The 69129-nt window shown below is 50.8% G+C and overlaps 3 protein-coding genes and 1 non-coding gene across 6 annotated transcripts; 3 read left to right on the plus strand and 1 right to left on the minus strand.

Moving 5' to 3' along the window:
• The first annotated feature begins 10012 nt into the window (after positions 1-10012).
• On the plus strand, positions 10013-10085 carry TRNAR-CCU (transfer RNA arginine (anticodon CCU)). Its single transcript has one exon. It is a non-coding gene; the product is annotated as a tRNA-Arg (tRNA).
• A 20372-nt stretch (positions 10086-30457) lies between these two features.
• LOC130839079 (interferon-inducible GTPase 5) lies at positions 30458-33924 on the plus strand. The gene is made up of 2 exons (XM_057712916.1): positions 30458-30506; positions 32390-33924. The coding sequence occupies exon 2, from the start codon at positions 32440-32442 to the stop codon at positions 33835-33837; it is 1398 nt and encodes a 465-aa protein (XP_057568899.1). The 5' UTR covers positions 30458-30506; positions 32390-32439; the 3' UTR covers positions 33838-33924.
• A 362-nt stretch (positions 33925-34286) lies between these two features.
• LOC130838117 (interferon-inducible GTPase 5-like) lies at positions 34287-39277 on the plus strand. Its single transcript, XM_057710880.1, has 4 exons — positions 34287-34353; positions 36052-36120; positions 37121-37759; positions 38637-39277. Exons 1-4 carry the CDS (start codon positions 34287-34289, stop codon positions 39275-39277), a joined length of 1416 nt encoding a protein of 471 aa, XP_057566863.1.
• A 1812-nt stretch (positions 39278-41089) lies between these two features.
• On the minus strand, positions 41090-58797 carry SMG9 (SMG9 nonsense mediated mRNA decay factor). 3 transcript variants are annotated; one of them, XM_057712885.1, is made up of 15 exons: positions 58509-58797; positions 56676-56732; positions 55744-55899; positions 53476-53550; positions 53122-53386; positions 52948-53045; positions 51328-51440; positions 48994-49105; positions 47095-47190; positions 46610-46695; positions 44135-44241; positions 43302-43409; positions 43002-43130; positions 42578-42722; positions 41090-41601 (listed from the first exon to the last, which is right to left on the minus strand). In XM_057712885.1, the coding sequence occupies exons 2-15, from the start codon at positions 56697-56699 to the stop codon at positions 41523-41525; spliced, it is 1593 nt and encodes a 530-aa protein (XP_057568868.1). In that variant the 5' UTR covers positions 56700-56732; positions 58509-58797; the 3' UTR covers positions 41090-41522. The 3 variants fall into 3 exon arrangements, with proteins under 3 accessions (XP_057568868.1, XP_057568869.1, XP_057568870.1); XM_057712886.1 differs by lacking the exon at positions 56676-56732; XM_057712887.1 differs by lacking the exons at positions 56676-56732; positions 58509-58797 and adding an exon at positions 55041-55227 and having other exon boundaries at positions 55744-55866.
• Between the last annotated feature and the right edge of the window lie 10332 nt (positions 58798-69129).

The following is a 69129-nucleotide window of genomic DNA, read 5'->3' on the forward strand; positions in this document are numbered from 1 at the left end:
TATAAGAAGATGGCCACGGTGAAGACAGAGACACAGGGAGAAGGCCATGTGATGCTAAAAGCAGAGATTGGAATTATGAGCTGCCAGCCAAAGACTGCCAGCAAATCACAAGAAGTTGCCAAGAGGCAATAAAGGATCCCCCAAGGGGTTTCAGAGAGAGCATGGTCCTGCCAACATCTGGATTTGGGACTTCTGGCCTCCAGATTGCGAGACAATACAGTTCTGTTGTTTCAAGCTGCCCAGTTTGTGGTACTTTGCTGTGGCAGCTACAGCACACTCATACAGCCCCTGTGAATCAACAGAAAAATCAGGAAAGGATGGAAGAAGAAACACAATGGCTCTTCTAAAAATGATACTGAAATACCATTTGCATCAGCTGGTTTTTGCTAGGTTATGCCACCCTAAATTTGAGTGGCTTGAAACAACAAACATTATGCCTTGAGCTTCTGTGGCTTGGCTGGGCCCATCTTGGTCTAGGCTGGCTTGACTGAGCCTGGTTGATCTTGGATGGCCTCATTTGTAGGTTGTCAACTGGAATGGCTGGGATACCCAGAGCTTCTGTCATCCTACAGGAGGCAAGCTGGTTCACATGGTGGCAAAAGGGGTCTCAGCAAGAACAAAGTGATGACAGAAGCTGCAAGTTCCCCTTAGGCTGAGGCATGCAATGTTAATTCTGCCACATTCTATGGTCAAAGCAAGTTCCAGGACTGGCTCAGAGTTGAGGAGAGGGAAATAGAGTCCATCTCTCTCTCTCTCTCTCTCTTTTTGGCCACACTGCCCCGAGTGGCATGCAGGATCTTAGTTCCCCAACCAGGGATCGAACCTGTGCCCCCTGCATTGGAAGGCGGATTCTTAACCACTGGACCACCAGGGAAGTCCCGCAGACTCCATCTCTTGATGGAAGGAGCCACACAGAATTGATGGCCACTAGCATCCCCTTTCACCTACGGATTGGCGAAAATAAAACAGTTGGATGATACAGAGTTGGGGAGTCTGTGGGAAAATGGACATTCCCCCACACTGCTGGTGGGACTGTAAATTGGTACAACCCCGTGGACGGTCATTTTGCAATTGCTCTCAAAATTACAAGTGTAGAAAACCTTTTTGATGTTGCAAAACCACTTAACCACTTCTGGGAACTTGGTACCTGTGTTTTTCTCTCACGGCAGCATCATTTGTAACACCAAGTGATGGGAACATACCGAACTGTACAAGAGGTACATTTATCCAATGGAAGAAAGAAAGAAGAAGATATGTAATTCAGGTTACGTGATTGTCAGGTGGAGAAATCTACGGGCAGAACAGTGTGTATCACATCCTGTTGTTTGTACCTAAAAGGGGGGGAGGGGGGAGTGCCTATGCCCATATTTCCTTGGACATGCATTAGCGAATTCCTCTGATGTTCCCTCACCTCCAGGTTTCAAATTAAGGGCAGGGAAGTGTCCCTTTCCTGCTGCCCTGCCCTTCCCACTCTTTACCCTGAAAGCCTTGTGTTTGTGCAGCTCGTGGTCTGTTTACCCAGCCTGAGTTATCAGCTAACCTTTAAGAAGACTGGCTGCTCCTCACGAAGCACCAGGAGCCGCTCCCTCCTCCCAGACTCCAGGCTCCCCGAGGACTGTTCTTCCCTCTTTCCACTGCTCCTTAACCAAGGGCTTGGGGTGCACCTAGGGGAGGAGGTAGGTCTCCTCCCCAAACTTGTGCCTGCCACAGCACCCCATCGGGAAGCGCTCCCCCGCCCCTAGGCTCTCGTCTTTCTCCCTTAGGATTGGCACCTTGCAAAGAGAGCTCCTTGACTGTACGCCCGAGGGCCCCGCCCCAGAGTCTGGGAACCCGACAGGCCTGTGGAGTGACCTTGGATTGGTCCTTTCTCTCAGCTGGGATCTCTTGTCTCAGCCAAGGAGGGGAGGCCAACCCCAGGCTTGCTAGATGATGATGAGGTGATGATGATGAGATGCTATTGATGGTATAGAGCATCTATTGCTCTCAGCCCTCTTCTCTGATGCATCAGCTCATTTTAGCCTCACAGGAGCCTTGTGACGTAAGCCCTCCTAGTTGCCCTCTTTGACAAAAGAGGAAACTGAGACTCAGCGGAGTGTAATATCCAAGACCACCCAGCTTGAAGCAGTGGAACTGGAACTCGAATCCAGGCCTTCTGATTCCTCAGTGCTCAGCCCCCTCTGCTTGGGTGTGTGGTTTCCTTGAAGCCTGAGCTTCACTAGGATAAGTCACCCTGGCAGTAATGTAGCCAACATTTATGGAGCATTTACTAAAGGCCCTGGCTTGATGCCAGTTTAGTGTCACCAGGGCAGTGACATATCACTCTTCTCATCTGCTTAGGGACTGGTGGAGGCCTGATGACCAAACTTGTTTCCTTCCTGGGAAGTGCCAGCCAAGCTGTGGTTTTCCAAGACCTAATATAGATACTGTGGGTGGGGCAGGGGTCCTTGACCAAACCCCTGAGTTTGCAGGAGGATGGAACTGTCCACTGAGGATTAAGAATTCCGACTTCAAATCATAGGGCTTCCAGAATTGAAAGAAAAGCATCTCAGGGTTCAACACACCGAGGTCCAAAACAAGGAAAGGGATAGCCCCAGGGCTGCTCCTCAAAAGAGAGGTGGGTGGGGACTCAAAGCTCGTGAAGAGACATTCCAAGCATCGAGGCTGGAAGGCCTTTTGTGGGAGGTTGAGATGGACCTTATTCCCGTTGAACAGATGTGCAAATCAAGGCTGCCCAGCAGAAGCAGGGGCAAGAGAGCAAGGCGGGCCTCATCCAGAGGGAGGCTGTCTTCTCTCTTCCCTCTTGGTGAAGCCCAATGGTCAAGTCAGTGGGGCCTGTTTTCAAATCCTGCTTGTGCCAACATCCTCACTTTGTGGCCTTGCACAAGGCCCTGGACTGCTCTGAGCCGTATTTATCCTCCTCTGTAAGATGGGGAAACTCAGGGCTGATTTCAACTGTACCAGTTGTTAAAATATTGAGATACTTCCAGATTTGGTTAGTAAAAGTCTGCTCCCCCAAGCCTCTGGTTGCCCCCCAATCCATGACATGTCTGGGTCCTCCCAGACACCCCCAGATTCCACTAACTAAAAGGGAAACACCAGGTTGGTGGAGGGCACCAGGACATACTCTAGTAATGAGGCCTAATTATTACTGCTGCATAGCCTGGCCTATACTGACTGATGGTCAAATATTTTGAATATGCCTCCTGGGGTTAACGGTGATGGCTTGTAGGATTTATTGTAAGAATCCAGTACATTAACATCTCTACAGAATGACCAGCAAACCTATTATTAAGAATAATAATTATAATAATAACAACAACATGCCCATCATCCTTCTTTGGCTTCACTGAGTAGCCTCCAGCTTATTCTACACGCCCCTCAGGACTCAGTTTCCCCATCGCCATGCTCCCTAAGCCCCTTTCTCCACTCCCAGTGGCCAGGATGGCAGGTGGGGCTGCTATCTCTCCAGCCTATTTGCTCTCCCTCTTTCAGGGCTGCCACCCTAGCCAATGTCCTTGAATAAAAAGCCAGGGCACCTGGGTTCTGCTTCCTCCTCTCTGGCGTGGACCATGCTCTGGCTCCTCTCTCCTCTGGCGCTCCTAGGAGCGCTGGCAGCCTCCGAAGGTAGGCTCATGTTGTGTGGTCCCTCGGAGAGGGAGAGGGTGGGCCCCAAGGCCACATGGGTGGTGGGAGTCCGAGTGCCAACGTCTCATATCTTGACTTTCTGTCCAACAAAGGCAGCTTGAGAGCATAGTTCCAGAGCCAGGCTGCCTGGGTTCGAATCCTGGCTCTGCCACTTCTTAGCTGTGTGACCCTGAGCAAGCCACTTAACCTCTCTGTGCCCCAGTTTCCCCATCTGTGAAATAAGGGTGATAGTGACTCTACCTCAGGGGGCTGTTGGGGGCGTTCACTGAATTCATGCGTTTGAGGAGATAGGGCGTCTCATTAACTTGAGACATCTGGGTTTTCTTTAATTAGCGGTAGTCTTTTGATGTTCGACTACCTGTGGTTTTTGGCTTGTTTTTTGTTTTGTTTTTGCAAAAACTCCTATATATCCTGGCTCCTCCCCCACCTTATTGGAACAGTCCCTCAGAGCAATCTTATTTAATCTTAGTTAAGTCCTCAGGAATGCCGCAAATAAAACATAACCCTCAACTTTAAAAAAAGTTTTGTTTGAGGAGCTTTTTAAGAGCTTAGCACAGTATCTGGCCCTGCCTGAAGGTGAGTTACTATTCATAACTTATTATTATTCCTTCACCTCGCCTGCCTGTCTCCCCTCTGGTTCTAATTCTACGAGCTTTGGCTCAGGATGGGAATTAAGTGGCCAAAACCTAGCCAGGACCTCACGGTGTGATCTTGCGTGAGACTCTTAAGTCCATCTGGTTTCATTTTCCTCATCCATGAGAAGGAGGTATGAGTCAAGGTCAGCAGTCTTCAGACTGTGTGTCTTAGAGCCTTGAGCTTTCTTGGAAGATTAAGATGAAGGGGGCTCTTGGGGATTAAGATGAAGACTCACTGGACAGACAGGATTGGTTGTCAGATCCAAACACATGGACTGGGAAAGAGACAGGTACAAACACACAAACATACACAAGTACAAAAATCCACAGACATACTGAAACACTTCACTAACACCCACATCTGTGCGCCAACATATATGTCCAAGCACTCCAAACCTTGATGGAAACACGGACCCCCCCCAAACCAGCCTCCTGCATATACACGTAAACACAGATATGCACACAGACACCTATACACACAGGGGCCCACGGAAGCAGACACACAAACATCCCCACCCTTCCTCAGACAATTCCAGAACACACAGAGTGCAACGTACGCACGCACAACCACGTGACCACGTGTTCACATAGAGAAACAGTCCTGCATGCCCGTACACACAAACTGCATCACCACAGACATGTGTCCACACAGCCCAGTCACAGGCATAGAGCCACGTGCCCAGAAATGCACACACACATGTTGTCCTCCAGCCAGTTCATCCTCCTCTCTCCCCAGGTCCCCGTGCACCTGCGACCCACACCAAGGCTAAGGTCACCATCTGTTTCACCTGCTCAGACCTCCACCATTGCAAGCCTCTCCCCTGCACAGAAGATAGGAACCACTGCCTTCAGACGGCGGGCATCACAGGTGAGTGCCCCTGCAGACAGGATTGGGGAGGAGAGGCAGAAATGGGACCTGAGACCTCTCCTCACCCTCCTGTGTTTGCTGCCTCTACTCCAGCCATGGTAGCCCTTTCCTGGCCATGGAGGACAGAGGCTGGCTGCAGTGAAGGATGTGAGTTTAAAATCTGATAATGCCACTTTTGCCATAGTTATTCCTGAGTGACAACGCAGCTCAAGATGTAAAGCCTTCATCAGGCACAAAAGGACAAATACTATATCATTCCATTTACATGAGGTATCTAGAGTAGCCAAAATTATGGAAAAAGAAAGCAGAATGGTGGTAGTTTCAGTTTTGCAAAATGAGAAAGTTCTAGAGATCTGTTATACAACAATGTGAATATAGTTAACACTACTGAACTGTACACTTAAAAATGGTTAAGCAGGTAAATTTTATATTATGTATTTTTTACCACAGTGATAAAAAGAAAAACAAACTTCATGACTTAAAACAACAAATGGGACTTCCTAGGTGGCGCAGTGGATAAGAATCTGCCTGCCAATGTAGGGGACATGGGTTCGATCCCTGCCCCAGGGAGATACCACATGCCGCACAGCAACTAAGCCTGTGAGCCACAACTACTGAGCCTGTGCTCTAGGGCCCATAAGCTACAACTACTGAGCCCATGTGCCGCAGCTACTGAAGCTCATGCCCCTAGAGCCCATGCTCCGCAACAAGAGAAGCCACTGTAATGAGATGCCTGCGCACAGCAACAAAGAGTAGCCCCCGCTCACCGAAACTAGAGAAAGCCCGTGTGCAGCAGTGAAGACCCAACGTAGCCAATAAATAAATTAAATAAATAAATAAATAAACTAATTAATTAAAAAAAAACAACAACAAATGATTTTGGGAATTCCCGGGCTGTCCAGTGGTTAAGACTCAGCACTTTCACTGCCATGACCCGGGTTCAGTCCCTGGTCGGGGAACTGAGAGCCCACAAGCCACACAGCGAGGCCAAAAAAAAAGAAACAACAACAAAAACAATGACATTATTTCTCACCATTTGGTGGGTTGACCAGGCTCAGCTGGGCTGTTCAGCTCCAAGGGGTGAAGTCTGAGGTCCAGGGGGTGTGGCTGAACTCACCTGGAAACTCAATTGAGGCTGAAATGTTTGATACAGCCTCTCACCTCCAGGGCCTCTCTCCATGTGGTCTCTCATAGTCTGTAGCCTAGTTGAGCTTCCTTACAGTACGGTGGCTGCCTTCTGAACAGGAAAAAATGGAAATCACTGGCTTCTTAAGAGATAAGCCCAGGGACTTCCCTGGTGATGCAGTGGTTAAGAATCCGCCTGCCAATGCAGGGGACACGGGTTTGATCCCTGGTCCAAGAAGATCCCACATGTCAGGGAGCAACAAAGCCTGTGTGTCACAACTACTGAGCCTGTGCTCTAGAGCCTGTGATCCGCAACTATTGAGCCCTCAAGCTACAACTACTTTAGTCCACATGCCTAGAGCCTGTGCTGCACAACAAGAGAAGCCACTGCAATGAGAAGCCTGCACACTGCGACGAAGAGTAGCCCCCGCTCTCTGTAACCAGAGAAAGCCCATGTGCAGCAACAAAGACCCAACGCAGACAATAAATAAATAGACAAATTTTGTAAAAAAGAGAGAGATTAGCCCAGAACTGGCACACTGTCACTTGTGTCACAGTCTATTATTTATTTATTTATTTATTTACTTAATTATTTTATTGGCTGTGTTGGGTCTTTTTGGCTGTGCCCAGGCTTTCTTTTTAGTTGCGGTGAGTGGGGGCTACTCTTCGTTGTGGTGTGCGGGGTCCTCATTACCGTGGCTTCTCTTGTTGCAGAGCTTGGGCTCTAGGCGCGTGGGCTTCAGTAGTTGCAGCACATGGGCTCAATAGTTGTGGCTCACAGGTTCTAAAGCGCAGGCTGAATAGTTGTGGCTCACAGGCTTAGTTGCTCTGCGGCATGTGGGATCTTCCTGGAGCAGGGCTCGAACCCGTGTCCTCTGCATTGGCAGGCGGATTTTCAACCACTGCAGCACCTAAGAAGCCCTGTCACGGTCTATTGATCAGAGCAAGTCACAAGGTCAGCTCAGCTTTAAGGGGTGAGGAAATCGATTCCACCTCTTGATGGGGGAGTGGTAAAGTCATGTTGCGAAAAAGTATGTGGGATGGGAGATACAGTTGCAGCCATCTTGTCATCTACTGCAACATTCTGGGCAGGGAGCCCCCAAAGCTCCCTGTCCATTTGCCCCTTAAAGGGAAAAACTGGACTCTTCTGTAAATGGGAAGAGGAGTTACATTAGAAACCAGCTCTTCTCTGGGATGAATGCCAAGATGCACGTGAAAAGTTGAAATAGGAATCCTAGCAATATAATTAGGAACAGTAAGGATAATGTACCAAACCCACTGCTGGGCATTTCTGGGGTCCTAGAGAAGTTTCTAGATAAGTCCACTTGGGACTCCTGGACAGGTTGGGGAGATATCGCAGGTACAGAGCCACCCTGTTCATTGAACCCTAAGGGGAGAAGGCAGGGGAACGACTGTCTTGCTGAACAATGACGTCAAGTCCACAAGGGGGCATCTCAGGCAGAGTGAATGCCAACAATGGCACCCAGGGGGCTTAGTTGGGTGGTGGCTGGTAACTGCTCATAAGCCTGCCCTCCATATCTTTCCAGTCTTAGGTGCAAGTTACTCTCTTGCCTGGAGAAATGGTTCCTGTGTGACCTCCAAGGACTGCACATTTGACAACTCCATCTCTGCCTTGACCTACAGCATTGGCTTTGGCTTCTGGGTCAACATCACCTGTTGCCAAGGCAACTGCCAAGAGCCCACTCCTCTCGGTATGCTGCCACCAGAAAGCAGTCAGATGGGTGGCCATGGAGGTGATGGGGTGACTTTGGAGGAGAGTTTGTCCTGGATTGAAGAGGGCAGGCACTCAACCCCCATTCCCCAGCCACGCTGCCCTAAGGCACCCTGACCCCCGGTTCAGTGGGAAAGCCCATTAAGGTCATTCCCCTGTAGTAGAGCCTATGAGCACATGAAGGGCCCTGGGAGGTCCTGAGAGTCCTCCCAGATGACTGTCACTCTCCCCTGTACAGCTGCCCTGCCGACCTCAGGCACCATGAGCAAGTTCCTGTGTCCTACATGTCCTGGAGGCCACTCAGGGCCCTGCAACCACTCCTTCTACATGCAGTGTCCCAGTGGGGAGACCGAGTGCGTCCAGATGAACCTGATGTCTGAAAAAGGTAAGCTGTGTGTATGTGTGTGTGCACATGTGCACAAGTGAGCCTGGGTGGACTGGTTTTGGATACAGGCAGACCTGAATTTGGGGGTCTATCTCTCCATCATTGACTCTGTGTGGCCCAAGCAATTGCATCTCTTTGAGCCTCAGTGTTCCCCTCTGATAAATGGGGATGCTGGAAGTACAGCTCACAGTGTTTTGTGAGGATGAAATGCGTTCATGAGAGAGGTGATGGAGTAGAGGGCATACAGCAGGATTCTGGGGCCAGGCTGCCCAGGTTCAAATCCTACCTCTTATGAGCTGGGTGACCTTGGGCAGGGGACTTTCTCTGTGCCTCAATTTCCCCATCTGAGAAAGGGGATAATTGTAGTCTCTTATCCACAAGCCTGCTGTGAAAATTATATAAGGTAATCCATGGAGCTTGTAGATGAGTGCTGTCCAAAAGAAATCCAATGTTCACATGTGCAAATTCAAATTTTCTACTAGTCATATGTAAAAGGTAACAGGTGAAATTAATTTAATAACATATTTTATTTAACCCAATATATCCAACAGTTATCATTTCAACATGCAAATGCTGTAAGAAATTATAAATGAGACATCTTACACTCATAGGCCATCCCAGATCAAACCAGCCACACGGCAAGGGCTCAAGAGCCACATACAGCGAGTGGCTACCATATTAAACAGTGTAATTCTAGAACATAATTAGGACTATGTATGGCATGTCAGCAAATCTAAGATGCTATTGATGGGAAGACAGGAAGACAGCTCTATTCAGGAATGTTGAAAATGTGTGTGTGTGTGTGTGTGTGTGTGTGTGTGTGTGAGTCCTGGGAGGATTGGAATGTGTGTCTCAGAATTGATGAAACGCCATGTCAGTGGTCATCATTGTTATGTGTGCTTAAGACTTATGTGTATTGGACAGACCTTCAGTCAATCACTGTCCAGGGAATGGATGTGCTGGGGAACTCAGGGTGTGTGTGTATGTGTGTGTGTGTGTGTACATGTGTGGGTGGGTGTGCATGCTAGTGGGTGTGGGACCGTGAGTCACAAACATGGCTCTTTGAAGAAGTGTACTCCAGCTCAGGGCAAGATGAGACAAATACAGACCGTGCTGTGAGGCTTACATTTCTTTTTAACTTTTGTATTTTGGAGAAATTCAAAGATAAATAAAAGAGTGAACAGTTTAATAAGCCCCACGTACCCTTCACCGAATTCTGAGAATTATCCACTTATGGTCGATGGTGTTTTATCTCCACCCCGGCCCCGTAATATTTTGAATACACACGGATATCCTATCATTCAACAGTGTTTCCACATACGGCTAAAAGATAAGAACCCCAAAATAACCATCAGTTGTGGTGAGGTGTTTTTCTGTTGGTAAAATAAGACTATTTCACTTTCGCATTTCCCATCAAGTCCTCAATAAACTGGTTACATTGGTATATTTACATTTATATATAAATATATCACATCCCCATCATATTGTGTTGTATGCGGCTCTGAGGACTCATAGGAAATAGTTGGGAAACCAGTTGGAGGGATGTGCGAAGCCAAATGGCCTCCAGGTGTCATAGTTTTTTATTAATATTGAACACAAGTAAAAGAACACCCGTAGGGACTTCCCTGGTGGTCCAGTGGGGAAGACCCTGCGCTCCTAATGCAGAGGGCCCAGGTTCCATCCCTGGTCGGGGAACTAGATCCCGCATGCATGCCACAACTAAGACCTGGCACAACCTAAATAAATAAATATTTAAAAAAAAAAAAAGAACACCTGTAACATAAGTGTGAGGTATAAAGAATAACAAAAGGGACAGCCGTGACCAGCCCCAGATCAAGGATCAGAATATTTCTGGTGAGTTTTCCCGAAGGACGTGGATTTGAGGACTGGCCGTTCCCTCTGAGGTTGGCGCGCTCCCTTGTTCCCTTTTCCACGTGACAAAGTCTTTTAGGAAGACGACCCCGAGGGATTGGAAAGAGTTTCACGTCAATCTGCTCGATTGGAGGAACCCCCCAGAGTCTGGGGACAGTGACGCGGGGCTGGTGCCAGTGGTAACGTACGTGTGCCAGGCGCGCGCGTGCAAGGGGACACCTGTCCGCGCGCATCCTTACGCCCCCGTTCCCACCCGCGTCTTCGCAGGCGGCCGGAACGTGAGCGTGCGCGGCTGCGGGACCCGCGACCTGTGCCAGATCGAGGGGTTCCCGGCGCTCCCCGGACACCGGCTGGCCCGCCAGCCCGTCTGCAGCACCAGCCAACGCGCCGTCCTGGACTCCAAGTGCCACTCGGGGGCGGCGCCTGGCCTCCGCCTCGCCCTGCTTGTGCTGATGGTCGCCCTGGGCACCGCGGCCCTCTCCTGAGCCGTCTCACCCGGACTCCCGACCCTCTCCCCGGAGCCCCCCTGCTCGTTCCCCTAGATTACGCCCTGGCTCCCCTCTGCTAGGGCATTTCTAGGGGCCTGGAAGCGTCTGGTGAGAAAGTAAAAAACCCGGGTGAACCTCCTCCCTCCATCCCAAGGCTAGTCCTCTTTCTTCACAGCCAGGGCCCCTAAGGCTGTACCTCTTCCCTCAGACTAGGGCTTCCTCAAGTCTAGCCCTCTTTTCTCACCCAAGGGCCTCAAATGCTATACCTCCTCCCTCAGACTAGGCTGTTTTTCTTCCTCAGATCAGAGATGCCACCATGGTTACACATTCTCCTTCAGATTGGGGGCCCCAAAGATTAAGCAACCTTCCTCAAACTAGGGGGTCCCCAATACCAGGCTACTCCCTCAGACTAGGGCTGTATCTCTTCTCTCAAACACTGGGCAACAACTCCTCTTTCTCTCTCCCTTTTAAGGGTCTAGCCAAGTCCTGGGCAGCCAACATGGGGCTTGAGGACCAAATACACCCCCTCCCCAGACTTTCAGAGCAGCCCATTCCACCCCCACCATGGGCCCCCTTCCGTCTGGGCTCAGTCTCCCAGCTGTAACCAAATCTGAATGAATCGCATTGCACAGTGCTGAGGGGTTTGAGTTTCCTTTTTCTGATTTTGCCGCCTCAAGTGGGCCCCCAATGTAGTCTACTCTCTCCTCTGGGGATTCTGGGACCTGAGGGGACCTGCAGAGGACAATGTTTGGGAGCCAGAGCGGGCGTAAGATCAAATGCTCAGTCTGGAGTGAGCATCATTTTTGAGCAAGCGTTGGACCCAAAGGACTGAGCAGAGAGGTAAAATCGAGGAACTCACTGTCAGAATGTCAGGAACATTTGCTTGCAGCTCAAAGTAATAGAAAGTCCAATGAAAAGAAGTGAAAGGATTCGTTCAGCATTCATTTAACAAACATGTATTGACCACAATAGCGGGCACCAAGCACAGCTGTAGACACTGGGAATGCAGAGTAAACAAACTCCCCCGCTCTCAAGAACGTTATGTTTTCGTGGGGGAGGAAGATGATAAACCTCTTCTATGATATTCCAGATAGTAATGAGTACTCTGGAGAAAACAGTGTGGGGAAGAGAAGTGGGGATGCTGTCAAAGGGGTGCACTTTTATGCAGGGCAGGTTAAGAGTGACATCTGAGTAAAGACCTGAAGGGGCTGAGGGAGAGGGCAATGCAGATGTCTGGGGAGCGAGTGGGGGGCACTCCAGGCAGAGGGAACGGCAAACACAAAGGCTCTGGGGTAGGAGCAATAAGGAATACCTGATATTACACAGCGTAGCAGAAAGATGGAGATGGAGATACCCAGGGGTCATTAACTCAGCAGTTCCAAGGAGTCATCGAGGACCTACCTTGCTGCCCTGCTGTCCTCAGCATGTTGGTGTTTGCACAATGATGGCCAAGAGCTCCAGCATCAAGACCTCTTACAACCATATCCAAAGCTGGAAGCAGCAGCTTCCCATCCTTGTCAGAAACCCCATCACCCAGCAGACATCTCTCATGTCCCATTGGCCAGTCCCTGGCATGCTGATGGGTTATCCTGAATGACTCTGCCTAATCAAGAGTCAGTCCGTGGGGTGAGCATCCCGAGAGAGAAGCCACATTGCCTGTTATGACCTAGCCTCTGAAGTCAGGCAGGACCACTTCTGCTATATCCTGTTCACCCAGGCTCAAGGAAAGGGGAGCTAGACTCCACTCTTGACCGGGAGTGAAGAGCATGTAGGATCAGAAATACTTTTGGAAACATGTAATCTGCCATAGGGAGTATCCCACCGATTAGCAACTGCAGGAAGCAGGTCCCACCACTAACGCCAGGTGAAACAAAGGGAGGAGGTGGTGTTAGCACACCTATGAGCCCCTTGCTGCTGTACTGCAGGGCGACTTGTGCTAGAACCATGGGGGGTGGGGGTAACGCTGTGTGGCAAGGGCTGGGGCCACTGAGGAGCCAGCACACACAGACACTGTTCCAAAGATAATGCTAGAGGCAGGGACTGAGGAGGCGCTTTTTACTTTCTGACCTGGAGTGCTTCCCCTTTGCAGGAGTCAGGTGGCAAAGGGTCCTGGGAAATGTAATTTTCAAAATCCCCCAGCCCCAGCATTACAGGGCAGAGAAGGGTAGATATGGAACTGAGGGACCATAGGTAAATAACAATGACATTGGGGCTTCCCTGGTTGCGCAGTGGTTAAGAATCTGCTTGTCAATGCAGGGAACATGGGTTCAAGCCCTGAGCTCTAAGCCCTGGTCGGGGAAGATCCTACATGCCTCGGAGCTACTAAGCTCATGTGCCACAACTACTGAGCCCATGTGCCACAACTACTGAGCCCATGTGCCACAACTACTGAGCCCATGTGCCACAACTAATGAAGCCCGCACACCTCGCGCCTGTGCTCTGCAACAAGAGAAGCCACTGCAAGGAAAAGCCAGAGCACTGCAACGAAGAGTGGCCCCCTGCTCACCACAACTAGAGAAAGCACGTGTGCAGCAATGAAGACCTAACAGAGCCAATAAATACAAAATAAATAATTTAAAAAAGCACAACGACATTGAGCAGGTCCCTTTCTGCTCAGTTTCTTCATCTGTAAAATGGGAGTAGTCATTGTTCCTGAAAAAGAGAATGAACATAGAGTGCTTATTGGTTAATAAGCATTCATTCAATGGCAGTTGTTAGAATGCTGCTTGCATTAGCTCAGTGGCCATAACAAAATATCATAGACTGGGGAATTCCCTGGTGGTCCTATGGTTAGGACTCTGCACTCTCACTGCTGAGGGCCTGGGTTCAATCCCTGGTTGGGAACTAAGTTCCCATAAGCCAAAACGTGGCATGGCCAAAAACAAAAATGAAAACAAAAACCAAAATACCATAGACTGACCTAAACAATAGAAATTTATTTTCTCACAGTTCTGGAAGTTGGGAGTCTGAGATCAGAGTGCCAACGTGATTGGGTTCTGGTGAGGACTCTCTTCCTGGCTTAAAGGCAGCTGTTTTCTCATTGTGTCCTCACATGGCAGAGAGAGAGGCCAAGCTGTGGTCTCTCTTTCTCTTCTTATAAGGACACTAGTCCCATCGTGGGAGCCCCCCTTATGGCTTCAATAAACCTAATTGTCTCCCAGAGGGCTTGCTTCCAAATATCATCACATTGGAGGGTTAGTGCTTCAGTATAATAATTCTGAGGGGATACAAACATTTTGTCTGTAACACTACTTAAAGAGGGAAGGGGGTAATATTTCTGACTAGCTCTGTGTGGCTGTTAAACATAATATAAGGTAAACATAATTTATCTTATTTAATGCCCTATGAGGTAGGCACTATAGACCTTCATTTTGCAGATAAGGATGAGTCCTTGAGTCTCCATCTCAAGGTCAGCCATCAAGTAGCTGGACTCATCTATGACTGATTCATGGGGGTTGAAGGGTCATCAAGCCTAGTTTGAAAAGATGGGGATGTCCTTGCAGGGCCTCTGAAATGTGAGCAGAAGAAATAGGAGTCAATTCTGGGCAGAAGCTTTAAGAGCCTTAAGAGTGGTTTGCTGTATCCCTGCTCTCTCTGCCTGGATGACCACAAGGTTCCAGACAGAGTCCGTTAGGCTGACCTCCATGGACATGTGATGTGAGCGAGAACTAAATTCTGTCTTTGTTGTAAGCCACCAAAGCATTGGGGGCTATTTGTTACTGCAGCTTCACCTGGCCTATCCTGACTTGTACAAAGGTTACAAGGTAATTAAAGGCAGAGTTGAGGGTAGAACCAAATATCTCAAATTGTTGCCTTGGATAGGGTAGTGGTCTCTCTGGACCTGGGAGACCCGGGGTCCAGACCTGAGTTTGTAGTGCGGATTCACAAATGATGTGCTGTGTGGCTTTGGAAGAGTCTCATAACCTCTCTGGGCCCTGTGTTCCCATTTGCAATTGGGAGATAGAGTTTGACCTCCTATTATTGTAAGGTATGTAAAGCATAAGGATTGGCACAGCCTAAGCTTTCAACAGATGGAAGTAGTCATCTCCTGTGGTTGCTAATTGTCATGATAGCTGTACTATTATCTGCTTTGTAAAGAAGACAAAACTGAGACTCAGGGAGGATAAAGGACTTCCAGTGAGTGTCAGCAATGGGATTTGAACCCACGTCTGTCCGACCCCAGAGGATAAAATGTTTTCTACCTTAAACATTAAGGAAATGTCAACATAGACAAAAATGGAGAAAATACTATTGTGAAAATGTGTTAGGGAAACCTCACTCAAAATTGGAGTTGGGAAGCCACAAAGGGAGGCTCTCATGCGCATGTCACTCGTTGCAGCTTGCATAGTTCAGCAGGAAGAAGGAAGATTTCCTCTCTTGGCTGGCAACAGCGAGCTGCGGGTGCCTGACAACAGCAACCTGTCCTTGTCTGCAGTCAATGAGAAGCAGCCACCACTTCAAACTCTCATTTTCCTTCAATGAACTTTTGCTCAAAACAACCCCTCCCCAACGTCTTCCTTTCCTCTAGAAAAGGATACTTTCCTCCTTCGTTTTCTGGATTTGCATACGGTTATCCATAGTTTGCTCCTTCTGAATTGCAATTCCTCTGCTATTCTGGAATAAACTCAATTTTTGCTTAAATATAATTGCTCTTTGTTTTATTAATTTGGCTGCATTGGGTCTTCGTTGTTGTGTGTGGGCTGTCTCTAGTTGTGGCGAGTGAGGGCAACTCTTCGTTGCGATGCTCGGGCTTCAGTAGTTGCAGCACTCGGGCTCAGTAGTTGTGGCGCACGGGCTTAGTTGCTCCGCGGCATGTGGGATCTTCCCGGGCCAGGGCTTGAACCCGTGTCCCCTGCACTGGCAGGCAGATTCTTAACCACTGTGCCACCAGACAGGTCCCAGCAGGTTGTTTTTCATGTGGGCATTTCCCAACCAGGGGTCAAACCTGTGCTCCTTGCAGTGGAAGCGCAGAGCCTCAACCACTGGACCGCCAGGGAAGTCCCAGACCTTGGAGGTTACCACCTAAGTCTCAAACAGGGCTGAAAGACAAATGCTGGTGTCATGCTCAAGATGTGTCGTCCCTCTAATTCCTGTCTCTAAATATACCAGCCTTTCAACGGCAACGTGGTGTTAACTAACGTGGGATCATTTGCATTGGCAATATGCTCTAGAGTGTACTTCTCTGAGGAAATCTGATACCACTAGGTCAAGCCTGTACCTGTCCTCTTGGAGCTGTACTTATTTTTCCACGGAGTAGAATTAATTCCACAGCATGGCTGAAGACTGCTTTGTAAAGAACGTTATCGACAGGTTAAAGGGATCTGAAGTTCAAAATTAACTCACTGAATTAACTTCTCTTTCTCTGTATTCTTGCTAGCAGTTTAACCTCGTAGTTTGCATTTTGATCTAGGATAGAGGCATTGTATTGGTATCTTCTCGTTTGAAATTTCCTTTTTTTTTAAATAAATTTATTTATTTATTGGCTGCGTTGGGTCCTCGTTGCTGCTTTCTCTAGTTGCGGTGAGCAGGGGCTACTCTTCGTTGTGGCGCACGGGCTCCTCATTGTGGTGGCTTCTCTTGCTGTGGAGCATGGGGTCTAGGCACATGGGCTTCAGTAGTTGTGGTTCATGGGCTCAGCAGTTGTGGCTCACAGGCCTAGCTGCATGTGGGATCTTTCTTGAGCAGGGCTCGAACCCGTGTCCGCTGCATTGGCAGGTGGATTCTTAACCACTGCACCACCTAGGAAGACCCTGAAATTTCCTTTTTAAATTTGATTTTGCTCTAGATAATGGTGTCAAGAAGTAATAGGATTAAGTTTGTGAGTTATAAAAACTAAGATAATAATGGCATAAACCCAATAAAATTTTATTTCTCTCTTCTGTGGGGGAAACAAAATAAATGACTGAGGCAAATAAATGATTGAAAGAAGATTAAAAGGCATCAGAGGCACCTTCACCTCCTTTCTTGCACTGCTCTAACTTCTTTCGCCACTGTACCTGCCCCCAATCCTTTGTACCTTCCGATTTCTCATTCTAATCCTCTCCCTGAACTTCCCCTTTTCTCTGAACCTCTGGTGCCACTTCCTCTCCTAAAGTTGATGGGACTCTGAGGGACTTCTTGGTAAACTGCTACATTAGTCCCTGAAACCACTAAGGGGAAACTAAAATTAAAAATTAATAAGAAAACCTTGCCAAATTCTGGTAAATATTGGAGCTACACTGTTGACTTTAAACCCCACTTAGAACTCGTCAATGTGATCCTTTTTTTTTTTAATTAATTTATTTATTTGGTGGTGCTGGGTCTTTAGTTGCAACATGCAGGATCTTTCTTCTTTTTAGTTGCAGCATGTGGGATCCTTTAGTTGCAGCATGAGAACTCTTAGCTGTGACATGTGGGATCTAGTTCCCTGACCAGGGATCAGACTGGGGCCCCGTGCATTGGGAGCACGGAGTCTTAGCCACTGGACCACCAGGGAAGTCCCTGCAGATGTGATGCTTAAAAAAAAAATCTGGCAGAAGCCAACAAAAGGTGAAAGTTCTTACCAAAATCAGCTCCCCCAAATCTCCATCTGTAGTGTCCAGTAGAGAGAGGAAAATAAAATTTCACATTGTCTCTTCCTTTCCAGGTCCAGACCCATTGGTTATTGACCCTTTCTCTTCCAAAGATAGCTATTGCCTTCTTGCTTGTTTTGTTTTGTGTCCAAAGAGCTTGGCTTGGCTTTCTACCTGCCTGGGACAAACAGCTGTTGGTTTCTCCTTTTTGGCTATCTTTAGGAGTGACTCTGGATCTTGGGAAGGTAATAACCTTTGCACTTTCTTTGACGACAACTCTTGGCTTCATGGAGTATATTTAATACTGCCAGAAATATTTACTGTTTGTCCCAGCTGAAACCTGACAAGATATTTGAAAGGATTTAGTAACTTTATGATCAGAAATTTGGTCAATCTGGAAGCTAATATTCAGATTCTGATGTGAATCTTCTTTTAGGCCCTCTCATTTAAGCTAAAATATACCTGGGTGGTGGAGGACAGCTTTAGCCATCTGAGAAGACAAACTTAACTTGTTCCAACTGTCCTTTTATAACGAATGTGTTTTGTATCATTGTACCTGATTCATGGCAGAATTTAAAAAATGGTTTCCCCAAATCTTTTCGTAACCTGGAACCGTAGTTTTGCTAAGTTCAATTAAATAATGAGTTAATTTGAAGTCACTGAATATCCAAATTATTTCCAAATGAGATAAAACACTGAAACACTAAATATTGAACATAGGTTTATCCATTTTGGGCTTCCTTTAGACATTTGGGTTTATCAGGAAACATATTTTATGCGACACTGAGAAAATTTTCTGCGAGAAAGTACTTTTCTAGAAATTATAAAAAGTATTTATTAATTTGCCAGTTGGCTGTATTACCAAGGTGTTGTCTGGAATATTATATTCAAGAGAGATATGCATTGACTCAAATATGACCAGACGGCTTTCAGGAACTTCTTTAACTTTGGCTTGAGTTCCTGGCCTCAAGAGGATTTTAAGCATTTAATCTGAGATTCCTTGCAAAACTTCCAACAAAGCAGTCTTAAAAAGAGCTTATCTGGTCAATCACTGTTCTTGCTGAATTTATGTAAATAATCAGGCCAAATTTAATGCAAATAAATTGAGTTTTACTGTGTATCTTTGATTAAAATGGGGGCAATTGTAGAGAGAGAAATTACATTGCACTTTTGTATTCCAATCCTGTTAACAGTCTCTGATGTCTTGTTATATACCTGTAAACTGGACTGGATCTTGAATTCTTCTACTATCCTCAAATATCTGGCTACGAATCTCCAAACTAATGTTTCAATCAGTAAGAACAAAGACTGCCCTTGGATCTCCTTGGAAGAGACTATACCAGCTCTTCCTCATCACCTGGATGGCAGCCAAACTTCAGGAACTTGAAACTTGGATACACATCACACAGCTGAAAAAGGCTCTGCCTGGCACCTGATCTTGTACAAATGCTAGAGATCTCCAAATCAAATGGACTAGGAAGAGGTGTAGCTGAGATTGAGGTAGACTGCTTCCTCTTAAGATGCCAAATAAAGACTTCAGCTAAACATAAGACACTTTCTTTCTTCCCTTTCTTTCCTTTACTCTGGCATTGGTTTGGAAAGATAATGCCATTATCCATTTCTCTTAGACCATTGCTAAGGGGGGTAACCTTTCAGGCCGTTGGATATGTCATCAAAAATTCTGATCTGTCCATGATTCTAGAAACCCCCCCGTCCAATTGTCTCTCTCTTGTTAAACCCAAACATGGGGAAATTTTCATCTAGGCTCTATGTAAAGAAATGGATGCAAGGCAAGAATAACTAGAATAAAAAAATAAGTAAATAAAAAGAATAACCAGAATAAAACTGCCTGTTTGGTCTAGACACCATTAAAATTTTACTGGCCTCCGTGGCTGTCACCTTTCCAGTCCTGAGCCACAGATTCAGGAGTGAACAACTTGGAGACATACATGCCTCTGGGGTTGCCTCCATAGGGAGAGCATTTCTCCCTTGAGTTGGCGTTAGTGCCAATAAGTGTATGACCAGAAATCTCTCCCTAATGTTAGGAAAACTAGCCAATCCCACAGCCAAAACAATAGCAGCCCAACAACCATCACTTGACTTGTTAACTGAAATAGTTTTGGACAATCGCATAGCCCTTGATTACCTACCTGCTGAACAAGGAGGCATCTATGTGATAACAAATACTGCCTTTTGCGCATGGATAAATGTCTCTGGAGAAGTAGAAACTCAATTACACAAGATCAGGGAACAAGCGTGTTGGTTACAACAGATTTCACCTGACTCTCCATGGTCTCTTAACTCATTCAGTTGACTACCCTCAGGTCTGGGTTCATGGTTCAGGACAATTATATAAATATATATATGACTGGATTTGTCATACTACTTTAAATTCTGCTTTGCATAATTATTTTTAAACTTTGTACTATTGCTTGTCAAACCTCTGCAGAATGCTTTGAGTTAATTTTAAATGCTTATAAAGTTAGGTATGATCTTTAAAAGTGAGAATGCCTGGGGACTTCCCTGGTGGCACAGTGGTTAAGAATCCGCCTGCCAATGCAGGGGATGCTGGTTCAATCCCTAGTCCGGGAAGATCCCACATGCTGCAGAGCAATCAAGCCCGTGCACCACAACTACTGAGCCTGCGCTCTAGAGCCCACAAGCCACAACTACTGAGCCCACATGCCGCAACCACTGAAGCCCACACGCCTAGAGCTCATGCTCTGCAGCAAGAGAAGCCACCGCACTGAGAAGCCCCGCGCACTGCGGAGTAGTCCCCACTCGCCACAACTAGAGAAAGCCCGAGTGTAGCAAGGAAGACCCAACACAGCCAATGAATAAACAAATACATTTATTTAAAAAAAAAAAAAAGAGTGAGAGTGCCTGAGAGTTCCCCCTTCTACCTTCCTTGCTACTCAAATGTGGCCTCAAATGGTTTCTGATCACTATACACTTTCCTTCTGATGTTGGACATGACACCCAGGAGAGGTCCTTCCTGGTACCAAAGGACAAAAATAATTCTGATAAGGAACAGGTGACCCAGCTTTTGATCAGCTGTGGTTTCAGAGAAAGATCTTGATCAAAAGGAGGAAATGTGAAAATGTGTTAAGGAAACCTAACTTAAAATTGGATTCAAGAAGCTGTGAAGGGAGGGCTCTCATTGCACATGCCACTCATCGCAGCTCGTGTGGTCCAGAAGGACAAAGGAAGATTTCCTTTCTCCACTGGCAAAAGCAAGCTGCCCTCATCTGCAGCCAATGAGAAGCCCCACCGTTTTGAACTCTCACTTTCCTCCAATGAACCCCTCCCAGCTTCCTCCTTTACTGTATAAAACAACACTCTCCCTTGTTCTCCGGACTTGCCCATCGTTTACCGTAGTTTGCTTTTCCCAAATTTCAATTCCTATGCTACTCCTTAATAAACCCAATTTTTGCTTAAATAAAATTGTTTTTTGCTTTGTTTAAGGGTGACATTTCAACGAACCTTCAGGTGACATTTCAATGAACCTTCGGTATCAAAGTTATCCACATCTGCCAATTATCTCCTCTTTCTCTCCCTCTGTTCTTCCCTTCTTTCTTCCCTGCTTTCCTCCCTCACTCCTTTCCTTTCTCTCTTCCTCTGTTTTTTCTTCCCTGTCCCTCCTTTTGTTTCCTCTTCCCTCCTTTCTCCCTCTCTTCCTTTTTTTCCTTCCTTCCTTTCCTCCACATCTCTCTTTCTTCTTCTCCCCATTGTCTTCTCTCCCTCCCTCCCTCTTCTCCTTTCTATTCCCAACCCCCTTCCCTTCCTTTTTGTACTGAGAAGTTTTAAAGCAAATCCCAGACATAGTATCTCACCTATAAACATTTCAGTGTGCATCAGAGCTTACACGCACAACCTTTGCATCACCTATCCTTCCTGGGAGGGAGGAGACTAAAATAAAGTCCAATGAGAGGCAAGCCTGACCTGCCCCCATCCCTGCCCATTAGCAAAAGGCTCTAGGATGTCCTTGACCTTCAGAGGTCTCGCTTCACCCCTGGGGAGGTGGCATTCTTCTAAAATCTCCATGGAAAAATCGTGTCAAAAGTTAGATATGCAGACAGGAGACACAATCAAAGAGAGAGTCCAGCACAATGGTTGAGAGTATGAACTCTGACATCAGTCTGTCTGGGCTCAAAAGCCAGCTTAACCAGTTACTAGTTTTGGGACCTTGGGTGAGTACCTAGACCTCAGTTTTCCCATTGGTGAAATGGGGCAATAACGGTTCCTACTCATGAGTTGATGTGAGGGTTGAAAGAGTTGATATGTGTACAGAAATCAGAAGAGTACACATGGAAAGCGTTCAGTGCAAGTAACCAGGAGCAATTACTATTATTATTGGGGAGGCAGAGTGCCCCTTGGGTCACGCAGCCAGGACATGTGTTTGACTCCAAAAACCCCTTTCTCTCCTCTCCCCAACATGGCCTGTCTAGAGGATGCCTGCCCTGAGGTGTGGGTGCAGAGGGACCCAGGGTGGCAGGGAGTGGACGAGGAAGGAAGGAGATGTTTCAGTGAGATTAGAGGCCCCTGCAGATGGGGTCAGGATATGAGCCACATCTGCTGAGCCGGAGCCTGTAGCAGGTGCTCAGGAAATGCTCGCTGGAGGAAACAGTCACTGAATGGTCCTGACCCTGGAGCCTGCAGGGGGAGAAAGGGACTTTCGGGGGTGGGATGGGGCCAACCTAGGCAGAGATTTTAATTTTATTTATTTATTTATGTATTTGGTTGGGCCAGGTCTTAGTTGTAGCATGCAGGATCTCTTAGTTGCATCATACGGGATCTAGTTCCCCGACCAGCGATCAAACCCCGGGCCCCTCTGCTTTAGCAGAGCGGAATCTTAACCTCTGGACCACCAGGGAAGTCCCAGCAGAGACTTTAATTTTATTGTACATTTCTACTTTTCTGTAAGGGCATGTATGTGAGCACATTCTTCAAGGTAAAATGTTTATTATAAATTATTTAAAACCTACAAAAACAAAGGAAGAAATGAACAGTGTTTCTCACTGCTCAGCTGAAAGGCAGAAAGCATTATCAGAACAGTTGAAATCCCCCGTGGCCACATGCCTTTCCTCTCTCCTCGGCCTGAGATAAACTCTGCCCTGAACACAATATTTGTAACTTTGCTACCTATGCCCATGCTTTGAGTTTTTTGAATCAAGCCTTTTCCTTTTGCATTTTGTTTCCTCTCCCTCTTTTCTCTCCATAGACTCTCTCCGAGGACCTCATCCCAGGAATTTCATGTTAGCAACCTTGTATATCTCTTCCTGTTATTTCCCAAACTCCAATAATCCTATACAGATACTTGGTACATATATACATACAGCTATATACGAATGTATGGATTGATATCAATATATATGTAGTTATAGTAGTAACATGAATGGACCTAGAGATTATCATACTATGTGAAGTAAGTCAGATAGAAAAAGACAAATGTTGTATGACTTCATGCATACGTTGAATCTAAAATATGATACAAATGAACTTATTTACAAAACAAAAACAGACTCACAGGCATAGGAAACAAACTTATGGTTACCAAAGGGGAAACGGGGCGAGGGATAAATTAGGAGTTTTGGGGTTAACAGATACGCATTACTATATATAAAATACATAAACAACCAGGACTTACTCTATAGCACAAGGAACTATATTCAATATTTTGTAACAGCCTATAATGGAAAAGGATCTGAAAAGTTTTATAAATAGATACAGATATAGATATATCTGAATCACTTTGCTGTATACCAGAAGCTAGCACAACATTGTAAATAGTTATACTTCAATTAAAAATATATATAATATATTCTTTTATATATATAAACATGGATTTTATATATAAAATATATATGTAGTTATATACATATCACATATATAGGAGGGGTTTTTTGGAGGGTTTTTTTTGGGGGGGGTCTTCTAAAAATAAAATATTAGCCATAGCTGTCTGTATCTTGCTTTATCTCACTTGACAGCACCTCATGGAAACCCTCCAAATCTTTTTTTTTTTTTTTTTTTTGCTTTCTGGATCTTAGTTTCATGACCAGGGATTGAACCTGGCCCTTGGCAGTGAAAGCGTGAAGCCCTAACCACTAGACTGCCAGGGAATTCCCTCCAAGTCATTTGATTGGCCCCTTGTAATGGCTGTCTGGTGTGGTTTTAATGGCTGATGGCACAGAGGTAGCAACATTTCTCCAATCAGGGTCCTGCAGAAGGAAGCCACGTTTCCTTTCTTCCCCCTCCCACTGTGAACGAGCCAGCAGTAAACATCTTGATGAAGGGAGTATCCACTGTCATGTCTCTGCATGTCTTAAAATTTTTCTAATACATTTTAAAAGCTTGGATGATATAACTCCTTAGTGCCTTTAAAGACAATTTAAAAATATGTAATGAAATGGAATAGAAAGTAATGGTTAAAAATTAAAAGTAGGAGGACTTTCCTGGTGGTCCAGTGGCTACGACTCTGAGCTCCCAACGCAGGGGGCCTGGGTGCAATCCCTGGTCAGGGAACTAGATCCCACATGCCGCAACTAAGAGTTCCCATGTTGCAACTAAAAGATCCCGCATGCAGCAACTAAAGCTTTATCCCTCACTCGGCAACGAATATTCCATGTGCCACAACTCAGACCAGGGGAAGCCAAATAGATAAATAAATAAATATTTGAAAAAAAATTAAAAGTAGGAAATGGTGAACCAAGGGGTTCAAGGCGGGTTTCCCCCGCCTCCCCCAATGTCATTTGCATCCAGGCAAGGTCCCCGGGACATCCTTTCTCTCCTGCAGACTCCAGGGAGCAGTGATTCAATGACTTCAATCCTCAAATGTCCTGCCCCTGAGAATGGGATAGATTCTCTGGAGGGGAGGATGCTGTGTTGAAGGGAACGTGCATTTAACTCATTAATAGGTGATGGCTCCCCCCAAAAATATAATAAATAAATAAATAAAATGAAAAAAAATAGGTGATGGCAGATTAGCCTCAAGGGTTTCTTCTTGGGCCCAACCTTCTCGTGGGGGCACCTGTTTCCACAGGCAGAATCCTACTATATATATGTAAATATATATATTTTTTAATGCCTATTTTTCCAGAATACTAAAGTAGTTGGAAAAAATTGAAAAATTATAAAAGGGGTATATTAAAACACATTATTTTGAGTTATAATATTTGGTGTATACCCAAACAGAAGTTATTATTATTTTAAAGTTAATTTTTAAAGTTTTTTTAAACTAGTACATATAGGTTAGACAAACAACAAGGTCTACTGTATAGCACAGGGAACTATGTTCAATGTCATATGATAAACCATAATGGAAAAGAATATGAAAAAGAATACATATATGTATAACTGAATCACTTTGCTGTACAGCAGAAATTAACACAACATTGTAAATCCACTATATTTAGAATTTACTATAATTTTATTTCAGCATCCGTTAATTAAAAGTTATTCAACATTATCATTTGGCCAAGAGAAACTGTCAGGCATGCAAATTCCCTCAACCAAGAAGTAGGTTTTGAAACTATTAGTGATGAGTTTGTTTCCATCAAAGCCAGGAGTACATATTTTTCCTTTTGCCTCATGCGCAAACATGACTTGGCATGGTACTGGTCTTAAAATTTTTGTTCATTCTACAGATAGCTGATTCACTTCTCTGTACAGCAGAAACTAACACAACATTGTAAAGCAACTATACCTCAATAAAAAATAATAATAAATTAAAAAAATATTTTTCTGTAAAAAAAAAATACCAGAACAGATTTCTTTACTACAGGACTTGTCAGTACCTTTAACAGGCTAATGTGCACTGTCTCCCCAGGAGGGAGACAGAATTTAAAGTGTTCCCCAACCTTATTTTCTAAAGGGACCTTTTACCAATGAACCTCTCCTGTGATCAGTGTCCCATGGAACTCACTTTGGAAAATTGTGGAGTATCAATAAACTCTTAAATAGAAGAGAAAAATAAATAAATAAAATAAAATTTTTGTTCATTGAAATATCACAGATTTTTGGCATTAGTTTTTATTTTTAAAAAGTATTGCACTGAAATATCATTTATTTTGATAATTGAGTTTTTTGCAATCCCCTTAAATTTTGCATCCAAGACCAGCTTATTGACCCTAGTCCTGACTCCAGTTCTGACCAAACTGTGTGACTGAGTGCAGAAGGATCCCACCTCATTCCTGGCCCCCTCTTGACATCCCCCCAAAAGCCTTGGATTCCCCTACAGGTAAAAGGTATACAAATCCTCACTGTCTAGCATGAGATCTGGGCCCCAATCACCTCTCAGACCTCATCTCCTAGAACTCCCTGCCTTGTCACTCTGCTCCAGTCACACCAGCCACCATGATTCTCCCCAGACACACCAGGCTCACTTCCGCCTCAGGACCTTTGCACGTCCTTGCCCTCTGTCTGGAATGCTCTTCCTCCTGATGTCCACATGGCTTGTTTCCTTACTTCATTCAGATCTCTGCTCAAATAGAAAGTTACCTTCTCAGACAGACCTTCCCAGGCCACTCTATCAAAAATAGCACACTCCCTCCCCCACATTGCTTGGCTATTTAATGGCCTAAAACAATGATTTAATATTTCTCACAAGTCTGCGGGCTAGCTGGGCTCAGGTGGATGGTTCTACTTCCACGTGGTATGGGCTAGGGTCTCTCCTACGGCTGCATTCAGCTGGAGCTCAGCTGGGGCTGGAATGTCCTAGACGGCTTCAGGCTCATCCCCATGTGGCCTCTGTTTCTCCATGGGGTTCCCTCCAGCAGGGTAGCAGGACCTCAACATGGTAGCTCAGGGCTCTGAGAAGGAGAAAGCAGAAACTTCCCTCTTAAAACCTGGGCTTAGAAATCCCAGAATGTCATTTCTGCTATATTCTGTTGATCAAAGCAAGTCATAAGTCCAGCTCAGATCCTGGAAAGGACAGAGACTCACCCACTTGATGGGAAGAGTGGCATGTGTCTAAGGAGATGGAAGAAATTGTTGGCAACCATAGTTACAGGTGATCTACCAACCCTCCACCCCATCCCTTACCCTTGCTGTCTTGTTCTTTTTTCTTATCACGATTGGACGCTATCTTATTTTCGTTTATTATCTATACTTTTCCAAATATATTAGCTCCATGAGGCAAAGGCCAACCGTGTCTTATTCACCAGTGTGTCAGTGTCCAGAACTATATTGAGATCCAGAGGCAGACAGTAAGTATTTGAGTGAATTGAGTGAATGAATCCCCAGGGTGATGGCAAATGGAGGGAAGGTGAAGGTCACCATGTGTAGATCATTCTAAGGCGGTGCTTTAGGATTTTTAAGAGACACGCAGGGAAAGGACAAGGAGGAAAGGAGGGTGAGGAGCAGGCAGGAGAAATGGGAGGGGGAAGAAGAGGCAGCGGACTAGGCGCTTCAGGAAGGAAGGACCGGGGGCTGTCCTGGTCCCGGCTGTATCTCCAGCCTCGACCAGCACAGGGCCTGGCACACAGCAGGTGTTCAGAAAACATGTGCTGAGTGAATAACTTTCTCCAAAAACCCTTTGCTGACTTGGCACCTCAACACACCGCTGGGTCAGGCACCCCCTGGCTCTCATAGCCCTCTGGGCCACTACATCCCCATCTCACCCACTGTGGGTTGTCACTGTCGGGGGCGGGTCTGTGTCACCCACTGGACTCGGAGTCCTGTGGGGACAGGGCTGGGGCTGTCTCGGCCACTGCTGGGTCCCGAACATCCATGAAGGGGCCTTGATCCATAGTGAGCACATATTACACAAACTTCCTCCCTGCAGGAAGTACCATCTGCATCACCTCCTTGTCTGCATCTGAGTTCCCAGACTGGCAGACTCAGAGTGAACACACAGGAAACACCTTCACTGATTCTAAGATGCACCCGCTTCCCTCCCCTCCTCCCCCGCCTTTTAGCAATTCTGAAATCAGGAAGCGTCACAGTCAATGGCGATTTACAGCCAGGCAGCCATCGTGATGTAGCTGGCACTGCCTGGGTGTGATTACGGAGCTGCCTTTTTTTTTTTCTTTCTTTCTGATGGCTAGCATTTGTAGCAATAATGTGTTTTTGTTTGTTTTTAAAATTTTTTTAAATTGAAGTGGAGTTGATTTACCATGTTGCATTAATTTCTGCTGTACTGCAAAGTGACTCAGTTATACATATATATATTCTTTTTTAATTCTTTTTTTAGTATTATTTTCCATTATGATGTATCACAGGATATTGAATGTTAGTTTCCTGTGCTATACAGTAGGACCTTGTTTTTTCTCCATTACATACATAATAACTTATATCTGCTAACTCCAACCTCCCACTCCATCCCTCTCCTAACCTTCCCCCCCAACTCTTGGCAACCACAAGTCTGTTCTCTGTTTAAGAGTCTGTTTCTGTTTCGTAGATTGGTTCACTTATGTCATATTTTAGATTCCACATATAAGTGATATCGTGTGGTATTTGTCTTTCTCTCTCTTACTTCACTTAGTATGATAATCTCTAGTTGCATCCATGTTGCTGCAAATGGCATTATTTCGTTCTTTTTTATGGCTGAGTAGTATTCCTTTGTATATATGTACCACATCTTCTTTATCCATAATGGAACTGCTTTTAATACCCTCACGGCTGCTCCTGATGGCATGGAAGTTGGAGACACATGGTGTGGAAAATGTGGACGTCCGCTGCTCAGAGGCAGAAGTGACACCACAGAGTCAGATTCTGTGATTTTAGGCTCAGCTTAGCCAATTTTTTTTTTTTGAAATACAGAATTTTATTTAGAAACTGTTTAAAGTAGAAAAAAACCCTGTCAAGAAAGACCAGGTGGAAAATGCGTTCCCAATAAAATGGAATTTTAGGGCAACACTAGTCTAAAAGGCCACAAAAGAGAAATAGCACCACTGTTATTCGAACAATGACTAGTTACTTGCATTTTTTGGCATTGTTAATCACTGAATCTGCGTTTTCCTCTGAATTCCACACAGAGCATGCACTACACAACAATTTTATCATAAAATACCTGCTTGCTACACACATTTTAGGACAAGCTACCACCAGAAACAAATCAATAGAAATACATCAGGGATGGAACAATCTCAGTAGTAGGTGACACACATTTTGCAGAATTCTGCCAAAGGAACTGAATAGGCTGTGGGCAAAGCAAATGAGGGAGTTAGGAATGAAATATTTTAAATATTAATAATTAATTCAGACATGGTACTGTATTTTCTGCAAAAGAAAATTAACAGTTAGTAACAGTCAGCTTAGCCAATTTATTTCCCTTGTATTTTCCTAGTTAGATGCACACATGAGTGGTATATGATAAAAAATCTCTATATATACATTAAAAATTTTTTAAAGCCTTTATTGCGATATAATTGCTTTACAATAAAGTGAATCAGCTGCATCTACACATATATCCCCATATCCCCTCCCTCCCGTGACTCCTTCCCGCCTTCCCTATCCCAGCCCTCTAAATCACCAACCATCGAGTTGATCTCCCTGTGTTATATATATATATATTTTTTTTTGTTATATATATTTTTAAGTAAGTCTAAAAAAGAGCTCTTGCAGTAAGCGTAAAATAAACATTTTAAGTGATAAGGAAATAGTTTTATGGGCAGCATTTTTTATTTTGTTAGTGGGATAGAAAACGGTGCATCTGACAACCAGTGGAGAGGATGGATAGATGTGTTCGTCTCCTTTGTCTCTGTCTTTCTCTCCATTACAGTCTCAGCTCCTGGGTTTTGTGTCTGTCTTGGGATGACAGGTGGAGAACAGAATTCTAGCCCAGGTTGGTTGAGTTACTCCATCTGACGGGCCTCACGCACACCTGGTGCATCACAAACACCAGTAAGTGAACACTCGGCCTTAGTGTGTGAGCACATCAGTGCCCCCACCAGCCTGAGAGTCTGTAGGAGCAGGGATGAGTGTGAGTCACATCTCTGGACCAGCACAGGGACTGGTCAGGTCTAAACAAATGTTTGTGGAATGACCAAATAACTGAGTGAATTACTGGGCAAATGAGAGCTCTCTCTCTCAACTTTGGGTCTTTGCATAGGTTGGTTCCTTAGCCTGGGATGCAACTCCCTAGCAGGCCATCTGGCTCACTCCTACTCATCCTTCAGATCTCAGCTCAGGTGCCTGTTCCTCCGGGAAGCCCTCCTTGACTCCTGAGCTGGGTCAGGTGGCCCCTTGGTGCTCCCACAGTCCTCTGGGGTCCCCCATCCCAGTCCAGCTCCCTCTGGGTCATCCCTGTCTGGGGATGGATCTGACTCCCCCACTAGATTATGAGTCCTGTAGAGACAGAGCCCAGGGCTGTCTTGGTCACTGCTGTGTTTCGAGCTCCTCGCCCAGGAAGGGGCCTGGAGAGGTGCTGAATGAGTGAAGAGAGAAGAGGAGACTTGGCAGACAAGCACGGGTGCAGCCTCTCTCTGGCTGGAGTTCTCAGGATCTGGGAGAAGCGCCCCTGGCAGCATGCCAGCCTGCATTAGACACATTTGTGCAGGTGCCCTGCAGCCGTCCTGGCCCACAATCACCCTAGGCTGTGACCACCCCCCTTTCCTCCAACCTGGAGCCCCCAGGGGCAGAGCCTAGCCTGATGTACTTCTGGGGCCCTGGCTCATGGCTGGTCACACGGGTTAGGAGCTGAAGCAGAATGAACGGACGTGGTGGGTTTCAGGGGACGCCATCTGTACATACTGTCTGCCTGTGTAACAGTGTCTCTTCTGGTCTGCAAGTCTGTGTGCGCCTGAATGTGTGTTGCTTACGTGGCTATTGTATCTGTACTTTTGCCTGCATTTGGCCTTTCTGTAATGACCGTATTTGAGGGTCTGTGTCTTTCCTTTCCCTCTTGGGCCAGTGTTGCCCAAGCCAAGTGACTCAGTTATACAGGATTGTGTGGCTCTGGATTTGGGGGAGGAATCTTAGTCTGTGTGTTTGCTGTCTGGGAATGTCTGAGGATATTTTTTCATCTCTTGGTCTCTGTGCTCACGTGGTGGCCCATGAGCAGCTGGGGGGCAGGGTCCCGGCCCCCACCGTGGGACCCCGCCCCCTGACATCACCCTCACATTATTGCACCAGGGCTGGCTGACCAATAAGCTACTGCTTGCTATTATAATGGGTCCTAGCAACAAGGTCCCTGACCTTGTGCTAACTGGGGAGGAGACCCCACCAGCGGGGAGAGTGAGAGGGGAGAGAGAGAGCCTGCAGGGCAGGTGAGTTCCCAAGGGCAGGACTCTCCAGCTGGGCCCTGTCCAATCCCAGTCCCAGCTCCCTCAGCCCTAAGCCCACCCCAGTGGCCACTGGCCTGTCTTCCCCTTGCACTGGGACCTGTCCCAGGATCCCCCGCCTCTTCCCAGGCCATGCCCTGGGATGGGTTAGGGAGACAGGGCGCAGGAGGGACTCGACATAGCCTGGGGGAAATGCCCCCACCTGTGATGGGGGATGAGACCTGGAGGGAACAATGGAATAGGGACAGTCTTCTGCAGGGGGTCAGGTGAGGATGGGCACAGGGGCAGCCGAGGAGAGAAGAGGGGAGGCAAAGACACGTGGTTGAAGGGAGGGCAGCTCTTTGGAGGGACCTGGGTTTGAGTCCTGGATGTGCCTCTGAGCGGGGACATCACTTATCTAGTGTGAGACTCAGTCCGTCTCTGTCCGATGGGGACAGTGACCCCCTGACCTGAGCGTCTCTCCCAGGGTTCTCTGAAGAGTCTTAGTCAATGAGGAAGTGTATTTTAGAGGCGATGGACACGAAGAGTGTGTGACCGGGAAGAGGGAGGGCCAGGGAAGCTCCAAGGTGAGGAGGACGGGATCCCAGGAGAGACCATCATGACGGGCTCCGGGAGGTGGGAGGGGACTTGGCCTAGCAAGGCCTGCCAAGCAGGGGCTGGGTGTTGAATGGGATGCCCAGTGTGGGGGTGCCACCTCCCCCATGCTGGACGGAACCCAAGGATGTCTCCAAAGATGGCCTAGGGACAGATGATGGGGCTCACGATGGTCACAGCAGCCCTGCGAGGTGGGCAAGGTTATCTTCCACGGTGCAGATGCTGCAGCTGAGCCTCAGAGAGGGCAGGGACGTCACACAGCTCGGAATATTAATAATGGTCATAACCATGGCGACGAAGCTAGTGACGCAGACTACTTGCTCTAGGTTGGGTACTATTTGTTTTTATTTTTATTTTTGGCCGTGCCTCGAGGCTTTTGGGATCTTGGCTCCCCAACTGGGGCTCGAACCTGGGCCCCCTGCAGTGGAAGGGTGCAGTCGTAACCACTGGGCAGCCAGGGAAGTCCCCGGGCACTATCTTAAGCGCTTCACATGTATGAACTCATTTCATTCTCCACGGCCCTAGGAGCTGGTTTGCTACTCTGATCGTTATGACCCTGATGTGTAAGATGAAGAAAGTGAGGCAGAGTTAAGGAACCTGCCCCGAGTCTCTCAAGCCCGTATGTGGTAGGGCCGGGACTGGATCCCAGGCGGTGTGGCTCCAGGCTCTGGGTCCCCTTGGCCTGATATCACGTCACGGTGCTTCCGATCACAACAGCAGCAGCAGGAGAGCCGCTGCGCTCTTTGCCTGGGCCCAGGAGCTGGGCTGAAGCCCCTTCGGGGTGCAGACTTGGCTGCGTAAATGGCGGGCAAAATTAAAACGTAGGGCCCTTGCTTCAAGCACTTACGATTTTAGTCAGTGTCAGCAGAGCATTAAGCAAAGAGCTGGGCTTTTTAGGCGTGGGGCCCCATGTGACCGCATGGGTCTCAAGCTGTCCATAAAACGGCCCGAATTCCTAGGTTACCCCCAAGACTTCTCAGTGCCTCGGGAGGCAGGCCAGTCATTACACCCACTAAGCGGAGAAGCAAACAGGCTCAGAGAGGTGCCTCGTTTTGCCCCAGGTCACACAGCAAGTTAGTGGCAGAGATGGGATGGGAACCTGGGCCTACTAGACTCCAAAGCCCCCTACCTCGTGTTCAAAACGCGGATTTTTGAGAAGGAGAGGGCTGTGGGGCTCCAGGAGGACTTCCTTAATACCCTCGGTGTGTCTCTCTCCCTGCCCCACGCCAAGGCCTAGGAGGCGTGAACGGCTCCCTTCTCCCCCCTCCCCGCAGACGCTGAGGACTCTCCCCCATCCCCCGCACGCTCTGAACTGCCGGTCACCATGGCTACTTCGAAGTTGCCAGCGGTCCCCGGGGAGGAGGAGAACACCATCCTCATGGCCAAGGAAGAGCTGGAGGCCCTGCGCACCGCCTTCGAGACGGGCGACATCTCCCAGGCCGCCTCCCGCCTCCGGGAGCTGCTGGCCTCCTCGGAGAGCACCCGGCTGGAGGTGGGCGTCACGGGCGAGTCGGGGGCCGGCAAGTCGTCCCTCATCAACGCCCTCCGCGGCCTGGGCGCCGAGGACGCCGGCGCGGCCCTCACCGGCGTGGTGGAGACCACAATGCAGCCCTCGCCCTACCCGCACCCGCAGTTTCCAGACGTGACCCTGTGGGACCTGCCGGGGGCCGGGTCTCCGGGCTGCCCGGCCGACAAGTACCTGAGGCAGGTGGACTTCGGCCGCTATGATTTCTTCCTGCTGGTCTCCCCCCGCCGCTGCGGCGCCGTGGAGAGCCGCCTGGCCTCGGAGATCCTGCGCCAGGGCAAGAAGTTCTACTTCGTGCGCACCAAGGTGGACGAGGACCTGGCGGCCACGCGCACGCAGCGGCCCTCGTGCTTCAGCGAGCCGGCGGTCCTGCAGGAGATCCGCGAGCACTGCGCCGAGCGGCTGCGCGCGGCCGGCGTGAATGACCCGCGCATCTTCCTCGTGTCGAACCTCTCGCCCGCGCGCCACGACTTCCCGCTGCTCGTGTCCACCTGGGAGCACGACCTGCCCGCGCACCGGCGCCACGCCGGCCTGCTGTCGCTGCCCGACATCTCGCTGGAGGCCCTGCAGAAGAAGAAGGACATGCTCCAGGAGCAGGTGCTCAAGACGGCCCTGGTGTCCGGCATCATCCAGGCCCTGCCCGTGCCCGGGCTGGCGGCCGCCTACGACGACGCGCTGCTCATCCGCTCGCTGCGCGGCTACCACCGCAGCTTCGGCCTGGACGACGACTCGCTGGCCAAGCTGGCCGAGCAGGTGGGCAAGCAGGCAGGCGACCTGCGCTCGGTCATCCGTTCCCCGCTGGCCAACGAGGTGTCGCCCGAGACTGTGCTGCGGCTCTACTCCCAGTCGTCCGACGGTGCCATGCGGGTGGCCCGGGCCTTTGAGAAGGGCATCCCCGTGTTTGGGACGCTGGTGGCCGGCGGCATCAGCTTCGGCACCGTCTACACCATGCTCCAGGGCTGCCTCAACGAGATGGCCGAGGACGCCCAGCGGGTCCGCATCAAGGCCCTGGAGGAGGAGGTGGTGTCCCAGCCCGAGGTCAGCCTGGAGGCGGCTGGTGACAACGGCGTGGAAAAGCGGAGATCCGGGGAGGGCAGCGGCGAGGAGGCCCCGCTCTCGACCCGCCGGAAGCTCGGCCTCCTCCTCAAGTACATTCTCGACAGTTGGAAGAGGCAAGACTTGTCGGAAGACAAATGAAAGTGAAGCCCCCACCCGCCTGCCTCCCCCACAAACCAAGCCTTATCAAAACCAACCAACCAAACAAAACAAGGCCGATGTGGTGAACATGAGAGTTGCAGTTGCTGAGGGGTGGGGTGTGGAGGGCTGAGGGAGGCAGTTGGGCCCAAGTCCAAGCCCCTAACCGGGGATAGGAATTGATCTTGGGAGGAAAGAGGTTCAAGGTATGGATGGGGTGGGGGGCAGGGCTCTTTAATATAGTCTCTCGTTCCCTGGTCCCCAAGTGGCCCTGGGGGATTTGGGGGTGACGGGACAGCCTGGCCTGGATCAGGTGCCCACTGTCAACCTAGGTGGGCGGCTGAGTGGGCACTGGGGCCTGCAATCTTATGTTCTTTTCTGAGAACCCCAGCATCCCAAAGGCCTGCTCTGGTGGGGGAGGGGCAGCCAGTGGGTGCCCGGGATCAGGCACAATGGTGCCTAGCAACTGGGTTAAACAGATGTGCGGCGAGGGGACATCCTGGGCCAGCCCTCCTGCCTGTGAGTGATGGTGGGGTGGGTGGCAGGGAGAGAGGAGGCCAGGTGACACTGGGCTGGCCTCTGTGGGGAACCTGGGGAAATGGAATGAGAGCAGAGGTGGTATGAGGGTGGGTGGACACGTCTATGAGCATCCAAGGAGGAGACGGGGGCACAACTGACCATCTGGAACGAGCCTCATTTCAGAAAGATGGCGAGTGCATCTGCGTGCGGGTGTGTGCGTGTCTGTAATTGGGAGGAATCTTTGTAAGTCTCTGTGATTTGGATGCTGTGGGTCTAAGATCGTGAGTAGTTGGCTGAGACTGGGGTTCTGGGTCTGTGTGTGAGTGGCTGCGTGGCTGTGTGCAGATGTTGGGGATGGTTCTGAAAGGCAGTGGGTCTGACAGTGAGGGCGCCTGTTGGGATTTCTGAGGCTGCGCGAGGCTTCGAATGACAGAGGGGGTGTAACACTGAGTTGAGCGTATCAGCCTGGCCCAGGTGACCCTGGGAGCCCAACTGCTTGGCACGGCCTCTGGCTCTGTGCTTGGCTCTTCGGCCGAATGCAGAAGTGAATCTGACACCCTTATCTGCTCAAGCCAAAATTCACATGCCAAGTCAAGGGTCACGCATGTTTAAAAAAGAACCACCAGACTGGGGGGCTTGGACAGGACAGGGGTTGCCCCAAGAATATCTGTGAGCTTGGATGAGGGTCAGGGAAGAGTGGGATTTAGGCGCAGAGAAGGGCGAGTTTTCAGGAATTCACAGGGCGGCTCTGGTGCTGTGGAGGTGGCCTCACCAATACTCCCTGAGGATATCCCAGGACCTGGTGATGGTTCTAGCCTCATCTGGGGGCCTCAAATTACCCTTGACTCTGGGAAACAGATGAAGAGGGTCCACTTCTACTTGGAGGATTAAAGGGGATGCCAGTTTTCTTTGCTGAAGAGCTCTATGCTTTGCAAAAGATTCCTCTCTTCCCAAAAGGCCTCCCATCGGCTCTGCCAGGATTACTTAGGGTTCACATGGGCCATTCTGCACAAAGGGGGTGCGAGGGATCATGGTGGGGATATCCCAGACCCCCAGATGCATAAGAAAGACGGTCCCTTCCAAATCCCTTCACAAAAACACAGCCCACATCCCTATACCTGTGTACCCTCAGACATCAGCCTAAGCACAGGACTCACTAACCCCGAGTGGCTGGGATGGAAAGGTCAGGCGTGCTCTCAGCACACTGGGCCTAAGGTTAAGAGAGACAGCCTGGGTGACTTTTGTCTCCTGCTTCCACTTGGTGGCATCATCCTTTCCCTTCTGCCTCCATCTCTTCCTTTCCCATCCCCTATCTCGACCTTCAGCCCCTGTTCCAGCTCAGGCCTCGTCCTTCCCACCCAAGTCCTGCCCCAGCCCCTCACCTTGTCTCCTGGGCGCTAGTCTCAACACACCGTAAGGCCACGGAGGGCACTTTTTAATTTTTCTTGGCCATGCCATGTGGCTTGAGGGATCTTAGTTCCCTGACCAGGGATCAAACCTGTGCCGGTGCAGTGGAAGTGTGGGGTCCTAACCAATGGACCACGAGGGAATTCCCAGGGGGGCTCTTTCTAATGTCCACTGCAGACCTCTCCCTTCCCTGCTCAGAACCCTTCCATGGCTACCCACAGATAAAGATCGAGCTCAGCCCGATGTTCCAAGCCCTTCCCGAGCCGGCCTCTGCCTGAACCTCGTCCGCAGTAAGACCCCGAGTCTTCCTGAAACAGCAGAGCTGGGAGGGCTCTGAGGCATCATCTCTCCGTTCCACAGGTGAGGAAACTGACACCCCCACTGCTCACAGAGTTGGAAATAAAGGCTCCAGAGGGGATATGACTTGCCTGGTGTCACCCCGCAAGTCCCTGGCATGGCTGGGATTAGACTAGACACAGTCACACAGTCCCAGGATGTGAGCAGGGCTGCCCCATCCATCATGCTGGTGAGGCCTCAGAGGCCCAGACGGGGCTTGCCTACGTGCGCACTGTGGTTCCTGAGCAGACGCAGGTACCCAGGAGCCAGGCAGTGAGGGGGAGCTGTGTTTCCACAAAGGCACTAGATCTGTCTCTTTTGCTGGTGCTGGAAATGCAGCACCAAAAAGATCTTGGCATGTGGTGGGGGCTCAGTTGGGCAAGGATTGGGGGGTTTGTATGGCACAAGGATCAGAGGGAGCTGGCCCGTATCCTGGCTCTGGTGTGGGCTGTAAGACATTTAGCAAGTGACCGTTACCTCTCTGAGCCTCAGTTTTCTGCTGTGTAAAACGGGGACTTGATGAAATCGTGCATATGGTTAGAACCATGGCTCGCATAGAATAAATATCAAGTAAACCTGCACTATGACCACCAGCAATGACGAGGGTTCCAGCTCTTAATCACTGCCCTTTACAGTCGATCCCACTGCCTGGTGCTTGGTAAATGCCCCCACCCCCCAAGTTAAGACTTTGAATTCTAGGACCAGAAGACCTCAGCCCCCTTCCCAATATACCCATGCATTAGCCTTGGGCGAGTGATTTATCTTTTCATGCCAAATGTGGGTAGGAAGGGAAGGAATCTCCTTTTCCGGCTGTTTGGAGGATTTGATGAGATACTCCAGGAGGAGAAGCTGGTGGTGATAAATAAATGTGAACTTAAATAAAGCACTTAGCACCGCGCCTGGCATCTCGTAACAGTCTCAGTGCTGTTACTGGAGATGCCGCAAATACTTTGGGCAAGCTGAGGGATGTAGGGAAGAGAGGGCAACTCAGAGTGAAAATACTCCCTTACCTGTCCTGTCCAAGGTCCTGAAGACGGAGAACAGGGGTTCAGGCACCCCATGGCAAGCGAAGTCTTCCAGTCATGCCTCAGCCAGTCCAAGATACTGGAGCTCTCAAAGGACACCAGGGCGCTGCAGGAGGCCTTAGAAGCGGGGGACCTTCCAGCAGTAGCTGCCAAGTTACAATCTACGCTTCATTCTCTGGAGAATGTCCGGCTGGACATAGGCGTTACTGGGGGGATGGGCTCAGGCAAGTCAACCTTTGTCAACGCCATCCGGGGGCTGGGGGACGAGGACCCCAGCTCGGCCTGCACGGGTGTGGTGGAAATGACTGTGGACCCCACGCCGTACGTGCACCCCAAGTACCCCAACATCATTATCTGGGACCTGCCGGGCATAGGCACACCTGCCTTCCGGGCTGACAGATACCTCCAGCGGGTGTTGCTGGACCGCTACGACTTCTTCCTCATCATTACGTCAGAGAGCTTCACCACCGACCATGCCCAGCTGGCCCGCGAGATCCTGCGGTGGGGCAAGCGCTTCTACTGCATCCGCTCCAAGGTGGACGTGGACATCGCTGCCTCCCGCAGCCGCCGCCCCAGCTCCTTCTCGGAGGAGAGGGTGCTTAGCCAGATCCGGGATGACTGTGTGCAGCGGCTGGAGGGTGAGGGGCAGGCTCTGGGGGGCTGGATTCTTTTTTCTTTTTTCCTTTGGCTGCGCCACACAGCTTGCAGGATCTTAGTTCCCCAGCTAGGGATTGAACCGGGGCCCTCAGCAGTGAAAGCGCAGAGCCCTAACCACTGGACCGCCAGGGAAGTCCTTACTATCTATCACCTATCTATCAGTCTGTCTGTCTGTCTATCTATCATCTATCTAATCATCTATCATCTAATCTATCATCATCTATATCTATCATCATCTGTTTATCATCTATCTATCTATTTACTTGGAGGGGGGAGCTGGATTCTTGAGGGATTGCCCACCCCCTCCCCTGCATCTTCCCACCGAGGCCCAGACTGGGGATGAGGGGCCACCCAGGGTCACATGGCCCCCGCGATGAAATGCTGCTTATAGCTGCCATTTCAGTCACAGGTGACGGAGACCAGTCACTTGCATTAGGGGAAAAAAAAGGGTAGGTACTAGCTTATGTATTGGCTAAGTTAGAGCCGTGCAAATGCTATCTGCCTCTGTGGATGCTGGCATGTGTCGCAGAGGGCAGCTAACATTTCTTGAGGGCTCACCAGAGGCCAGGCACCACTTTCATGCACTGAGTTCACTACCATGACATCCCTAGGAGGTAGGTACAATCATTCTCTTGTTTTACAGATAAGTACATGGAAGCCCACAAAGGTCTGGTAACTAGCCTGATGCCACACAGGGTATAGGGAGCGAGGCTGGGATCTGAATTCAGGCAGCCTGGCTCCAGGGCTGACACTCTTAAGTGACGTGCTGTGTAGACCTAGCTTGCGCCAGGGCAGCTGCCAGGACAGCTGGGTCTGCTCGGCGGGGAAACCCACTCAAAGTGCTCTTGTCTCCTGCAGTGGAGGGCCTCAAGGCCCCCAGGGTCTTCCTGCTGTCCATGTTTGAGCTGGGCAAGTATGACTTCCGCCTGCTGGAGGAGGCGATGGTGAGGGGTTTAGAGAGCCACAAGCGGCACGCCTTCCTGGTGGCCCTGCCCAACGTCTCCAAGCCAACGCTGGAGCGGAAGGTGGCCTCACTGCGGCAGCACGTCTGGCTGGTGGCCACAGTGGCCTGCGGGGCCAACCCGAGTCCCGTGCCTGGCGTGCCGGAGGTGGCCTGCGACCTGCACACGCTCGCCCGCTCCCTGGAGGGCTACCGCCGCAGCTTCGGCCTGGACAAAGGTTCCCTCATCAGGCTGGCGGAGCAGACGGGCCGGCCCCTGCACAAGATCCTGGAGGCACTACAGGGCCCGAAGACCAAGGTCACTGAGGCGCTGGTGGTGGAACTGCTGGGCCAGGCCTCTGGGGATGCCTCAGCATTCAGCCAGGAACTCCTCAATGTGCCCATCCTGGGCCCCCTGGCCGCCTGCGGCCTCTCCTTTGCCACCGTCTACCGGATGCTCCGCACCTCCCTGGACGTGGTCTTCAAGGATGCCCAGAACGTGCTGGTTCAGGCCTCCCTTGACAACGCTGACCATAAGCTTGATCAACAATCGAGATAAATCCCAGCAACGAACCCAGCCCTGAGCCTAGGCCAGCTGGAGGCGGCCGCGAGGGGCTGGGAGCAGGCAGACTCCACCTGTGCCCAGGCTGGGGGGCGTTGGGGGATGGGAAGGAAGACACTCCAGCTGCAACTCCCTTGGACTGAGCCCGTGTGCTGTCTCGTGCGTCTGTGCCCCGGGTTCTGCACCCTCTCTGGCCACTGCCCCCACCTTCCCTATTCTGGTGAGCCCCCACATCAAGCAGCAGTCCCCCTGGGAAGCAGGGGCAGGGCACAGGACACAGGAGTGCTACGTTCCGACAAGGCGGGGAAGAGCCAGTTGTCTGGCTGCAGAGGGCGGCCAGGAGCGTATCCACAGAGGTCGGGGTTTAGGGGCAAAGGATTCAGAAGCAATTCTTTAGGAGGGGAGTGAACAGCTCTCAAGGGCCTTAGGGGTCACGAAGGGAGGTTCCTGTGTAAGGTCTCAGCCGGTGGTGGCAGGGCCAGAGCCTGCCCTGGGCCTGGTACCTCCCAGACCTGGGGTCTGCATTCTCCCCACTTCCGGCCAGATTGCTTTCTTCCCTGTCCCCCACCCTCTTCAGCTGTGCTTTTTTTCTCAAAAGACCCCAGGACTCCCATGACCTGGACCTCAGGACTGTATACAGGGTATGCCCGAGGGCAGGGGAAACCCAGGGAGAACAAAGTGGCATGTGGGGTGGTGGACAGACCAGATCAGCTGGACAGACTGCTTTACTGAAGGGTGGAGTGGCTTCATGTGAGGGTCATGGCTAGTTTGGGATTAGGGTGTGGTGCCCAGGCCAATTTGGAGACTTACGTTGGGAAACGCTAAACTAGGATGATGTACTGTATATAACGGAGCAGGTGAGGGTAGGTACTATATTGAACTGTATGGTGTATTTAATTGAGGGTCGGTTCTGGATTGAAAGGGAGAGACCATTTCTCAGCACGAGCAGATGAGGTTTAGAGGGGAAGGAAGCCACTGTGCATAAAGGTAACGTGTGAGCGTCTGAACAAGGGTAGAACCTGTTTTCACTAAGGGGAAATACAGCTGGCCCTCTATCTGAGGGTTCTTCATCCCCAGATTCAACCAACCTTGGATTGAAATTATAAAAAAAAAAAAAAAATTCCAGGGAGTTCTGAAAAGCAAAACTTGATTCTTCCAAGTGCTGGCAACTATTTACATACCACGTACATTGTATTTACACCTATTTACACAGCATTGACCCTGGATTAGGTTTTTTAAATAGCCCAGAAGATGACTTACCGTAGAGGGGGGATGTGCGTAGGTTACACGCAGATATTATACCATGCCGTTTTGCGTAAGGGACGTGAGCATCCAAAGATTTGGGTATCTGCGGGGGCCCTGGAGCCAATCCCTTGTGGACACCGAGCAACACTGCACTATATTTAACTAACTGTATTTAACTAGGGACGTGTTCTATTTTTTAATGTATTGAATTAGGCATTGCATTTAACTAGGCATTTCAGCAAAGGCAGGCACCGTCTTCAAGTGAGCGGATAAAACAAGGAGGGCCCTGTACCTTCCTCTCCATGACACACAGATGGGAGGCTTGATGTCACCCCAGGAAACAGAACACCCCTTTCTAGAGGCTTCCTCCTTAGCAGAGACTGGTCTTCATCTGCTCCTGACAACTCTCTGACTTACAGTGGATGTGTCCCCATGGGAAGGTCATTCAGGCTCCAATGACAGGCCACGGCTAACCGGCCCCCGTGGCTGTGACCCAAAATCACGGGGCTTCCCAGGACAGCACACGGGAAGGGGGAAGACGAGAAACACAGAACAGGTCTGCACGACTGTTTTTATTCCAACCACCAGATGTGCCCCAGTGAAGAGCTCCCAGACCCTGCCTCGCCTTCTAGGCACGGGCCTGGAGTCAGGGCAGAGGGACCTACTGCGTCTGCCCCTGCAGAGGGAGGCCGACGTGGAGCCCGGGCTTCGTGGTGACCACTCAGGCTCCTCCCACCTGTCCCTGTGGAGGCTGAAGATGGGCTGCCCCACCCAGCTTGGGGGCGGGATCTTGAAGTCACCCCCCAAACAACGCTCCCTTGAGGGTGGGGGCCTGGCCCCGCACAGCGCGTGTCTCCGGGCGAGGAAGCCTCGGTCCCTCGTCCGTCAGGCCTGCTGCCACTCTCCACCCCGTGAGGGGGGGGAGGACGGGGGTGCCACTCGCCACCCACTGGGCGCCCGGAAGGGGGTTCTCTGCGTGACAGTCCTCCCCTCAGCCTCAGGCCAGCAGGCGGCTGTACTCTGCCAGGGCGGAGGACTTCTTCACCCCGTCCCAGATCCGGGCAGCGTAGTGGAACCTGTGAGGGCAGGTCAACAGTCAGAGCTGCCCTGGCTGTGGCCCCTGAACGACCGTGTTGCCTGGGACACGGGGCGGATGCCAACGCTGACGCCAGGTGGCCTGATCCCCGCACCTCCCCCAGGGGAAGCGAGGCTGAAGCCCTCAGGCCCCCACCTCCGAGCCCAGACTGCTGCCCGCTCCACTCAGGGTGGGCCTCTGTGGGTAGGGGTCGGACTCTGTCCCTCGAGCGTCTCGTGACCTGAAACGTCTAGTGGCTGCATGACCCCCGCACCCCCTGAATTCTCCCCTCCCCCCGGGCCCTGGTTTAGACCAGTAGGAGAAGCAGAGCTCCGACCCCTGGCCCTGCCCACGCCTGCTGTGTCTGCACCCCCTGCCCCTTCTGCCCGGAGCCCATGGCAGACAGACCCAGGGGAGCCACGCTGCAGGGACCTCTCGAGTTTCTGTTCATCTTGGGAATGAGATGAGGCAGCCCTAGATCTATGGCAGCCCCGCTGCGGGCTCTGGACAGAGAGAGCCACGCAGAGTCGGGGCTGGGCAGGCGGCGCAGGGCTCTGTGAAGGCAGGTGGAAAAAGCCCGCAGGCAGAGGCAGGAAAGTGGAGGGGGTGATGGGACTGTGGGGCCAGAGAACATGGCTCCTGTGGCTCCTGATGGCTTTCTGCTACAGCTATGCTTTCTGCACTCGGGGCCTTACAATAAATCGTTGAACCTGACCGGGCTCACTGGTCCTCCTCTTTGTAGTCAAGTGACACCTCATCACAGGTGTGTGACCTCGCTACACGACACTGCTTTTCTCTGAGCCTAAACTTCCCTGCTAGTAAAACTGGTGACGAGATCTACCCCCTCCCGGCTAATTAGGATTCAAAGATCCTGTGGAACAATAAGACGGCAGCAATCAAGGCACCAGGAAGGGAAGTTGAGGTGTGGGGAGACCTCCGACACCCTCACACGGGCCCCCTCTGCCGAGCGCGCTTACCAGTTCTTCTCAGTGAGGATCGTGTGTGACAGCTGCGGCCGTGCCATGGACATCACTTGGCTCCGGAGCTTGCTCACCAAAGACTGGAAGCTGGGGTGGCCTCGGTACCCAGGGAGTAGGGAGAAGAGGGGGCTGGAGCCGGGTCCTGGAAAGTCAGAAGTTAGGAGGGGAGGGGCAGGGGGAGAGCCTGCCGAGAGAGGGCCCTTCTTCCCACCATCAGGATCCTAGCCTGCCAGGAGCACCTGCGTTCAGCCCCGGTGCAGGTCCCTCTGTCCTCCGTGACTGGGAAATCTGCTCCTATGAAAGGGTCTGAGCGCCTGAGGGGCAGGCCTGAGTCTCCCCTCAGACCAGGGCAGCCTGTCTCCCTCTAACCGGGTGGGCCACGTCTCCCTACGGCCCAGACCCCCCCGAGGGGGAGCCGCACCTGCCCTTGGAGGGGTTTCACCCTCCGCCTCACTGTCCAGGAAGGGCATCAGGAACAGGTTGACCTCGGAGTCCAGGAAGTCAGGCGGGAGCCCAGGGAAGACGTTGCACTGTAACATGGACAGAGTACCTGGCGGAGAGAACCCGTGAGGCTGCAGGCGCCGTGCTGCAGGGCCGGGGGAGGCACGTGCAGGGTGGTCAAGCTGGGGTCAGGGGACTGGTCTGGGGGCTGGGGCCGCGGGACCCGCCGGGGAGCCAGGAGGCCGCTGGCCAGCGTGGGGGGGGGGCGGGGGACCCTCACCCTTGTACCGCAGGTGGGAGTGGGCCATGAGCCGGTCGATCACCAGGTGCATCTGCCGCAGCTTCCGAGGGCAGAAGTCCTCCCGGCGAGCCTTGTTCTGCAGGAAGACTGAGGGCGGGCGCAGACGGGGCACGTGAGGCGCCCGTGCTCGGCCAGGCGGACGCCCCTCCTCACCTCGACGATCCGCCCTGCCCCCGAGTTCAGATCGCTTGTAACTATTCACGTGACACATCACTTCACTTCAGTACCAGGCCCTGTGCTGGGGACCCAGAGAGATGAGTCGGATCTGGTCTCTGCCCTCAGGAAGCCTCCAGTGTGATAGAAAAGGCAGACGAGGAAGACGGCCACGTGATCAGGAGCATGCCGGAAAGGCCAGGGGCTGGGCCGGGTGGAGGAAGCAGGGAAGACCCTGCCTGCAGTGTCATCAACGAGCCGGATCTTCGCAGAGGAGCAGTGCGTCAGGGAGCAGGGCAAGGGCACAGCAGGCCAAGGGCACAGCAGGCCAAGGGCGCGCACGCAGGGGCCCAAGCGGGGCGACCAGGGTGCACGGCACCACTCGGGCTGACTCGACACTCCCTCCCTGGGCCCCATGCCAGGGACCCAGAAACGGGCAGGCTAGGGTCCTGCCCTCAAGAGGCTCCCATTCTGATTGAGGAGCCAGAGCTGGACTTGGGGGTCCCGCCAGGGGGACTCTCAGAGGAAGTGGCCGCTAATCCTTTTTGACTCTCCCCCTCGCAGCTGCTCCGCCCAGCACCTGCTTCCCCAGACTGCTCCTGGTTTCCGCTCCCCACTCTCCCCTGCCCACCCCTCCAGCCCCCCGGAAAGCCTCTCACCCAGGTGGGGGTAGTACTCAGTGCCTTCATCGGAGCCTGACGAGCTGCTGGACTCGTGGCTGGGGGACGGGGTGGAGGGCTTCACCATCTCTGCTGTCTGGAGGAACCTTGGGGTTTGGGGCGAAAGGTTGGTGCTGTGGCAGCGTGCCCCCCACCAATATCCCACAGCCTGGGGAAGGAGGGGGCTCCCTTTGTGTATCTGATTAAAGCTATAGCCACACTCAGAAAAACGCCGCATACACACCGTATTCCTCACACAATTTTAGGGAATCCAGAGACAACCCTCTCAGACACTGACCCGGGGACCCATGTCGACATATATGTATTTTTTAATGAGTTTATGCCAGTAAGAAAAATATTTTCAGAGGAGGTTTCAGTTCCTACCAAAATTGAGTGGAAAGTACAGAGACTCCCCACAGAGCCACTGCCCCGCCCCCAACATTCTGATGACCCTCCATCGACGCACCATTACCACCCGAAGTGCATGGTTCACATCAGGGTTCACTCCTGGTGTCGTGTGTTCTATGGGTTCTGACAAAAACCACATGAGTCCACCACATGGCACCACATTGCGTAGTTTCAGGGCCCTAAAAATCTGGTTTCCTCCACCTCTTCACTCCCCTGCCCCAGCCCTGGCAGCCACTCATGTTTTCACGGGTCTTCGTAGTTTTGCCTTTTCCAGAACATCACATACAGTACAAAAGCTTTTCAAATTGGCTTCTTTCGCTTAATAATATGCATCTGAGGCACCCACATGTCTTTCAGGGTGTGACAGCGCATCTCTTTTGAACCCTGAATAATATTCCATCATGTGGATGTACCACAATTTATTTTTCCATTTATCTACCGGAGGACACCTGGGCTGCCCCAGTTTTGGCAATTATGACTAAAGCTGTGCTGGCTTTTGTACAGATATAAGTTTTTAGTTCATGCTATCTTAGAGTAAGTCTTCCAAATATACAAAAGTAGGTAAAATAAACCTGCTATCTGAGGTAAGGGGTAATAGGATCTGATAAACTATGGTCCTTCTCCTCATGTGGACACACACACAAATATGCTGTCCACAGTTTCCAGGGATTCACCTGCTCTGGGAAGCCCACCTGCAGACTGTGCCTTAAAACCGAGGCTCTGTGCGGGCCAGCCCGCGCCCACACCCCCACGAGAACGTGAACACTACAGGGCAGCCTATTTATCTGTTTGTTCACACCTGCATCCCCAGAGCCCAGCACAGCGACCAGCCTACATAAACGTCCGATATGTTTGTCCTGTGAATGAGTTCCAACGAACGATGGTGGCAGGAGGCAGTGTCTCAGAATTAAGTCACTTAGATCTGCTCATATCAGCCGGCTCCCCCAGCAGGTCATTTTTAACTGCTGGCCGGCCCCTCGGCTCCCCTCCACCTCCAGAGTTACTAACACAACCTTAAGCTCCCACTTGTCAACTGCTTACTATGTACCAGGCACTGTGCCGGATGCTTTACATTCCTTAATTCACTGCATCTGCACGACACCGTGCGAGCCAAGTGTGGAAAAAGCAGCCACTCGCCTCACAAGAACTGAGATTCAGACCCGGGGCTGCCTGACTCTGGAGACATCTGCTTCCGTCAGCTCGGTTCTCCCCTCCCCACGAGCTCCCGTTCCTTCTGTCTGTCTGGGCCCTGTGCCCAGGGCTGCTGGCCTCCCCGCAGCTACCTCCCGGGGCCTGAGGCCAAGAGGCCCGGAGCCAGTCCCGTCTGGGGGCGTTTCTGGAACCTCCGGCTGCTTCAGGCAGGACTCCTGCCAGATCCTGACGGCCTCCCTTCCCTGCCCTCCAGGGTCCCGCGGGAACGGCCCCCGCGCCTGGAGGAGATGGACCACGAGGCTCTAAGGACCAGCTCCTCAGTATGCTACTCATTCAACAAACTTGTGTAAAACATCCACCTTGTGCCAGCCCTGTGTGAGGCACGGGGGCTTGCACTCTCACAGACCATAAGGAGGTCCACACCACCCGTGCAACGAAGGAGAACACGGCAGGGTAAGAGCAGGAGAGGCAGCGTGAGCAGGTCGGGGAGGCCTCGGGTGGACCTGAAGGACAGGCGGGAGGGGGCCGGGTACCCGCGGGAAGAGCGTTTCCGGCTGAGGGGTGAGGGGTGCCGAGGTCTAAGCAGCACGAGGAACAGCCACGGGGCCGCCACGGCTTTGGTGGAAGCAGTGAGGGAAGCGGTGGGCGAGGTTAGCGCGGTGACGGGGACCACGTCGCGCAGGACCCTGTAAGCCATGCATGGGGAGGACTTTGGATTTTACTGAATGATGTGAACAGTGTGTGGAGGGCTGTAAGCGTGTACGTGTGCTAAGAGGAGGTTCGGTGGCACTGACCATCTCCAGCCTGTGTTTTTAAGGGTCCCCATGGCTTCCGTCTGGAAGTGGTGAGAGCTGGGCAAGCGGCTGAGTCCCGGGGCCCCATCCCTCGCCTGGCTCCCCTCCCCAAGCCCCTCACCTGTACAGACTGAGGTCCGTGAACCAGTCCTGGACGACAATCACCACGTGGCAGACCGTGAAGAGGAAGGCAGCGATCTGGAGTGACTGAGGCGGGGCAGGAAGGGACAAGAGAGTTGAAGGTCCCCTGGGCCCCGACTGGGGTCCCTGATCTCAGGACTCAGCGGAGGGGGCTGCAGGGCAAGAGGGCCTCTGAGCCTCTAAGCCCCTACTGTGTGCCTAGACTGCGCTGGCACTTCCCTTCCAAGCCGTCCCTAGATTGGTCCGGGTGGCAATGATCACACTCTTTCTACACAGGCAGATGTGGAGGCTTGACGGGGGGGTGATTTTTCTCAGGGGCAGAGCTGGGAGCTGAACCAGGTCCGACTCTCGGTGCTGTCCTCTCCCTCCAGCTCTGGGCCACCCAGGGCTCTTATGAAGCAGAACTAGGCCAACCCGCATCCAGCTCCCCATCCCGGGCCCCCGGGCCTGGCTCGGCCACATCACCTGCATCTCCACGTAGGTGTGGGGCAGGTTGTACTCCGGAGGCAGCTTGCGGTCGTTGTTGATGAGGTGGTCCAAGATGGAGGGGCTCAGGATAGGCTGAAGCGGGAAGAGGGGAAGGTGTCAGGGAAGGGCTGGGGGTTGGGAACCCAGGGGACGTGGTCACCTAAGTTCCGCCCGATGACGGCAAATACATCGCCTTTCAGGACAAAATAAGTTTGGAAACACAGGCAGCTTCTAATTAGCATGGAGCTCATCAGCGAGAGGAGATGAAAGAAAAGTTTCAAATGCTTTCCCCAGCTCTCTTACAAATCCCCACAGATCTCAAGTGCCGCCTGCCCCAGAAGAGCGCCCAGTGCTGATAAATCTAACACTTACTTGAACGAGTCGTGTTGCTGCAACACCCTTGTTTTGCTGTTTCAAGTGCTTTCAACACTTCACTAAGATAATCACTTTGGTCAAATAACAATGTTTAATGTGAAGATTGGTGAGGACTTAAAAAACTGCATCAGTGAGTGTAGAAGAGTCAGTGGTGAGCCCATCACCTTTTTCTTAAAGGGACATCCCATTTAAAAAACAACAAGAGCCTAAATCAGTGGATGGTCTATCCACTTCTTACCGCACTGGGTGAATTTTATAAGAAAGAGGCTTTCCCAAGGGCTCCCTTTCTAAAACTCCAAACACTGCAGTGCTTCATTCTGCCTTGTTCTAACTTCTCTGCCCCACGCGGGCCCCGGCCCAGCCCGTAGCCAGTTCCATTCGTCTCTAGGTCCCAGTGTCCTGGCACCCAGGTCTCACACCGCATCTGCGAAAAGTTTTCCACTCATCCATGTGTACGGTGGCCAGCACTTTGTTCCACGAACATTCAGTGAGCACCGGTTGTGAGCCGGGCCCCTCCCAGAGGAGCTGCAGGCAGGAGGGCAGCAGGCACAGCCCGCGAGAACCAGACCGCGCTAAGTCACGTGCTGCGCTGGGAGGTGCACAGGGCACCTGTGGGCGCTCAGAGGAGGGGGAGGCCTTCCACAAGGAGGCAATGCCCCCGAGGCGTCTCCAGGGAGGAGAAGGCAGTAGCCAGGCAACAAAGCGAGGGGAGTGTCCTAAAGGTGACTATCCTGAGAGCCAAGAGTACTGAGAACCCACTTCATGCCAGGACTTTACTTGTGCCAACTCACTGACACCTCACAGACACTCCATGAGGGAGGTAATGTTGTTTTTCCCACTTAAGAAAACTGAGGAGTGGAAATGTTAAAAAACTGGGCCAAGGTCGCGCAGCTCGGGAGCGAGACCAGGGTGAGGCCTTGCGATGTGTGTGGAGGGGCTGCTGTCTACACCAGAGAGGGGAAGCCAGGGCGTCTGATGGAGGAGAGCCACACAGGCTCTGGATGCCAGGGTAAGGAACAGGGATCTCGGAGAAGCCGCGGAGAGCTGCCAGGCGAGGGAGGACAGGCCAGCTCTTGTGACAGTGAGGCGCCTGAAGGCTCACCATGTGCCACCCCGTGCCCAGCACTCTGCCTGGACTGTTTCCACTGACCCCCTGCAACTCTCCCAAGAAGCGGAGAACTATCACCCCCATTTACAGATGGAAAAACGGGGGTGGAGGAGTTGAACCTGAAAGTCACCCAGCTGGTAAGAATTAAAGGCCAGATCTGGCTACAGACCGACTCCAAGGCCCACACTTTTAACCACGACACTAGAAGATTCCTGAGGCTTCTGTGTACATGATGGATGGGAGAGGAGGGGGATAAAATCTGACAAGAGACGAAGGCCCAGGAAGAGACACAAATTGAATGTCCATTGCCTGGCCAGGGCCCCGTGGAATCCAAGCAAGGTTTTGGCGGAAACACATTCGGGGACGGAGCTGAGTGCTGCACACAGCAGGGCGGGGCAGCTGGGGGGCGGCACCTGTGTGTCCAGGAAGACGATCCGCTCTTGGGTAATAAAGAAGTCGATGCCACTGGTCTGGTTGCCCCCTCGCTCCTTCATTTCGGCACTCTGGGCCCGGAAGACATACGCCCTGCGGAGAGGAACAGGTGGGGGCCTGAGGGGTCAGGCTCTCCGACGCCTCTGGAGTGAGGCCCTGTGAGTGAGCCTGTGAGACGCGATTCCCCGCCTGCCTGCAAAGCCTTCCATCCGTCGCCCCTGCTGTCCGGGGCCTGTGTTTTCTATCACAAGACTTCACCCCTACCCAGAAGTAGATCTGTTAACTCTTAACAAAAGCAGCAGACCGAGGTGTTTAAGAGCAGGACCTCTGCCGGACTGTGGGATTCAAATCCCAGCTCTGCCTCCTCCTGGCTGTGCGACTGTGAGTAAGTTCCTTAATCTCTTTCTCCTCGGTTTCCTCATCTGTAAAATGGGAACAACAATAGTCTCAACCTCTCAGGGTGACTGTGAGATTAATATACATAAAGCCCTTAAAAAAGTGCCTGATACACAGTGATATAAAATTGGTAGCTATTCCCTACCAAGTGTACCTGCCATATGCCAGACATGGGACACACAGCCCTGAAAACTCTCCACCCCACAGTGAGAGGATGCAGGGCGTCTCAGTTCCCAGTTCTTGCCCTGATTAGAACGCTTTCCCTGCTCCCCCTCCTCCGAGTCTGCTTGTTCTCAAATGGCCCCCTGACCACCTGTTTTAAAACAGTAACCTGGCCCCGACGCCACCTCTCTATAACCTCTTGGTGTTTGGTTATCATTTTCTCATGTACTTGTGTACTAACTCCCCCACTAAAATGCAAGCCCCATGCACACAGAGATTTTTGCCAGTTTTGTTTACTACTGCTGTAGCCCCAGCACCCAGAACAGGGCCTGGCCCATGGTAAGCACCCAATAAATACTTGTTGAATTGAACTGAAGCAGGGAGACCCGTTAGGAGGCTCCTGGCCTCCTCCAGGAGAGGTGGCAGTGGCCTGGACCAGGAGGTGGGCGTGGAGGAGGAGAGGAGCAGATGAATTCTCATGACAATTAGGAGGTAAAACTTATGGGACCTGATGACAAGAGTCAGTACTGACATCCGCCACACCACAGGCTGACCTGCCTCAGAAGCGCATGTGATTCTCTCTCGCTCAGGAATCCGAGCCAAGAGCCACGGGGAAGCCCTGCGAGTTGGAGGTGGAAGCTGAGATGGAAAGCGCGCGCGCCAAGAGAGCTGCAGCTGTGCCAGAGCGGAGCCGGTGGAGCTGAAGTTGTGAGTGAGCAGAGGAGAGCGGGGACGGAGCCGACCTGGGCGGCAGAGCACCTGCGGCTCTGGGTCTGGTGATGCCTGTTCTCACCACACGGGTTCTTAACCTGTTCTGGGTTTCCCTCAGGCCCCTCTGAGAGCTGGTGGAAACTACGGACCCTTTCCCGAGAAGAAAAGCCTGACTGCAGACGTGTGTAAAATCCTGCACATACTGTTCGGGGGTTCATGGACCCCTGAGGCCCATCCTTGGAGTCCAGGGTCATATCACCAGCTTTATAGAAACCAAACCCCTTTATTTTTAGATAACTCCAAGTGGCTACAACCCCTGCTCACCCCTCGTGTTGACGTTTCCCTAATTAGACTATGTTCCCTACCTTACTCCCGAATCCCTGCCTTTCCCTCTTTCCTTCCCTGCCCTTAGTTTGGGGCCCTAGTTCTTAAGCTCCCTCCTCCCCCAAATCCTCTCCTGCAACTCCACCCTTTACCTTCACAATCATACCCCGTCCCACTCAACAAGGCAGGACTGGGGCTGGTCTAGAACCCACGCCCTGCATCCAGGTCTCTTGGCCCAGTGTTTCCCAGGCCGTGTCAGCCACATCCTGTGAGCCCTCGCTCTGGGTCAGGTTCTTATTACCGTCTGCCTTCCCAACCTCCAAAAACCCACTTTACAGAAGAGAACGTGAGATACTAGGAGGTAAAGGGATCTGCTCATGATCAGCCAGCTGGTGAGTGGCAGGGCTGAGAGTGAGGTGAACCTAAATCCAAAGGCTTAATGAATACGCCATCTCAGTTCCTGGCGGGCCCTGTACCATTTGCTGGAACAAGGAAGGGAGGGAGGGAGGAACAGGACTGGTTTCCTTGGAGCTACATGAAAGCTTGGTCCAGCCTGGTAATCATCCTCGTCGGACAGAGCCACTGAGGTCAAGAGAGGGGAAACAACTTCCCAAAGTCCTTTGGTGACACCACTTGCAATACCCAGGCCCACTCTCCCCTGACCCAGGGGGGTGCCCACCTCCCTCCTAGCCTTCCACACCCCTACCCAATGCCCCTCTCACCTCTGGTCCTCCTCAGGAGTGTTGGCTGACAACAATGACATGACCATGGACTTGCCTGTTCCCTGGAGGCCCAGGACACCAACCACCAAGACATCAGTCTGATCCAACAGGTACTGCAGGAAGATGCAAGAATGTGACCCTCAAAAATCTGTCGGTTGCTGGAGTGGGAGTGAGGAGGGGGCCCTAGAGACTTCCACGGCTCGCCCACCTACCTTGTCAGATATAAAGAAAAATGTCTGTGCCCCAAATCCCCTCAAGTGGGCAAAGGGTGGGGAAGAGGGGTTTATGTGGAATGTTTTGGGCACAAAGAACAGCATTTGTGAGAGCTCCAAAACAGAAAAAAGCCTGGCTGGGAAAGAAGCTAACAGGAAGCCAGGGTGGCTGCAGCACAGTGGAAAAGGGGTGCCTGACTTTGGGGAGGAGAAGGGAGGGGCACAGGAACAAAAGGACAGGTGGAAGAAGCCAGGACTGGGTAACTGAGGGCCACTGGAGCAGACTCCTGGGAGCTCTGGGCTTCGGGCAGGTTGGGAAAACACAGGAAAGCATGAGAAAGGGAGCAGTGAGCAGGAAGGGGAGCCCAGCCCGTCCTGGCTTTGTCTGTAGGATTTAAAAGCCCTGCGGAATCCGGAGACCTTCACCTCTGGGCTGCCAGCTCTGCTGACTTTCACCACCAGGGGGCGTAAGAGACTCAAGGAAAACAGTCCTGTCCTCCACGTGGCTGCTGCACCTTAGAATCACCTGGAGAGCTCTGAAAAAAGATATAGACTCTAATCCTGGGCCGAACTCTAGACCCACTAAAGCAGAATTTTGAGGGCTAGCCCAGTTCAATATGGTAGGCACTGACCACATGCAGCTACTTAAATTTAAATTTAAATTGAACAAAGCTACAAATTCAGTTCCTCAGTTACACGAGCCACGGCTGGGGATCTGTGGGTAAGCGCTCAATAGCAGGGCCTGGACAGCGGCTTTTTTTTTTTTTAAAAGCTCCCCAGTTGATATCAACATGAGAGTGGGAACAGATGGGCCTGCTATGTTGTCCGAGTGAATCCAAGCTGCTGGAGAAGGAGAGGGAGCACACCTGGGAGAATCTGAGCAGAGGAGTGATGTGACAGGTCTGCGAGGGAAAAACAGCAGAAGTGGGGAAAGGAAGACTGGGACACTGTGGTAGATATGATGGTCCAGGAGCGTGAGGTGTGGACTAGAGCAGGGGCCACTGGGATGGAGGAGCAACCTCCAGGGGCCGACATTCAAACCGGTTAACACCAGCACAGCCACGGGTTTTGACCAATCACGAGGAGGACTGGAGCAGGCCCAAGAGGCCACCCTGCTGCGAGATGGGGCAGGAGATCCCAGGGCTTCCGGGGTGGTAGTGGGTCCCTCTTTGCCAATCAGTATCAAAGTATTTCAGTGTCTTAACAACCAGCACAGCTGAGCTGGGGTAAGCCACTGAAATTCAGCCCAGCTAGGTGAGAGCTTTCTGATCCATTTCCTTTCACTGCTGCCACTGCCTGAAAGCTGTCGTCTGGTGTTGCCTGCCAAGAAGGTGGGGTGCGGGGAGGAGGCGAGGGTGTGGGACCCGGGGAAGCTCAAGCAGGGAGGGATCCCCAACCCCCCCAGTACCTCAATGGCACTGTCACACCAATTCATCTGGTCATCCACCAACTTGATGCTGTGCTTCATGCGCTCTGGGGGCAGCAGTTTGGCCTGGCCCACGACAGCTGGAGACAGAGGACGTGGTGAGGGTCTGTGCGAGGGGGTTCCGGCTGCAACCAGATCCCCCCGGCCCGCACTCACGGTCCATGGCTGCTGGCGCGGCGGTGCCCATGCCCCGGTTCTGGATCTGGTACACAGGCTGTGTGGGTCTCTGCCCCTCCTTCTCTCCCTTGGGTGGCGCGGGGGCCGCAGGCAGGGGTGGGGCAGCGCCCTCGGGGGTGGAGGCGCTCGCTGTGGCCGCAGGCCCTTTCCCCTCCTCCCGTGGCTTCATGAGGACGATGGGCTTCTCAAGAGGGGCCGGGGCTGGCGGGGCGGCAGGAGCTGCTGGAGGTGGTGGCTGCTTTGACTATGGGAGTGAGAAGGTTCCGGTCACTGGGAGAGATCTTGGCCCTAACTGCTCCCAGCCTCCCTTTCCAAAGAGTCTTCCCGGCTCACCCGCTCGGCTGGAGGCTTTGAGAGGATGATGGGGGTTTTCTGCATGACGGCCGCGCTTGTCTCTTCGCTGCCATCCTGTGGTGAGGGAGGGCGGTTACTCAGGAACGGCCTCCCTGGCTCCCTGGACACTCCTGTCCGTGCCCGGTACCATTCTAAACGCCTTCAGACATGAACTCCTCCAATCCTACCAACAGCCCTGTGAGACAGACAGCTTCACCCCCGTTTTACAAATGAAGAAACTGAGACCCCGAGGGGCTACCTGGCCTGCCCAAGGTCACACAGCCAATTAAGCAGTGAAGCCAGGACTTGAAGCCAGGCAGCCTGGCTGCAGAACCACGCTGCCAGCCACTCTCAGCTGCCTCTGCTGGACAAACCCAGGCAGAAGGAGCTGGGGCTCTGGAGCTAGAGAGACCTGCGTTCAAACTTGGCCCCGGCTTCCGCTGGTTGTGTGAACGTGGATAAGGAACCACCCTCACTTAGGCCTGTGTGCTCATCTGGCCAGTGGGGCTAGAAATTCCTTCCCCAGGGGACTGTCAAGAGGCTGAAAGTAGACAGGACCCACAGACCGTCCACGTGGCATCGGGCACGCGGCAGGTGCACGCTATCTAGAGCTGCGATCCTGACAGCCCTGCTGTCCTGACCTCCCCTCCCAGCCCCACTCGGGCTCGCCAAGCCAGCGGACTGATTCCCTCGTGTGCCCTCTTCATGCCTCTTCTGACTCACCCCCAATCTGCCTAAGAAAGGGGAGAGACCTGCGTTTCAGTCTTGTTCCTTCTCTGGCGCCCTGAGTAACCCTGGCAGAGTGCTGACCCCTCACCGGGTCTGTTTCTTCTCCCATATATTGAGGACACTTACTTAAATCCTGCTCACTCACTAGCCTATGAAAAGTACAAACCAAAGAATACAAAAGCGCTTTACCAAGAACAAGTGAGGGTGGAGAGAAGACGATGGACAGGGCATACAGTCAGGACGCACCATGTACAGCACTGGTGCCCGACTGGCACGGGGGGAAGGGGGGAGGGGTGTCCAGGATGAGGCCTGATGGACTGTCAGTGATACTGGAAGAGAAGTGGCAGGAAGATGCTGAGGTCAGCAGGACGCATGCAGGATGTGTGGCCAGTTAGGAGGCTGCCAGGGCTCAGTAGCTAAGTCAGAGTCAAAGACAAGAGATCTGGGAGTTGCTTGTTCAGGACTGAAGCTGAAGGTGCAGGAAGATGCTAAGAAGGTCCAGAAGGATGTGTGTGGAAAGAGGAGAGGCTGTGTGTTCCCATTTATGCTGCGGCCCAAGGGAAGGAGCGAGAGACAAGTTCACGGTGAGTAAGTTTTATGGCTCAGAAACTGTCCCGACTGTTACCTTCTCCCCACCCCCCACCCCCACCAACAAAACAGCTCTCAGAGGCAGGGCCCTGGAGAAAGAACCCGGGGGGCAGGCTCGGGCAGTGAGCCACCTACGCGCAGGAGAGGAGCAAGGCAGGACCCAGGCCCACACCAAAGCTCCAGGTTCCTGGTTCCTGGGCCAGGACACTCTCTACAGCAGACACAGTGGTGCTGTGCCTCAGGCTCACTTGGACTTGGGTTCGAGTCCTGGCCCCAAAGCTTATTGACCCGTGACTTTGGGTGAGTCCCTTCCCCTCTATGACTCATTTCCTCATTAGTGAAAATCGGGTCTGTCGTCGGCTCTACTTCACGGGGCAGCTGCAGGTGTTCAGGAAGAGCCGAAGGATGGAACGCACTCTGCACGGCGCCAGCACGCTGCTCCAGAAACAGAAACGGCTGCTATTATTATACAGCTCTGGGAAACAGGAGCTTCTGGCCCCTCTCAGCTCAAACCCCAACGCCAATTCCAGTCACTGAAGTCCCAAGTTCTTTCCAAGGCCTGTCAGGTCCCACATGATCTGGCCCCAGTTTCCTCTCTGACCTCACCTTCTATCACTTCCCTTCTTCTTCATCCACTACAGCCACGATGGCCTCCTGGCTACTCCTCGAACACACCAGATAAAAGCCTCAGGGCCTTCACATTTGCTCTTCTTTCTGTTCTGAATGCTCTTCACTCAGACTCTGTCAGGGCTTGTCCCCTCACCTCCTTCAGGGATCTGCCTTCTCTGACTGCTTCATCTAAGATGGGCCCTTTATCACTCTAAGGGCAGTCCGTTTTGTCCACAGATACATCTCCAGCATCTAGATAAGTGCCCGGCGCCTAGCAGGTGCTCAATAAACATTTGCGGAACAAGCGGACGCATGATGCTGCCCTTGGGCCCAGACACTCACCCGTCTCTCTCTTTCCCAGGGTGCAATGTAGTCCCTCTCCCGACCACCGGGCCCGGAGAGATTCTGGGGGCCGCCAGGGCCTGGCTCCTTCCACCGCCGCCGCCTCTCTATCCCATAGAGCCCAGGCTGACTGTGCCCAGACTCAGACATGGTCACCTATGGGGAGAAAGAGGTCGATTCCAGAGTGAAGAACGTCTCTCTCCACTCTATTTGGCTTACGCTGGACTAGAAGAAGACTCTTCCTTTCAAGAGAGCTCTGTGGCTGTGGCAGTCACTGCCTGCAGGCTCCCAATATCCAATCTTCACTTCTTCCAAAGAAATGAAACCCTCAGTTCTGAGCTGGGTACATGGCTATCCAGCACATACTTAGCCTAGTCTGAAGTTAGGTGCGGCCATGTGACTAAGTTCTTTCTGGTCAACGGTATGAGACCAGAAGTGTGTTTTGGCAGCGTTCAGAAACTTTTCTTCACAGATTCTGGCACACGCCTTTTGTCCCTTTCTCCTCCTAGCTGAAAGGAACGTGGGTGTGGAGGCTGGAGCTCAAGCAGCCATTGAGGTCTGTGGGGCAACTGAATGGGAGGAACGCATAAGAGGACAAAACACAAGGTTCGGGGACTCCCTATTAACCTTAAATTGCCTATCTCTGAATATGGTGACAAACAAACCCCCTTCTATCTCCTGTAGCCCAAACTATTCCCAACTGTTAAGCACGTTGCTCAACATAAATAGTAACACCTAGGGGGAAAGTCACATAAAAATGGGACATACTCTTTCCCAAAGTGCAGCAAAGCATTTCCATACAAATCTTGTAACATGACCCCCAGTCCGACAACTCTTCTTTTGATTACCCAATACTGGCACGCGTGGGGGTGGCGCGCCTGTATTCAAGGGCCTATTTTCATCTGCTATCCCTCTATTTTCAGTGTGTTTACCTTCCATTCCTGATGGTCTGCCATCCCTCACACTCCAAGGTCTCACCAGGGTTTAATCTAAGACATTATAAAATGTATGGTTACTTATATGCCTCTATCATTTAACTAGCTGCTTACAGGTCCCTAGGGAGTTTCCCAGCTCTTTACACCTCATTCCAGGGAAGTCTCTGAGTATGTCTGTTTGCAGGACTAGGAGGCCAACTGTTATAGCTCACGGGTCCATATCTGGCCTGCCTTCTGTTTTTGGAAATAAAGTTTTATTGGAATACAGCCATATCCATCAATTTACAAACTGTCTACGGCTGCCCTCTTGATACAATGGCAGAGTTGAGTAGTTGAGAAATAGTTCGACCTACAGTGTCTAAAATAATTACCCTCTGGACCTTTACGGAAAAAGTTTGCTGACCTTTGCTTAGCTCTTAAGTGCCTTCAAATCACTCTATGACTCCCTCCACCTCCCACCCCAGTACACAGTGACATTAAGAGGTCCCTGTGGGAGACTCTTGCGCCAGAACGGAAGTATCTGTTTACAGGATGCAGGAGTCATTTGGCTAGCCAGGTAGGGGCCTGTCTAGCTCCTCTTCCCCAGCCACAAACTAGGTGGAAGACCGCCTTCTGAGACAAAGGAGGGCAAGGACAGTTCACAGACGTTTTGCAAACTGATTCAGCACTTAAATGACTGTTTACTGTCTCTCAATGGACAGTCCCCTCAGAAACTGAGATTCCTCCCTTCCTTGCAATTAAGGGTCTGTTTATACTTTATCCTGGAGACCTCCCCAGCACTTAAGTGTCCGTTTTCTTGCCTCAATGAGGACTCTGCCCCAGCACTAAAGGGTCTGTTTACACATCCATGAGGACCTCTTCCCATGCATGTTATTCTGGGAACTTCCACAGTATTTGAGTCTATTCTACAGCCTCTATGGGGAGCTCCCCAGAATTTAAGAGTTCACCTACAAGCATTTTGGGGACTCCCAATATTGTTTCCAGGCTCCTCTGGGGATTCCACCTCCTCCTCCCCTCCCCCCCATGGAAAAGTATAAAGCCAGTCTATTTGTGTTTATTTATAGGACTCTTACAGTGACCTCCCAGAAATTAAGTGCCTTAATTACAAATTCTTTGACGGGGGGGGGTGGGGGGTGGGGCTTCCTCAGTACTTAAGCATCTCTTAACACGCCCCTTTCGGGGGATCTCCCAGAATCTAAATGTCTATCTTCAAGTTACTTAGCAAGACTCCCAATTCCTAACTCCATACTTATGGTCTAACGAAGCACCCCTACCCCTGAACTTGAGGCTACTCACACTAATTTTCTAAAGACTCTCTAGCAATTACCTATGTACGTACAGTCTCATATGGGGTCTCCCCTGGAACTTGAGTCTATGTTTTATTCAGGGATTATCCTCACGATTAGGCACTGTTTACAGGCACTGTTCCCTCCCACGGGGAACCCCAGAACTTAAGTTTCTATTTACACAGTATCTGGAAGTATTTGGAGGCTCTCCCCATTGTTTAAGGGTCCGTTTGTAGGCCCTCTACGAGTGTCCCCAGGACTTTAGTTTCTCTTTGCTGGGCAGATTTCGCAGTACTTTACCGCCAGTTTACAGGCACTCGCTATAAATGGTCTCCCAAAACTGAACTCCTATATATACAACATCTCTCTCGCTACCCCACTTCCGCCAACCCGCTTTTTAGCGGGATGCTTTGGCTCGGTACTCAGTTACGCATACCCGCCCCGCATCTGAGCTACTCTTCAGCAGGCGAGGAGGGGGCGGGCCCCGAAACACGCCCCGCGCCCCGCCCCCCGCCAGCCTCGCGCAGGCACGCGGGCCCCTTACCTAAGGTGGCAGCTGATTGGTTCCTGGGGTGCAGCGGGGCGCGCGCTCTCCGAGATAGGGTCGGGTGGGGGCGGGGAGGTTCCACCGCAAGCCACCAGCCTGTAAACGGAGTCTGGGGGCCTGGGAGCGTGACGGCAGAAAAACGGGTACGGATCAACCCAGAAGCGGTCGGGGCATCCCGGAAGCGGCACCGAAAAAAGACCGGCCCGAGGGAGGAAGAGGTGGCCGAGATATCGCGGGGCCAAACCGAGATCAGGTCTCGCGGGCTGCCGGTCCTGCGCGTGCGCCGCGGGCTGGGCGCGCGAGAATCGAGCGTGAGCGCCGGGCTGAGCATGCGTTGATGGAGGTGGTTGGCCTCAGCACGCATGCGGATTACGGAGGGCCGTTGGGAGGACGCGGCGACTCCGCCGCTTCAGTGCGCGTGCGCATCGCAGGAGGCATGCGTGGGCTAGCGGGGGGGTGCGGGGGGGTGTGTGGGGGTGGTGGCGGGGGCGGCTCCGGAGGTTTGGGGTTCGAGGACCGCCTCGGCAGTGGTGTTGGCGGGACGCGGTGGGGTGGGGCAGCAGGAAAGAATTTAAGTGTTCTGGGCTGAGTGAGTGCTGAGGACAGAGGAATGAATCAGACCTGGCGTGTGCCTTGGAAGGGATCCCGGTCTGTGGAGGGAGACAGCTAGGGGATCAAATCACTTAGGAAATGGCGCGGGTCCGGATGGACCTTGAAGGGCGGGCAAGGACACTCCAGGCGAGGGAACCCCGGGACAAGAGTCCAGACTAGCTTGGACTCATGAAGTTCCACCCGGCTGGGAGGGGAGGCAGCAGACACGGGCAGGTCAGATTCGGAAGGGATGCGAGACGCGGCCCGGTGGGAAGAAGACCACGTGTTAAACGCTTAGGGGGCCGTGGTGGAGGTGGAATCCAGTACTGAGAGTGGGAAACTCAAACTCCCGCTGACCGAGCCCTGTGCGCGCCAAAGAGAGCCGTGGAGAGCGCGGCCCGCGGAGGGCGCATGCGCAGCCAGCCTGACGGGCTCCGAGACTTAGCTGCGGCGGGTGGTTACCAATGGGAGCGATAGATTCTTCCAGAGAAGAGGAGTGTATATATATTATGTTCATAGATACGTAGGTGAGTGGGGAGTTTACCATTTTTCATTTAAAGTGATATTTGGTTATTTCCCCGGTGGTCCAGTGGTTAAGATTCCGGGCTTCCATTGTTGGGGGCCCAGGTTCTATTCCTGGTCGGGGAACTAAGATCCCACATGCCGCGTGGCCCGGCCAAACAACGAAACAACAACAAAATTGTATTTGGACAGGGGATACGTGTACATTCTGACAAAATTCAAGCAGCCCGTGGGTTACACAAGAAGAGTCAGTCCTCCGCTCTGGTTCCCACATTCCATTTCTAGAGCAACGCTTCCCAGTTTCCTTCTGGAGCTACTGTTAGAGCAAAGCACTGGAGTTGAGAGCTTGAGTCTCGCCAAGTTCCTTCACCCTCTCTGCCTCTGTGTCCCTGTTTCTACAATGGAGGTGAGGGCGCCGAATGATGACGCTGGCAGAGTTAAGTGGGTGACAGTGCCTGATGCGTGGTAGCGCTGTGTATTGTTATTTTGTGGTTTACGGTGAACAGTGATAGTGACTGAGTCTGAACTGCCCCCCTCCCAACCAGGCCTCTTCCCTGCTGCCGTTTTCTCAGCACAGGTGGCAGGTGGAACCATTTCTCCAGGCTGTCACAGGCTGGGTGAACACAACCGTCGCACAGACTGAGTCTAGAGTCCCGTTGTTTATGGATTCCACAGAAGATTGTGGGTGTTTGGCAGAGATATACATGACAGGCCATCTTTGTGTTATGTCTGTCAGTATCTCTTTTTAGCATCTTCATCTGTTAGGTCGAATCTGTTTTTCTTACCTGAATTTCTCAACCCCAGAGTAGCCACACAAATGCCAGTTTCACCTCTGGGCAACCCTCAGTGGTGGAGATTTGACTTAAGGGAAAAGAAGGGGCTTGGCATTGGACCATGGGCCCACCGTATACCAGGTTCTGCTTTATAGAGGTCACTGTAACCTTCTCCCCTCCTCATTTAACAGATGCGGAAAATGAGTCTGAGAGAGAAGAAGGGCCTTAAAGAAGTCCCCATAGCCAGGAGGCATCAGGGCCTGAATTCAAACCCAAGCCTGTGTCACTGTAGGGCGAGCCCACATTTTTTTCCGTGGCAACAGGCACCCTGCCTAGCGGTGAGTCAGTGGTGCCATCAAGCACCCAGAGAGCTGCCTTTTATATTAGCAGGATGGCATGCCATTGTGTGGGTGTACAGTACTTCACTATTGATAAATATTTAGGTTGTTTCTAAACTTTTGCTCTTAAAAACATTTGCCACAATGAATATCCTTGTACATCTGACTGCACGTAGATGATGGTTCAATAGAATATCTCGTTTGAAGTAGAATTGCTGGGTCAAAAATGTACATGCACTGGGAATTTTAAAAGCCCTTTTGCCAAACTGTCTATTCATTTCTCAAGTCACTTCTCTGTTCTGTTCTTTTCATTCATTCATTTATATCTATTGAATGAATTATGGAACTCTAGTCCTCTGCCAGGCATGGGTTGTAGGCTGGAGATCCTACAGGGCACCTGCCCTCCTGGAGTGGATCTTCGGGTACAAGCAGATGATGTAAGGTAAAAGATGCTTGGAAGGAAAAATTAGAATAAGAGAATTTAGAGTGATGGAGGTCACAGAGAGTGACAAGGTTGTCAGGCTGCTCTGAGAAGGTGATGTTTGAGCAGAAGCCTGAAAGATGGTAAGGAAATGAGCTTAGGAAGATGTTGAAGAACAGTTAAATGGAAAGACCCTGAAGTGACAATGGACCTGGGTGTTCAAGGATTATGAAAGTGACCAGAGTGGCCAGAGCAGAGTGGAAAAGGGGTAGAATTATGTAGGGATATAGCTGTAGAGAGGGCCAGGTTACATGTGGTCTTGTGGGCCATGGTAAGGGCTTTACTTTCAAGTGTAACAGGAAGCCTTTGGAGGGCCGTGAGCAAGAAACAGCATGTTGTGATGTATGTTTTATAAAGATTTCTCTAGTGTTATTCTTAAAAAGTAATAACAGTGGTCACCTGTGGGGGTGAAGGTTATAGGTAGATGTGGAGGAAAACTTAAGACTTTTGCATTTTTGAATTATGTGACTCTTTGCACAAAAAAGTTAAAGCAGTGCTGGCTGCCATGAGGAGAATGGGTTGCAGCTGGGCAGCAGTGGAAGCAGGAGATGAGGAAGCTGCTATCTCTTCGCCAGATGAGAGATGGTGATGACTCAGGAAGAGGTTTATATGAGAGGAAGCATGAATCAGGGATGTCTTAAAAGTTATCCTGAAGGTTTGAGCCTGACCTGCTAGGTGAAGAGTGATGCATTTTATCAAGATGGGGAGGAGTCGACTTGATGGGAAATTGACAAGCTTTGAACTGCTTAACTTTTTTTTTTAAGAACTTTTATTAAGATACAGTTAACATACAAGAAACTGCATATATTTAGAGTGTACAGTTTGGTATCCCAATCTCCCAATTCATTCCCCTCAACCCTCCCCACTTTCCCCATTTGGTGTCCATATGTTTGTTCTCTACATCTGTGTCTCTATTTCTGCCTTGCAAACCGGTTGATCTGTACCATTTTTCTATACTCCACATATATGTGTTAATATACAGTATTTGTTTTTCTCTTTCTGACTCACTTCATTCTGTATGACAGTCTCTAGGTCCATCCATGTCTCTACAAATGTCCTAGTTTCATTGCTTTTTACAGCTGAGTAATATTCCATTGTATATATGTACCGCATCTTTTTTATCCATTCATCTGTTGATGGACATTTAGGTTTCTAACATGTCCTGGCTATTGTAAATAGTGTTGCAATGAACATTGGAGTGCATGTGTCTTTTTGAATTATGGTTTGAACTGCTTAACTTTGAGAGGCACATTGGACATCTCAGGTGGTCCCAGTAAGTGGTCACAGTAGGGAGAAGCCAGGGATTGTAGATACAGGATTTTTACTGACTTTTCATTATGGAATTTTAAAAACACACACAAAGATTTTCTGGTATAAAGAACTCCCAGATACTCACCCTCCAGTATGAACAGTCATCAAATTTTTAAAAATAAATTTTATTTATTTTTTGTCTGTGTTGAGTCTGCGTGTGGGCTTTCTCTAGTTGTGGTGTGTGGGCTTCTCATTGCGGTGGCCTCTCGTTGCAGAGCAAGGGCTTCAGTAGTTGTGGCATGAGGGCTCAGTAGTTGTGGCTCATGGGCTTAGTTGTTTCATGGCACGTGGAATCTTCCCAGAGCAGGGCTCGAGACTATGTCCCCTGCATTGCCAGGCAGATTCTTAACCACTCACCACCAGGGAAGTCCGACAGTCATTGCATTTTACTTATTTTCTTTCTTTTATTTTCTTCTCCCACATATAAGCACAATTTTTCCTGGAGTTTATTATTTTTTAAGCTTTTCAGCAAATCTCAGATGTCCAGTCATTTTATCAATAACTATACAAGTATGCTAAATTTCGGAGCTGTTACTACATAGATGGCATTTAAAGCCCCGGAATTTGCCAAAACCATCCAGACTGAGGGAGTAGATTGAGCAGAGACTGGGCCCTGGGCCTCCCACATTTAGGAATCAGGGAAAGGACCAGCATCCTAGAGAGGGAGCAGGAACATCAGGAGAGGTGATAACCTGGGGCCAAGGGAACAAAGAGTTCCAAAAAGTTGGGGATCGACTAAGGAGCAGAGATACAGAGCAGTAGCTGGAGGTGGACATGGTGTCCACCATGAGGAAAACATGGCTGTCTTATCCCCCAGTCTTGTTATAGGAGAATACGGTACAAGAGAATGGTCATGTCCCAGGTCCCAGGCGAGTCCCTGGAATGGGCCGAGTCCCTGGGATGGGCCACCAAGTGAGAGTCCTTGGCTTCAAGCAGGGAAGAATTCAAGAGCGAGCCATAGTAGGGTGAAAGTAAGTTTATTTAGAGAGATACACGTTCCATAGGCAGAACACGGTCTGTCTCAGAAGGCAAGAGTGGCCCTGGGTTGTGGGGGTGGTTAGTTTTTATGGGCTGGATAATTTCATAGGCTAACAAGTAGGAGGATTATTCCAGCTATTTGAGGGAAGAGGCGGGGATTTCCAGGATTTGGGCCACCGCCCACCTTTTGGCTTTTACGGTCAGCCTCAGAACTGTCATGGCGCCTGTGGGTATGTCACTTAGCATATGCTAACGTATTACAATGAGTGTATAATGAGGCTCAAGGTCCAGGGAAGTCGAATCTTCCGCCATCTTGGGCCGAGTGGGTTCTAAACAGTTTTAGTCATATCATCAAGGGCTGTGTCATTCTTTTAAAGGTTGTATCCTGCCCCCTGCCCTCCTGTCTCAGTCTCACTGTGTCATGGAAACTTCTCAATATCATAATATAGAATCTATAAGGAAAAGTTTATAGGTACTTATTTTTTCTTTATCTTTTCTTGCTGAGGTGTAACTTACATGTGGCAAAGTGCAGAGAAGGCACAGATCTGAAGGGTACAGGTCAATGAATTTTTACAAATATATATAGTTGTATAACCACTAACCAGGTCAAGATAGAGAACATCCAGCAACCCAGAAATTTCTCTTGGACCCTTTCCCTGTCAGTTCCCCGACTCCAGAAGGAGCCACTGACCTAATTCCGGTCACTATAGGTGAGTTGTGCCTGCCCTTGAACTTGATATAAATGAAATCTTACAGCACGTCTTGTGTGTTGTCTGCTTTCTTTTGCTCTTTGGTCTGTGAGAGTGTTTGCTGCTGTTGCGTGTATTAGGATTTTGTTCTGTAAGAACTTCTGAAGGATTTCCACACAGAGGTTATTTTACAACATGTAAAATAAAGACTCTGATTTTGAATTCCAGGTGTTCTGCAGTTTGATGAGTACATGGTGGAGGATGTCAAGTGCTTATAGTTCCAGTGGGCTGTTTTTAAGATGGGAGGAATGACAGCATGTTTGTAGGCTGCTGGGAGTGATAGTAAAACCATGCAACTCAAGTCGGAACTTGAACCCATGAGCCAGGACTCAAACCTGACTGAACCTGGCCAAATCCAGATTGGGACTTGAACCCATGGTCTTTTTTTTTTTTTTTTTAAGCTCTTTATTGGGATATAATTGCTTTACACTCTTGTACTAGCATTTTGAGATACACCAAAGTGAATCAGCTGTATTTATACATCTATCCCCATATCCCCTCCCTCCTGCGACCCCCTCCCACCCTCCCTGTCATGGCCCTCTAAGGCATCACCCATTATCCAGTTGATCTCCCTTTGTTATATACAGCAACTTCCCACTAGCTATTTTACAGTTGGTAGTGTATATATGTCTATGCTACTCTCTCACTTCGTCCCAGCTTCCCCTTTGCCCCCCACCACCCCCAACCCTGTGTCCTCCATTCCATTCTCTGCATCTGCATCCTTATTCTTGCCCTGTCACTGGGTTGAACCCACGGTCTTTTAATTGAGATCACACACCTGGTCTCAGGACTTAATGAAGCTCAGGTTCTTGATGTCTCCTTGTAGAAAGAATTCAGTGAGACACAAAGTGATAGGTAAGAAGTGGATTTATTTAGAGAGAAACACACTCCACAGACAGTGTGTAGGCCACCTCAGAGGGCAAGAGGCCCTGACATATGGGGTGGTTAGTTTTTATGGACTGGGTAATTTCATAGGCTAATGAGTGGGAGGACTATTCCAGCTATTTCAGGGAGTGGGCGGGGATTTCTAGGAATTGCACCACAGCCCACTTTTTGACCTTTTATGGTTGGCCTCAGAACTTTCATGGCCCTGGTGGGTATGTTATTTAGCTGATACATTACAATGAGCATATAATAAGGCTCAAGGTCTACTGGAAGTTGAATCTTCCGCTATCTTGGACCTAGTTGGTTCTAACCAGTTTTTTTGTTTGTTTTTTTTTAAGAATGGCTTTCTCATTCATGATGCCATTTTGCTTAGTTCTTTTTTTAAAAATTAATTTATTTTTTATTTATTGGCTGTGTTGGGTCTTCATTGCTGCACATGGGCTTTCTCTTGTGGTGAGCAGGGGCTACTCTTTGTTGTGGTGTGCAGGCTCTAGGTGCACAGGCTTCAGTAGTTGTGGCACGTGGGCTCAATAGTTGTGGCTCATGGGCTCTAGAGCACAGGCTCATTAGTTGTGGCACATGGGTTTAGTTGCTCCGCGGCATGTGGGATCTTCCCAGACCAGGGCTCGAACCTGTGTCCCTGCATTGGCAGGCAGATTCTTAACCACTGCACCACCAGGGAAGCCCTCTAACCAGTTTTTGTCATGCCCTATGGCTATGTCATCCTTTTAAAGGTTGTGCCTTGCCCCCATTCCTCCTGTTTCAATAGCAGGGAAAATAGATGAGGGAGGAGACTTGGGACCCAGGCCCTCAAGAAGGCAAGAGAGGGTGCAGCCAGGGTACAAGTGGAGGCAGGGCTTGGCCTTGAAGAAGGGCCAGCTCATCCTGGTAGAAGAAAGGAAAGTGTTACTGTTTGGCATTGCCTCCAAATTGTAAAAAGCACTCTCCTGGTTTTTGTACGTTAGCAGTGATCCCACACAGCAGAAAAGCTCAAAACGGGTCTTTAGACTGCAGTCTGGTGTTGATGTAGATGATACGGCTTCCTTTACTGAACCATCATAAAGAATTGGACGAATACTGGCGATGTTTGTTCTACATGGATGGGGCAAAAGCGATAGGAGAGTGGTGGGAAGTTACAACAGAGAATCTTTGGGAAGGAAGAGGAGCCCTGCGGCCAGAGCAGCTTTGATACTGTGATTTATAATAAATATGTATTTGGTCTTTGTCCCTAGCACAGAGCTCCTAAAACCTTTGGAACTTCTAGTGAAGAGAGTAATAAGGGTGTCTTGTTATGTTAACGTGATGGCTCTGGAAAGTACCTAGGTAACCTAACGATAGGGGCTGTATGCTAAGGGACCCAATTGGATGATTAGAGGGTTAGAACTTCCAGGTCTCCAGGGAGTGGAGAGGGGTTGGAGGTTGAATTAGTCACCAGAGTTCAATGATTTAATCAGTCATGACTGTGTAATGAAGCTTCCATTAAAAATCCCCAAAGGACAGGGTTTGGAGAGCTTCCACTTTGGTGAACACATGGAGATTTGGGGAGAGTGGTACCCAGAGAGGGCATGAAAGCTCCCTGCCCCTTCCCCCTACCTTGCCCTATGCATCTCTTCCATCTGACTGTTCCTGAGTTATATCCTTTTATAATAAACCAGTCATCCAGTAAGTAAAACGTGTCTCTGAGTTCTGTGAGTCATCTTTGAACCCAAGGAAGGGGTTGTTGGATCTGTAGCCAGGTGGTCAGAAGCACAGGTGACAACCTGGACTTGAAATTGACATGTGAAGGGGTGGAGGTGAGGGTGGGAGGCAGGCATGTAGGACTGAGCCCTTAACATGGAATCCGATGCTATCTCCAGGTAGACAGTCAGGATTGAGTTGAATTGTGGTGTCTGAGAATTGCTGGGTGTGGGGGAAAAAACCTCACATACTGGAACTGGGTGCAGAATCATTAGCAGCCATGACAGGGAGAGGATGGGGAGGCTAGAGGAGGGGGGCCAGGGCAGAGCCTGAAGAGTTCCCCCCACCCACCAGGTGAGGCCTGTGGCATATTAACACCATTCTGTAGCAAAAATGAATGCACCCTTGGCTAGTACCGAGAAGCAGGTGCATACCAGGGTGTGCAGCAAGGTTTCTTTCAAAGTTCAGAGTTGGGCAAAAGGAATCCGAATGGGAAGGATGTGAGAGTTTTTAGGGGGCTGGAAACTTCAAGCTTGAGCTGAGTGGTGGCTGCTCCAGTGAATGCAATCCCTTGAGGCTGCATTTAAAATTTGTGTCATTTATGTAAAAAAAAAAAATCTCAATAAAGGAAACAATGAGTGGGGACTTCCCTGGCAGTCCAGTGATTAAGAGTCCACACTTCCATTGCCGGGAGCATGGGTTCAATCCCTGGGATCCCCCATGCCACACGGTGTGGCAAAAAAACAAACAAACAAACAAATAAAAAAAAACAGAGAAAATGAGCCAGGCCTAGGAACCAGACTTTGACAGAAGGGCAGGTGGAAACCATGGAAGGGTTTTGAGAAAGGGAAAGGTCCAGTCATGGAGGGGTAGGTGGCCCCAGCTCCTGACTGGCTCTCTAACCCTGGTAAGATCTAACCCTCTCTAGATCCACTTTTTCCCACGAAGTCCTCTCATGGCCGTGGAGGCAAAACAGAAGTAGGAGGGGGAAGTCGCCAAAATCACTGTGAGACCGAGCCCCTCGGGGACAGAGCCCTCTGACTCATGCCTGCAGCCCCACCCCTGGTGCAAGGCCTTCAGGAAGTGCCGATTATGTGAGGGGGAGGACAGAGACTACTGGAAAGGGGGTGTCAGGACCCATGTCCCACAGTGGAAAGTGGGGGCAGGGCAGCAGGGGCATATCCGAGATAATTCAGAACAGGAATGCTCTCACCCATGCTCTTAGTTTCTTAGTCAAAACCTCTTCTAGCCAGTTCCCACATTGTCCCAGAAGAAACCAACAAGTGGTAGAAGGTGAGGAGCTTCCAGCCACCCCAGGTAGTCATTTTGTTCATTCAGTGTTATTCACTGAAGCCTGGCTATGCCAGGCCCTTGACATTGAAGACGCAACAGAGAACAAAAATGAAAATGGGGTGTAGGGATCTCCGAGTGAGTGAATGGGCTGGTTGCCTAAGTGCTGGGGCTCCAGAACCAGGCTGCCTCGGTCAAATCCCAGCTCTCCCATATCTTTGCTGTGGGATCGGGCAGGGTTCTTAATCTCTCTGTGCCTCAGTTTCCTCATGTGTAAAATGGGACCGGTAATACCACCTTGTCTCCTTTTATAGAGATTCTGTGAGATCATTTATGTAAAGGACTTAATGTAGGGCTTCACACAATAAATACTACTATTGTGATAGGGACAGGTTCATGGGGCTATGGGAGCTTCAGAGAGGGCTTCCTGGAGGAGGGGACATCTAAGGGGCGGCAGAAGAGGACTTGGAAGAAGTTTGCCAGCTGAAGCCGAGTAGAACTAGGAAAAGGTGGTCCTGTAGGAATGAGTTCGGAGGGGGATCTGGCGACACTGAGGAGGGCTTACTGCAGGGGGAGGGTGTTGGAAATGTTCCCATTTCCTCTGCTCCCCAGGTGGGCTGGCGTCCAGAGGAAGGGCCTGGACCGTCTGCAGCAGTGGGTGGTGCAAGCCCCAGGTTAGCTCTCAGGGCTGAGGGGGAGGCTGGCTGCGGACTTGCAGGGAAATCCAAAGATAGCCCTGCAGAGAAGGATGACTGGAAGCTTGGGCTTCCCCTCAAATCAAGGGAAGCAGGATGAATCAGCCTCTCAAAGTGGAACGAAGCGGCTGGGGGAAGTGAGACCTGGATTCAGGGTCCAAGGCCGCTCTGTCTCTGACTCACCTCAGCCAGGGCAGAGAGGGAGGGCTTGGCCGCGGGATGAGCTGGGTGTGAATCCGGACCCTCTAGGCCCTGCTCCTCTTGAAACCTCAGTCTGTGTATCTGTACAGTGGGGTGGAGTGGGGCAGCAGTGGTGGTGGTTTACACA

The sequence above is a fragment of the Hippopotamus amphibius genome, chromosome 16 (genome assembly GCF_030028045.1).
Source record: "Hippopotamus amphibius kiboko isolate mHipAmp2 chromosome 16, mHipAmp2.hap2, whole genome shotgun sequence".
Taxonomy (NCBI): Eukaryota; Metazoa; Chordata; class Mammalia; order Artiodactyla; family Hippopotamidae; genus Hippopotamus; species Hippopotamus amphibius.

Coding starts and splice junctions, on each gene's coding strand:
- LOC130839079 (XM_057712916.1), top strand. CDS start 32,440: ATGGCTACTTCGAAGTTGCCAGCGGTCCCCGGGGAGGAGGAGAACACC.
- LOC130838117 (XM_057710880.1), top strand. CDS start 34,287: ATGGTGCCTAGCAACTGGGTTAAACAGATGTGCGGCGAGGGGACATCC. Junction 34,354..36,051: donor CTGGGCCAGCCCTCCTGCCT/GTGAGTGATGGT, acceptor CCTCGTCCGCAG/TAAGACCCCGAGTCTTCCTG. Junction 37,760..38,636: donor CTGTGTGCAGCGGCTGGAGG/GTGAGGGGCAGG, acceptor TGTCTCCTGCAG/TGGAGGGCCTCAAGGCCCCC.
- SMG9 (XM_057712885.1), bottom strand. CDS start 56,699: ATGGCAGACCATCAGGAATGGAAG. Junction 46,696..47,094: donor ACACCTACGTGGAGATGCAG/GTGATGTGGCCG, acceptor GCCCCGCCTCAG/TCACTCCAGATCGCTGCCTT. Junction 42,723..43,001: donor TGAAACCCCTCCAAGGGCAG/GTGCGGCTCCCC, acceptor CTGACTTTCCAG/GACCCGGCTCCAGCCCCCTC.